Genomic DNA, 72089 nt, shown 5'->3' with positions numbered 1-72089 from the left:
GCTTCATAACTGGGAAGCACTGGGAAGCCCGATTCTGCAAAGGCAGGGGGTACTCTTTGTCTGCAGCCATGGGAAACGGGTAGGCAACAAGAAGAACCCTCTACACTGACAAGTAGTCAGTGGTCTGTTGGGAACTAAAGGGATGGGAAGGAGAGAATCTTAGCTCAGAGTCTACACCTGATCTATCCAATACAGTAGCCACTACTGAGGCCACTGAGCACATAAAACTTGGCTGGTCCGAGTTGAGATGTACTGTCATTGTAAAGTACACACTTGATTTTGAAAAACCAAAAAGAAAAAAGAAAGCAAAACACCTCATTAATCATTTTTGATATTGATTTTCACATTGAAATGATAGTATTTTGGATATACTGAGTTAAATACATCATGTTATTAAAATTATTTTTACCTGTGTTTTTTTTTTCTTTTCTTTTTTTTTTCTTTTTAGTGTGGCTACTAGACAATTTAAAATATACTTGTGGTTCACATTCTATTTCTATAGGACAGCATGGACCTGCACTCTCTATACACTGTGCCAATCACTTCATACGTATACTCTCTTTAAATCTTTACAGCAACTTGATGAGGGAGTTATGATTGCTTCCTATTTATTGACAGGGACCAAGTTTCAGAGACGCTAGGGAACTTGCCATAATTACTAAGTGGGAAGACTGTATACAGAGCAGATTGGTGTCATTCCAAAGGCCCTCTTCTTTCCAGGATGTCTTGCTTCTTCCATGATCTATTGCTGTTACCTGTGAGTTGGAACAAGAATAAGGATTTTGACTTTTAATGCATATGTTTTCACCGTGCTTCTCAGTGGGGATGCTATGGTCACTAGGGTGGGGAAAATTCTGGTTTAGATGAGACTGCCCCGGGATCTTTGCAGAATTTTTAGCATCTCTGGTCAGGGTCTACTAAATGCCCGTAGCTCTTTCTGAGTTCCTATTACTGTGAGAACAAAAAAGCTTCCCCTTCATTTCCAAACAAACTCTAGGGGGATGATAACAGCCTGTGTTTGGAAACATTAATCTAGATTAGGGGGTTTGCAAACTATGGTCCAAGAGCCACATCTTCTTTTTATTAAATAAAGTTTTCTTAGAACATAGCCATACCTTTTTGTTTACATATTGCATGTGGCTGCCTTTGCACTACAAGGGCAGAGCTGAGTTGAGACAGAGACTATGAGCTGCAAAGCTGAAAATATTTACTGTCTGGCTCCTTACAGAAAAAGACTACAGGTCCACCTAGATCCATGTCCATATATTATTCTGCCTCTCAATTAACATCCTTGCTTTAGGACTTGTGTTTTGGGACTTGTTTCTTCTTGATTCTCATTCTTAGCAGTTTCTATCTCCTAGATGCACTATTCCCACTCTTCCATACACATAAACTTCTAAAAGTTTTGTATGCTACTTCTAGTCCTTTCTGTAGTAGTATTGTGGAAATCAGGAAAGCTTGAATTCCAGACTAGGCACTGCCACTTATTAGTTGTGTGTCCTTGTGCAAGTGTGTCCTTACCCTCTCTGAGGCCCCCTTTGCCTACCTGTTATAAAGGGCTAATTCTTACCTCGTGGTGGCTACGAAAGGACCTAATGATATTAGAGCATCTAGGACATAACAGGTTTCTCTTCTTTTCCTAGGCTGGGTCCAAAACCAGCCTACTGTACTTTTAGTGTTGCTTCTGCAGCCTTCAAGACTGTCACGATGAGAGTATCTCTTTCACTAGCATTGTTTTCTCCTCAATCAGCAGGTCACTGATCACTAATACCAGTGATCTAATGAGAAGGGTCACTGAAATAGACTGCTCAGACAAAGAGGAGGGCAGTGAATTCAATTTGCAGTTGACCAGATGCTTGGAAATCAAAGAGGTGTCATGTTGTCTTATTGCTTAAAGCAAGTAAATAACCTTGCAAAGAAGTTCAGAATTAATTGGAGTTGAAATAATTATAGTTGATGATAAGCTAGCCACCAGAGAAATGCAATAGTCAAACTGTGTGGTAACAAATGCATTGATTAACATATGTCAGGACAGCACAGAATGTAGCTGAGAAACACAGAATTATGAAGGTGAAAAAAATTACCGGCTTCAGTAACAGTTTTTATTTATAACTCCGTTTCTATTTCTGAGATCAGAAAGACTCCATTATTTAAAAAAAGCTGTTTCAGTGAGAGAGAATATTAGCCTGAAAGGCCAACATGCCACATGACTAGCAAAGCCACAGATTTAGAATAAACAAATGTATTTTAACATCCATAGAGATATCCTTTGATTTTCTGATCAACTGATTAGTGGACCATACCCAGATCCTGAGTTTGAACAAGGTTCATAAGGGTCATCTCCCTGCAGATGAGGACCTCTGTACCACTCAAAGCATAATGTGACCTATTAAAGTGGAAATGCCTTTAGCTGGAGAACTTCAGAGACTCCACTTCACCTAAAATGAGCCTGGTGCATACAAAAGGACTGGCATGTGACCCATTTGTAGCCCGCAGATGAAAAGGAATCCTGGAATAACACATATTTTTATGGCTCTGAAGTTTTCAAAGCACTTTTCCCTCCATTAACTCATATGTGAAATGACCAGGTTGATTAATTTATTGAAAGAAAACAAGATTGTTCTTTGCAGATCTAAACTTCCTCCCACCCTTTCAATTTTTTTCCACAGAATTTAGGACATGACTCAGTTTCTTAACACATTGGGGGAAAATTACTTCAAAGAATGGAGTGATGTGTGAAATTAAGAAACAGAAGGAGCATAAGGAAGACAATATGGTAACACACAGTTAAGTTTCCAAGACTTGAGAATATATCTTTTGCAAAATATCCCTGTATGCTAAAGTGCATTCTGTTTATTCTAGCTCAGTGGCTCAGCTGGTCATGTAATATGTTAGCAAATGGCAAGACTGAAAATGTAGAGCAAGGTTGGACTATCAGGGCTTTCATCAAGAGGAAACTGTGGGGCTTGGTGTTAGTTCTTTGAGTCTGGGAGCAACAGAGAATGACTAAAAATGTATGATGGGGAGAAAGAGAAGTGGAAAATGAAGAGAATGAAATAGTCGCTCAGACTCAGTGAGTGGTTAGCGACCATAGCCCCTCACAGAATTTTCCGTATTAGTAAAACATAAATACATCCTCAGAGAATTTCAGCCTAATTGGGACTCATTATCCTAGCCAATATGGGCTCACCCTAGAAGAGAAGTGTCACAGTAATTGAACATTCATTTGGTTTCAGACTCTGGCAGTTGAAGGGAGGTGCTGTTCAACACACAATGTATTCAGCAAAGAGAATGCCACTTGGCCTGAACAGTTTCTAAAGAACTGTGTAAGCCACATAATTTTATAGCAAGTGAGTTCTTGCTAGGGAAGTGATTACCAACATTTTATATTTTTCGAAAAGCCTTATAAGCATTTAATGGAATGTGCCCTCATCACTTTCCTGCTGTTTTTACCTTCACTTATAGATTAGGAAACTGAGGTTCAGTGGCTTGGAGAGAATTTCCAGGGTCACATAGTAATTCAACTGCAAAGTTTCATAATATCACACAATCACAATAACAGAAGGATTTATAAATAACCTTTCCACTGATTTACAGAATGAATTATACCTACAGGGCTTCTTTTGGACTTTAAAAATAGACACATCTCTCTATGACCTTTATGCTGATTTCTATACACTTTTAAGGTAATAGAATTTTCAGGGGAAAAAAAAATCATGTTACTAACAAAAAAGAAAATTCCGTTTAAAAAACTCTATAAAAACAAGCACAGAATATTGTATATATTATAATTAATATTCTTATGGCCATAATTATTTTGATTTCTTTTTTCTATTTAGGAACACTGGCCAGTGTTTATTTTGAGTTGTCATAAAAGGTCACATCCAACTACCAGAACCTCTATATTAGAAAAAGACAGTTGATTACTAATTGTCTCTTTAAGATTTGCAAAGATGAATGTTCCATAATCTTTCTTAGAGGTAGCTCTCAACTGGTTGTATTTTAATATCATGAGCCATTTTTCAAATTTACCAAAAAGGGCATCTGAAAACTTATAATCAACCTCCAAGATCTTAGCATTGTGAGTCATCTGCTAACCAAATAGTCAACTCTCTGTTTATTTAAAAAAACCCAAAAAAACAAAAAACACCTTAATTTTTACAAGCCTCAGAAGCATTCCTAAAACTCTAGACTCTATTACAAAAGAGTCTAGAAAATAGTTGTATACTAAATATACAACTATATTTGTGCTGATAGTCACTGAACTACAAATAAGATATTGATAGATATCCGAATTCTTAAATTACCTATATCAAATCCCTTAAATTCTTATTCTCTTTTGGTTTTATAAGGGCTATATTAAAAGAGAAGTTTAACAAATTTTTCGAGCTTTACTCTCAACAGAGAAAATAAAATTTAAAACCAAATTCAGTTGACTAAGCTGAACAAGACAAGATTACTTCTATGTTAAAGTTCACAAAGAGACAAGAACTACCAAGGAGGAAAAATATGAATGGCAGATCTCTATCAGTATGAATATCCCAGAATTGTTTTTTTGGGGAATATTTCAGTAGTTTCATGATCAGACTTTAAAATTTTTATTTTTGTCTCTAATATTTCCCAATATAAGTCATCTTGAAAATCAGTGATGAACTATTCTCCTTTACCTTTTACTCTCATTTGTCCTTCTCAGAATCTTCTGTGGTTCCCAAGTGCTTACAGGTAAATTCCCAAGTGGTTTACTATTTTAGGCCCTCCACTTTCTAGTTTCTTTCTAGATGAACCATTTTGGTAATAGCTCAACTTGCCTATCCATTTTTCCAAGAATATATCAATAACTTCTCAAGATATCCTTTGTCCAAAATGTCCTTCCAAATTTCTGCCAAGTCTTCTCTCTTCTTCAAAGGTAAGTCCCACGTTTTCTCTGAGATCACTCATAAAACACTGCCCTTTATTAATTACTTCCTCCATGGCAGTCTTGTAATTTATTTTACCTGTAACATTCACTTGACACATAGTACATGTCACACCATATTATTATATATCTTAATCTTTGTACTTTTAGGTTCTGTGTATGTCACAAGTGTTGTGTGTCTGGGATCCTGCACTTGATAATGCCTATGGCACTGATGAAAATTGCTAACACTGAATGCTATGTGACAGATAAACAAAGTGGCCTAAGCCTTATAAGTATTAACTCATTTAATTCTCACAGTAGTCCTAAGACATAGCCACCATTATTACCTCCATTTTGAAGATGACAAAACTGAGATATACAACAAGTAAGTGATCTTCCCTGTGCCATCAAGCTGGTAAATGGTGGAGTTGTGATTTGAACCCAGGTGGTTCAACTTGACTCCCATTCCCTTAAGCAATGTGCAGTGCTGAGGATTATTGAAGAAAAAAAGTGTGAAATTTTATAATTATGTGTTAAATTTTTCATGAGATGAGCAAAACTAAAATATGACATATTTAAGTCAAAAAGGTATTTCTTTGGAGAATAAAATTTTAGGAATAAGCATCATTTAATTTTCTTAAATAGATAATGACACATCTATTTGAGTAAAATAGTGTTAAGACTTGAATCAATATCTAGATGATTCAGATTCTCAAACACCACTGCTTGACTTAGCTGCCCACTTTGCCATAGATGTGCACTCTTGCTCTGCCCTTCTTCATGTTCAGGTCACTGATGCTTGAGGAGAAACACAGGGAAACTGGAAGTTAAAACAAACAAACAAAAAAAACCTTGAAACAATTGACTCATTATTGAATGTGTCAAATATCTTTTTCAAAATGGTAAGTGTGATTTCATGAAAGTACAATAGTTTAATGATGAAAAATGTCAATGTTCTTTATTTTTTCTAGTATATCAAGTGTCTCTAAGCAACTGACTTACATACTGGACATATTATGTCAACCTGGGCCATACATGGGTATGTGAATCTCTTGATAAAATGAAACCTGTCACTCATGAGGCATTTCGTTGGAGTTAGAACTCAATGAATATCTGAAATTTTCTATAAATTGGTTATCTAGGGATTCCTTAATGTATAAACTAATAAATGACATCTAATGATTTTTAATGTTTTTAATTTTAATATACTTTTTATAATCAATATTTTTATTAAAATTTAATCAAGAAAATCAATAGATACCACAGTTGTTTGAGAAGCCTTAAAACATTTATACATTGTGACCATTAATACCACTTATAGGAATCTATAACTAGGAAATAATAAGAAATGTAAAAGATAAACTTGAAAGCAAGAATGTTTATTGCAACATGCAGTGAAAAATAAAATCTTCTTAAATATCCTGAATTAGAGGAAGTAAATTATGGTACAGTTGCACAATAGAACACTTATGTAGTAATTAAAAATGAAGAGTGTTTTACTGACATAAAAATGCTTTTAATAATCAGTAATGTTAAACAAAATGCAGCTTAACAAAATTATATATACAGAATGAGAACAATTATTAAAAGAAGAATAGATAGGAAATAAATTAGAAGATACTCTGACATATGAATAGTAAAAGAAGAAACCTATAGAAAAAAGACAAGAAATAATTATGGAACAATGTTTATAAGGGTATCATGTGCTGTGTGATTATGGGTGACCCATTATTTTCTTCTTTATGCATTTCTATAATTTATTGTGGGTTTACTACTCTTATTATCAGAAAAACTTTTGGCCTAAAAAAGTTAATTGCAACTTCAATAGAAATGTATAAGATTTAGGATGAAAGATAACAAAATATGAGTTCTGACACTTCATTTTTTGAAATGATTACTGATGCTGTTGATGGTCACACAACGGTCTTCAGAGATAATGGCCAAGCAAAACCCTGAAAAGTTTATCTATTGAATGAAAAATATTGGATCTTTTGGGTATCTTGCTTATGATACCATTGTTCAAATAAATTGCCAGTATATGTTTGTTAACAATTGTGTAAAAGTTCCTTCTCAAAATATAATTATTACTTTGTGCCATTGTTTTGTGCATAAACAACATCAGATTCTTTCTGAATATTAACTATGAAGGAGGGACATATATATTTCACTAATAAAAAGTACACTGGAGCCACTGTATTATTTGCTCCCAGCCTAATTCAAATATTCAGTGGATTTATATTTATATATATCAAAAAATAGTTTGGCATAGTTGTAGAATCCCAATATATTTTTTTGTCAACAACTCTGTTCAGAACACAATTCATTCAAAAACGTTATTTTTTGAACCAGGGCTTATTTTCAAGTTCATCTCCAGAATTCCAGAGGAGAATGGATATGACAAGGGGATTGGGATATGTCCTCTAGGCATATGAGTGAAGCACAAGAATGAGTCACAACCATGTCTTACGTGTGATTGGGTCCACCTCTGAAAAAGTTTTGTACTAGAGAATCTATTTGTAATTCATGCCATCATTTTTTCCATTTTTAGTATGTTATTAATGCTTTTTATTCCACAGAGAAGCAGTGAAATTTGATTTTTATGTAAGACTTTGAAATTGCCCCTTCAACAGGTCTTCATATGGAAACACATGGAAGTGCAAAATAAAGATTTGTGGGAAAGATTTTCTTTGCAGTATCATTTATAAGATTTAAAAAGAAGAATCATTCTAAATACTAAGAGTTGGAAAAAATAGAGTCTATAAAGACTTTAAATAATCATTAAAAATATTATGGAGTTTTATTAAAATGGGAAAATAATTTTAGTAAGTAGAAATGTAAAGCCCCAGACCAGCATGTAAATTTATTGGTAGTGGTTAATTAAGTGAATTCTCAGCTCTCTCAGTCTCTAATTATTCCTTAATAGAAAAACAGAGTTAACTTTGTTTAAAGGAAATGGTCTTGACCCTTTGGTAGTGCCTTTTAATGCCCTGAATGTGTCAAACTGTGTTTCTCAATACTGAAATGACTCAAAGTAACAATCCCTTAGAAGAATGATTGCAGATCAATATTGTAATTCCAATTGAGGCTAATTAAGAAGTCTTTATACACAGACTCATGGCATTTAGAGAGATTAGGGAACTTTGTGATTGTCTAAATAACTTCTTTGGCAGATGAGAAAACAATTCCAGCTACTCCTAAAATAAGCCAAAAAGAGAAGCAGATTTCCTTTTATCTCACTACTCAGGGCTCATTCTCTGAGACAAAGCCAGTCTCTTATTTGGAGGAATCGGTGTAACATTCTCAAACTGAGGTTATTCCTTTAAATTCACTATCCCTCCAAGCCTGATTTAAAAACAAAACAAAACAAAACAAAACAAGACAAAACAAAACCCCAAACACCATATAAAGTGAAATTACAAATGTAACATTTGATTTTTTTGATTTATTTTTAATTATCCTGTCTACCTTTTGTCTTAATTGGACAAATGTGGTATAAACTTGTTCTATGCAATTAAGAGTAGGTATGTGCAAAGAAAGTGGAGTTCTATTTTAAATCTTATTTGAACTGACTCATAGTTCAGTGTGTTACATGAAATTAGAACAGGTATAATATTTAAAAAGCTAATGAGTTTTAGTAAAAATATCCTCACAGAATGAAGTGCTGGGAAATTTTATATATTGAATTGGGAGTCTATTAAGGTTCTTCTTTCTCTTCTTTTCTTCACTACATACAAAGCAGAGTTTGGAAAAAATTAGAGTATTTTGAATTCAATATCCTTTGAGCTGTCATCTCAAAAATTTACTTAAAAAATCTATGGCAAAAAAAAAATCTATGGCAGAATTCTATGGAGCTTTTCTTAGAGGGAACTAAAAGAACATTAGAAGTACTATAACAATAGACTTTTCTAGGAACTAAAAAGAAATCAGGTCATGCTTAATGAAATCAGGCAGCAACCCTAAAGTCAACTGGGATGTTTTGGCTCCTTTTTCTTATTTCGTTTTTGTGGGAATCTGAGTTTGTGGGATTCCTCTGAGTGTTTTTCTGATAAGCTCTTGATTTCTAATCTAAAATATATGATGAGCAGTAGAAGTACATACAATGGAAAGGAAACTAACATGTATTAAGCACCTACATCATGCTGGGTGTATGTATTATCTCTTTTAATATAAATGGGGGAGTTGCCTTAGCAACTCAAACCATACTCATTGTAAATGTAATAGGATAAATTCAATGTTGGCTATAAGAACAATAATTCATGTATACTCATTCTGTGTCTCCCAGTTATGTAAGGATCCCCATTTGAAAGGCTAGATCCATTTCTATGTATATAAACTATATACACAGAGTTGCCATGTGAATTTGGGATGGAGGAGAAAGAAGAGAACGAGTATTTACAAGCAATAAATTCCATTTATTCAATGGGTTTTTACTGAGCACTTACTATGTGCCAGGCACTGTTGTGGTATTAGAAATGGAGAGGTGAACAAGGTGAAGTCTCTTGGAGATTGTAATATGCTCAGACAAAGCAGATAGTAAACAGGTAAGTCAGTAAACACATATTAGGTAGTAATAAATGCTCACAAAGACTTGAAACAGAGTGATTTATACAGAGTGGCTAGTTGTCTATGTAGATGGGATGAGTAGGGATGGTTTTCTTTTGGAGGTGACAATGTACATTTTGTTTTATCTTTGCCAATCCTGGAAATAGTAGCTTTACTTTACAAAGCTAAGTAAGGTTAAGTACATGTCAGAGGTCACAGAGCTACTACTTTTCCTTCCTCAATTCATGTTGGACTCTCAAGATATTTTATACTCTTTGATACTGGAGATTTTTCTTTTCAAAGTTCTGATTTTTAAAGAAATCATAGTTTATGGAGAGTAAGGTGGACCTTCCCCAACAAACACAGAAAAATGCTAGGGCAGTGTGGTGGGTTTTCTCTTTCAATCTAACAAAATAATTAATGGAGGAAATGGTGCTTACCACTACTCAGACTGTTCATCAGGTATCTTCCCTGTGGTAAACACTTAAAACAAAGATGCATTTTCTGGCTGGATGATTTGGTTATTTTGAAAAACCTTTGCCTCTCTGGAAAGCATGTTTTTCCTAGAATATAGTATTTTTGCCAAAGTCCCACACTGAAGACTGCTCCTCAGGATGGCCTTGTACAGAATGTGTGAATTTCCATCATCAGCTAAAATGTGAACTTGAACAATAGACAGTTGGCTTTCCTCCAGTCCTAAATAAAGCTGTGCAAGAGCTGTAAAATTCTTCCTGCATCTGTGGAGGGAAGTGGGGCAGAAAGTTTGCAGTTCTTCTGATGCTATTTAGGGATGGTCTCCTTAAGAAAAATTCACCCGTTTCACCTGTTCCTGAGAACTGCAGGGACTCTTCTTTTACCAAAGTGACCTCTACTTACATTATTCTTGTGGGACCTAAACAACAAGGCAATGAATGGTATGATTTCCCTGTGGGTCCAGTTATAGCCTCTATACTTCCAAGCTTTGAATTTCCATTGGGAATTTCTATCTACTGGGTTTTTTTCTAAAAGGAACTTAGAATAATTTTGTGAAATTCTATACTACTTTGTGATTGCTCTTCTGTTTTCTTTTTCTTTCTCTTTCTACCAAATACTTTCACATTCCAAAGTTCAGTACTTTACCTACTGCTTTCCTCCATCAAACAAGCTCCGGCTCATGGTGTAATTACTTTTTGCTCATATCACAATCATTTATTGTAGCATTTCAGTTACTGTGCTTAGGGTGAGGGTTGTTCAAAATGAATCAGACAGGACTTTTATCCTATCTTAAGATCCCTAACTGTCTCCTGAATTTCCATCTTCAAATGCTGTAGGACAGCTCCATCTCATATGACAATAACCTCTCTCCTCACCCACTCCTTAAACCAAGTCTTCCCCTGCGTTTCTCCTGGCTTTCCATCAATGGTGCCATCATCCTTTCAGTCATCCTTCTCCATTGCTAAGTCTCTAAACCTTGGCCATTGTCCTTTCATAATGCTTGCTGCTATCTTTTTCCTCCAGTAGCAAGGATCTTAGTCATAGACCTTATCTGTTCATCAACTGGGCTGCTGTAATAATCTCTTGTTTCCCTGCTTCTGAATATTTTCTCTTCCATTCATCCTAGATACATGCCACTGCAATCTTCAACTTTCCAAAACACCTGGTTATTTAACATGAGGCTATTCAGAAACCTCTGTGGCTGCTCATTAGATAGTCTTCCAAGATCTCCCATATTCTGATTACCTAAACTCTGAAGTTTTCTCCCCAGTCACCCTTACACTGATATTCCATGCCAGCCAGACTGGCTTTATGTGCCTTTTTGCTTTGCTTGTGTTCTTCAAGATATTCTTCCCCACCCCACCCCCACACACTCCTGTGCACATAGCTTATCTTTTTCTTATAAAGCTTGACTCAAGTCTGATTTGTCATCTGAAACTTTCCTAACTATGCCAGCTATCAGTGATTCATCTCTTCTCTAGGCTCCTATAACACTTACCCTGCCCTACTTTGGATTGCTACATGTTAAGGAGTGAATATTTGTGTCCCCCCACCCCCAAAATCCATATGTTCAAGGCCCAACCTTAATGTGATGGTATTCAGAAGTGGGGCCTTTGGGAGGTAATTAGGTTTAGATTAGGTCATGGAGGTGGGACCCTCATAATGAGATTAGTGCCCTTATTAGAGAGAGAGAGAGATTTGTCCAAGCACATGCACCAAGAAAAGACCATGTGGGGACATAGACAGTGGCTGTCTGTAAGCCAGCTAGGTAGTGGGCCCTCACCAGGAACTGAATCTTCCTGCACCTTGATTTTGGGCTTCCCAGCCTCCAGAACATGAGAAATAAATGTCTTTGTTTAAGCCACCCACCTATGGTATGTTGTTATAGCAGCCCAAGCTGACTAAGACACTGTAGTCAAGTCCCTTGACAGTGTCTTCTACCATTTTGCTCAGCTTTTCCACTCTGGTGACCTGGTTGTTTCTGGAACACATTGAGCAAGTTCCTGCAGGACAGAGAGCTTTTTTTTTTTTAATAAATAAATAAATAAATTTATTTATTTATTTATGTCTGTGTTGGGTCTTCGTTGTTGCATGCAGGCTTTCTCTAGTTATGGCAAGTGGGGGCTGTTCTTTGTTGTGGTGCACGGGCTTCTCATTGCAGTGATTTCTCTTGTTGCAGAGTATGAACTCTAGGAACGTGGGCTTCAGTAGTTGTGGCACATGGGCTCAGTAGTTATGGCTCATGGGCTCTAGAGCACAGGCTCAGTATTTGTGGCGTGGGCTTAGTTTCTCTGTGGCATGTGTGATCTTCCCAGACCAGGGCTCGAGCCTGTGTCCCCTGCACTGGCAGGTGGATTCTTAACCATTGCACCACCAAGGGAGTCCCAGGAGGGAGGGCTTTTGTACTTAAAGTTGCCTTTGCCTGGGTTGCCGCTTCCTGAGATATGCCTGTGATTTGTTCCCACATTTCCTTGAGTTTCTGCCCAACATTCATCCTTCACCATATTAGCTAAAAGAGCAACTTCCATCAATATATTTCCCCCTATATTGTTCTATTTTTCTTCATAGCACTTTCAACATTTGACATTATATGATTATCTATTTGTTTATCTATTGAATGGGAGCCCCATACAGAAAAAAAGTTTTGCCTACTTTGTGTACTATTCTGTCCCCAGTGCTTAAATAATGTCTGGCACATAGTGATGCTCAATACATTTTTGTTGAATAAGTGAATGACTGTTTTTTAGGATTTTATTGGAGTATAGTTGCTTTACAATGTTGTGTTAGTTTCTGCTGTAGAGTAAAGTGAATCAGTTATACATACATATATATACCCTCTTTTTAGATTTCCTCACCATTTAGGTCACCACAGAGCACTGACTAGAGTTCCCTGTGCTATACAGTAGATTCTCATTAGTTACCTATTTTGTGCATAGTAGTGTATGTATGTCAATCTCAATCATCCAATTCATCCCACCCCACCTTCTCCCCTTCGTATCCATAAGTTTGTTCTCTACATCTGTGTCACTCTGCTTACAACTCCAGCTCTCTTATCTTCTTTTTTTTTTTTTTTTTTTTTTTTTTTGCGGTATGCAGGCCTCTCACTGTTGTGGCCTCTCCCATTGCAGAGCACAGGCTCCGGACGCGCAGGCTCAGCGGCCATGGCTCACGGGCCCAGCTGCTCCGCGGCACGTGGGATCTTCCCGGACCGGGGCATGAACCCGTGTCCCCTGCATCGGCAGGCGGACTCTCAACCACTGCGCCACCAGGGAAGCCCTCTTTTATCTTCTTGAATGATTTAAAGTACAGTTGATTATTTGCTAATTTCATATTTGCAAATTCACCTGCTCACCAACATTTATTTATTTACTTATTTATTTATTTTAAATATATTTTTGATGTGGACCATTTTTTTAAGTCTTTATTGAATACAAGAGGTGCTTTCAAGGTTGATCACAGACAGGCACAGAGGGGCAAAAATTTGAGTCACCCCATGCCAGTGTTCATGGTGATGCTCTGCCTTCTTGATTCAGCTTTCATACTGTATGCAAGTATTCTTTTTGCAGTCTATTTAGTGCCATGTTCTTTGCATTTTTCTTTTTTTGGCTATTCCACTGTTTATAATGGCCTCAAGCATGGTGCTGAAGTTCTGTGTAGTATTCCTAAGCATGAGAAGGCTGTGATGTAACTTGTAGAGAAAATACATGTGTTAAATAATCTTCATTCAGGCATGAGTTATAGTGCTGTTTCCATTCAGTGTTAATAAATCATCAATATATGAATATATTAAATAAGGTGTCTTTAACAGGAATACACATAAAACAATGTATTGATTGGTTGACAAAAATGTTATGACAAGAGGTCAAAGGAACCTAACCATCTATTTCCCCTAAGAGCAACATCTCAGTATTTGTTAATTTAGTGTTTGGGGTGACCTTATAGGTCATAATAACCATGAATAATGAGAATCAACTGCACTTCTTTTCTTTCTTTATTTGATGATGACTCCTACAGCTGTACCCAGTCAGAGTGGTTTCTCAAGTTCCTCACCCATACATCCACCTGCCACCACATTTCTTTTCTTTGCCTTCCTTCTGACACCATGTTATAGCTCTGAAACACTGCATCTGATTGTGTCACCTTTCTGTTTTAACCTTCCCATGGCTCTCTGTTTTACCTAGGATCATCCAACCTCCACAGCATAGAACATAACCCCTAGGTGATCCCCTCCCCCCAACATCTTTGCTCCAACCAGACTTCTCACCCTGTCTCAAACACCAGATGTCTCTATATCTCTGCACTTTTGTACATGCTCTTTTCTAGCCTTTCAACTTTTCTTAGCATGTAAAATTCTGAATTATCCATTAAGAGAGCATTCAGATATTACCTTCTCTGTGAAGGTTTCCCAGTTGCTTAAGCAGGGGGGGGTTGCTTCCACTTCTGGCCTCTGATACATTATTGTAGGATTTGCACTGTGTCCTAGTTTTCTTACTTGTCTGTTTTTTACACTCATCTGATGTGTTTTCCAGCACCACCAAACAGTTCTCCAGTTCTCAGCAGACACTGACTGGATGCCCTATGACTTAACTCGAATCTGACACTGTCTACCTGGAGATAAGAATCAGATCCCACAGGTTAAGGGTTCAGTCTGACAAGATGTCCCTCCCTGCTTCAGATGCCAATAGCAAGTCCAGATTATTACCTGTGCTTCTGATCTACCAGCTATAAATTGGAGGGTCCCATGACCCCTCCTCAGGTTTATTATAAAAGGATATAACTCGGGAACAGCCAGACAGAAGAAATGCACAGGGCACGATATTGGGAAGGGTATGTGCAGAGCGTCAGGTGCCACTCTTCTAGGATTGCCATGTGTCCACCAATCCAAATGCTTTCCAAATCCCCTCCTTTTTGGGTTTTATGGAGGGTCCATTACAAAGGCATGATGAATTAATGGTGGTTGAGTTAACCTCTAGTCCCTTTCCCCTCGTCTGAGGTTAGGGTATAGAATGGAACCCTCTAATCATGATGTTCCCCTGGCAATCAGCCCCCATCCTTACTTGCTTTCCAAAAGTAATCTCATTAACATAAATTCAGTTGTATTTGAAGGAAGCTTGTTATGAATAACAAGATCGACATTTTATCTTTCTGACACTGAGCTATTTCAGAAACCAATAACAAAAGACCAAATATTATAACAAAAGATGCCTCTATGGCTCTTATATAGGAAATAACTAAGGTTTTAGGAGTTATGTGCCAGAAACAGTGAACTAAGACCAAATATATACTTCTTGCTACAAATCACAGTATCACAAATCACACTTAGACTCCAACAAACTCTCTTAGGAAGGGCAAGATCATTCTTCTTCTCATATGGACCTCTAACCCCAGCGTCAAGCATCTGTTAAGCACTTAACAATAGTTATTAAATGAACTGAAAGAAAGAATATTCGTAAGTGATGCTGGTATGTATACCTGCCCAAATAAGACATTTCTTTGGATCTAGGTAAGAATATTCTATTTCTAAATTATCACTAATGATGTAATTACCACTATTTCTCTTTATCATCCAAGTTGGTCACAGATAAAATAAGAATTCACCTATTGCAATCACAGCCATTAGGAAGCCTCACTGGAAAGTTTGATTCCATTAACATCAATCTATAGAACATGTTTGATGAATGAGTAGATGAATTAAAAAAAAAAACAATGTTTGAAAGAGTGTTGTGTAGTTTTAACTTAGGAAGAGTGAATAGTGAATTCAGATTTAGAATGTCTTAATTATAGAATCATTCACTTCACCTCCCTGAACCTCAGTTTCTTCAACACAAAAATAGGATAATAATGCCCAACTCTGAGGGTTAGTGTGAAGATTTAATGGTACAATGCTTAAGAATTCTCTTTGTAACAACAACAGCAACAAAAGACCACTATAAAAATGGAAACAATTATTTCTGCATTTAGGTTTATTTATAAGGGACATTTCTACTTTCAGTGCAATCAAGATATGGATCTTTTTTTTTTTTTTTTCTTTTTGCGGCACGCGGGCCTCTCACTGTTGTGGCCTCTCCCATTGCGGAGCACAGGCTCCGGATGCCGTGGCTCACGGGCCTAGCCGCTCCGCGGCATGTGGGATCTTCCCAGACCGGGGCACGAACCCGTGTTCCTTACATCGGCAGGTGGACTCTCAACCACTGTGCCACCAGGGAAGCCTGATACCTACTTTTTTCATTCCAGTATCTTGTAGTTGCTCCATAACTTGGCTCAGAGAAAGAATTCCACCAAAAAGGCATAGCCTGTGTTTTGTTTTGCAGAAATCTCTATAAGCAGAACATTTCATAGATGTTTTATACAATGACAAATAGTTATTCACAGACAGATGCTGGCCATGTGTTTTCCAAGATCAATGAAAAATGCCAGCAAATGGGAAATTGGAGGGAGGGCAGAACAGATATTTCCTGAAGCAGCACACCTCCCAGTTGGAAACGTCAGAATCTTTGTGAGTTTCTACAGCAGTGTGTAGAGTATGCCAGGGCTCTGGGTGTGGTTCTGTGCAGCTGACTGCAGCATAACTCAATTAGGGAATTCTCAGTGGCTGGGCATCTGGGTTCTAAAGTGGTTGTTTATATTCTCCAGATGGTCATGGACAGCAGAAATAATACATTTAAAAGGAAGGAGTACAGAGGGGAAAAAAGAGTTTGAAAAGTAGCTAAGCTGCTTTTGTCTTTTCCTTATTATAATCTGATTTTTTGGGTGGAGCGATAAAGCAACTGTTCCAGAGAAAAATGCTTTTTACTCATTTAAAGTTTCTTTAGCATCTTGAATGGTTTCTTGTCATAAAGGGAGCTCTTTTTACAGAGACACCTGCAATCTCAACAGGATATACAGGGGATAATGCCTTTTAGAGTGACAAAAATGCTTGGATTGTACAACATAGTTTGTATAAGTGAACGTATATCTTAATATTGGTGATAAAAAACCTCTTTCTAATGAGAAAGGAAAGTGATTAAATATCATGGAGATATTGTTGGAGACTATATGAAACAAAAGTAAACAACAACAAAACATTAAGATATATTGGCACATGTTTGAGATGGAGTTTTGTGACCCTTATAGCCTCAGCTATGATTGGACAAAGTGTTTCTCTGAAGATGACAAGTGCTGCTCTTGAAGGAAAGTGATTCCCCCAAATATTATGTTTAAAATAAATGCTGTTCCCTGGCTTCAGGGGTCCCGATGCAGGGGACACGGGTTCGTGCCCCGGTCCGCGAAGATCCCGCATGCTGCGGAGCGGCTGGGCCCGTGAGCCATGGCCGCTGAGCCTGCGCATCCGGAGCCTGTGCTCCGCAACGGGAGAGACCACAACAGTGAGAGGCCTGCGTACCGCAAGATAAATAAGTAAGTAAATGCTGTTCCTTTTGAAATGATAGTTCATTCATTCACCGAATATTCATTGACTTCCTATTTATGCCAGACTCTGTTTTAGGTCCTGGAGAACAAAACAGACAAGATTCTCAATCTCAGTGAACCTTTTTCCCAGTCTAACTATAATAATAACATCTCCCTACATTTAATTCTTACTCTACACCAGGGTGTTATCATAGATTTTTCTCATATTCTTTTAGAACTCCTGTAAGTTAGGTGCTATTATTATCATTCTTAAGTTGAGAAAACAAGCAGAGAGAGGTTAAATGATTTTCCCAAGGTCATGCAGTAACTCTAAGAACTGATATTTGCCCACAGGTCTGCCCTGATTCAAAGATGTACTCTTTTCCATATACTCTACTGCTCTAGAGAAATATAGGGTATTTCTCCAGATATTGTCATTTTTAATATTATGATGATAAGCAGGACACACATTGCTGCCTAATATTATAATGATACATACTTCTGCTGTCATCACCACCATGACTGTGAATACTTCTTACATCTTTGTGCTGCTATAAATAACCTCTGAACCTCAGGGAGGGTGAAGGAGTCATTCAACTCTTTCCAGGAGTTGTGACTGTTCCCAGAGGAGATGGGACATAACTAACTGCACCCATTCTATGAATTTTTCTCCATATGCTCTATTTATTCTGTTGAGGGCTCCTGTAGAATAGGATCATGACTTGTCTTTTTTTTTTCACTTTCAATAAATTCTATTAAAGGCCAACTATTTACCTCACACCAGTCAGAATGGTTATCATTGAAAAGTCTACAAATGGTAAATGCTGGAGAGCATGTGGAGAAAATGAAACCCTCCAACAGTGTTGATGGGAATGTAGATTTGTGTAGCCATTATGGAGAACAGTATGGAGGTTCCTTAAAAAAACTAAAAATAGAGATACTATATGATCCAGCAATCCCACTCTTGGGCACACATCTGGAGAAAACTCTAATTCAAAATGATACATGCACCCCAATGGTCATAGCTGCAGTATTCACAATAGCCAAGACATGGAAACAACCTAAATGTCCATTGAGAGATGAATGGATAAAGAAGATATGGTACATATATACAATGGAATATGATGCAACCATAAAAAAAGAATGAAATAATGTCATTTGCAGCAACATGGATGGACCTAGAGACTATCATATTAAGTGAAATAAGTCAGGCAGAGAAAGACAAATATCATATGATATCACTTATATGTGAAATCTGAAAAAATGATACAAATGAACTTATTTACAAAACAGAGATAGGCCCACAGACATAGAAAACAAACTTTTGGTTACCAAAGGGGATAGTGGGGGTGGTGCAGAGATAAATTAGGGGTTTGGGATTAACACATACTCACTACTATATATAACATAAGTAAATGACAAGGACCTACTGCATAGCACAAGGAGCTATACTCAATATCTTACAATAACTTATAATGGAAAAGAGTCTGAAAAAGAATATATATATATATAAAATTGAATCACTTGCTGTACAATTAAAACTAATGCAACATTGTAAATTAACTATACTTTAATTAAAAATATATATATAATCAATGTGCTGGGTACAGGAGATAAAATGGTGACTGAGCTAGACATTTAAATTTTTTATCAGTATAATAGATACATGGTTTAAAAAGCTAAATAATACTAAAATATTAATAATAAAATTCAGCAGTTCCTCACCCATTGCACTTCACTGACACCCAGACCCCTTCCAACTGGCAACAAGGTTGGTCTTTTTAAATTGTTTCTTTGGGCATTTCACACCCTTGTATTTCTGAATAAGTGTGTTTATTACTATTTTTGTTTTACGTATTTTCTACTGACTTTCTAGAATTAATTTTCTCACACTAACCACTCTATTACCCCATCCTCCCAATATAGTTGTAGTTTTGATTAAATATTATTCATTTTTATTATTCATTATTATGTCTATGCATGTATTATTTATAAATGAATGCTGTCATGTGATTATGTTTTTTTCCTTATTTTTGTTGTTACTAAAGTTAATAATTTTTCCACTTGCACTTATTCTTCTCATACTTTTTATTAGTCTCTCAGCATCATTTTCATAACACTACGGTATGTATAGTTACAATTTTTTTCTTAGAGAAAACTTTTGAGAGATTATTTCATTTGAGATTCCCAGATAATATCTTAAGTTTCCCTTTTCCTTTACTTGGAATTCTCTTTACCTTTCTTCTGAATTTGTTTACCTATTTCTTGGATTTTATGTCTTCTTCCTTCTTGGTTTTACTTGCTTGTTCAAAACAGCACATCATTCAGTATTTTAGTCAGATTGAAGAAATAGTTGAATCTTGCAACTTTACTAAATTCATTGGTTAGCTCTAGTAGTTTTCTGGTGGCATCTTTAGGATTCTCTACGTATAGTATCATGTAATCTGCAAACAGTGAAAGTTTTACTTCTTCTTTTCCGATTTGGATTCCTTTTATTTCTTTTTCTTCTCTGATTGCCATGGCTAGGACTTCCAAAACTACGTTGAATAATAGTTATGAGAGTGGACATCTTTGTCTTGCTCCTGATCTTAGAGGAAATGCTTTCAGTTTTTCACCATTGAGAATTATGTTGGCTGTGGGTTTGTCATATATGGCCTGTATTATGTTGAGATAGGTTCCTTCTATGCCCACTTTCTGGAGAGTTTTTATCATAAATCCGTGTTGAATTTTGTCAAAAGCTTTCTCTGCATCTATTGAGATGATCATATGTTTTTTATGATTCAATTTGTTAATATGGTGTATCACATTGATTGATTTGCATATATTGAAGAATTCTTGCATTCCTGGGAAAAACTAATGCACAGAAATCACTTGCATTCCTATACACTAAAAAGAAATATCAGAAAGAGAAATTAAGGGAACAATCCCATTCACCATTGCAACAAAAAGAATACCTAGGAATAAACCTTCCTGAGGAGGTTTATTCTGTACTCAGAAAACTATAAGACACTGATGAAAGAAATCAAAGATGACATAAACAGATGGAGAGATATAACATGTTCTTGGATTGGAAGAATCAATACTGTGAAAATGACTATACTACCCAAAGCAATCTACAGATTCAATGCAATCCCTATCAAATTACCAATGGCATTTTTTACAGAACTAGAATAAAAAGTCTTAAAATTTGTATGGAGACATAAAGACCCCAAAGAGTCAAAACAATCATGAGGGAAAAAAACGGATCTGGAGGAATCAGACTCCCAGACTTCAGACTATACAACAAAGCTACAGTAATCAAGACAATATGGTACTGGCACAAAAACAGAAATATAGATCAATGGAACAGGATAGAAAGCCCAGAGATAAACCCACACACCTATGGTCAACTAATCTCTGATGAAAGAGACAAGGATATACAATGGAGAAAAGATAATCTCTTCAATAAGTTGTGCTGGGAAAACTGGACAGCTACATGTAAAAGAATGAAATTAGAACACTCCTTAACACTGTACACAAAAATAAACTCAAAATGCATTAAAGACCTAAATGTAAGACTGGACACTATAAAACTCTTAGGGGAAAACATAGGCAGAACACTCTATGACATAAATCACAGCAAGATCTTTTTTGAACCACCTCCTAGAGTAATGGAAATAAAAACAAAAATAAACAAATGAGACCTAATGAAACTTCAAAGCTTTTGCACAGCAAAGGAAACTATAAACGAGATGAAAAGACAACCCTCAGAATGGGAGAAAATATTTGCAAATGAATCAGTGGACAAAGAATTAATCCCCAATACATATAAACAGCTCATGCAGCTCAATATTAAAAAACAAAACAAAACAAAACAAACCAGTCAAAAACTGGGCAGAAGACCTAAATACACATTTCTCCAAAGAAGACATACAGATGGCCAAGAGGCACATGAAAAGCTGCTCAACATCACTAATTATTAGAGAAATGCAAATAAAAACTAAAATGAGGTACCACCTCACACCACTCAGGTTGGCCATCATCAAAATATCTACAAACAACAAATCCTCCAAAAGTGTGGAGAAAAGGGAACCCTCTTGCACTGTTGGTGGGAATGTAAATTGATACAGACACTATGGAGAACTTTATGGAGGTTCCTTAAAAAACTAAAAATAGAATTACCATATGACCCAGCAATCCCACTACTGGGCATATACTCAGAGAAAACCATAATTCAAAAAGACACATACATCCCAATGTTCAGTGCAGCACTATTTACAATAGCCAGGTCATTGAAGCAACCTAAATGCCGGCCAACAAATGAATGGATAAAGCACATGTACATATATACAATGGAATATTACTCACCATAAAAAGGAATGAAATTGGATCATTAGTAAAGATGTGGATGAACCTAGAGACTGTCATACAGAGTGAAGTCAGAAAGAGGAAAACAAATATCGTATATAAACACATATATGTGGAATCTAGAAAAATGGTACAGATGAAGTGGTTTGCAAGACAGAAATAGAGACACAGATGTAGAGAATAAATTTAGGGACACCAAGGGGGAAAGTTGGGGTGGGGGTGGTGCTGGTGGGATGAATTTGGAGATTGGGATTGACGTATATACACTAATATGTATAAAATAGATAAGTAATAACCTGCTGTATAAAAATATAAATAAATAAAAATCAAAAAAAGAAAGATAGTTGAATGACAAAGAGCATGGTGACAGCTGCCCAAAACCTGGTTCCTGAATTGCACTACTTCAGTCTGAATGAGTGGCTTCTGTGGGACTTCTCCCTTCTCTACAGATTCCCTTCCTTTTCCTCTAGCTTTGGGTTTTTTCTTTCTTTTGTTTTCTGATCTCTTGATTTATTCCCATATTTTGGTGACAGACATTTTCCACTCTCTTAGTAAAGTAGATACATTGCTTTTTGTTTTTGTCTTCTGGTTTTGTTTTGCATCTTGAAGATCTAAAACTGTCCTTGCTTTACCCTGACAGTTGATGGAACATTTGGCTAGATATAGAATTCTAGGTTAGAAATAATTTTATTTCAGACTTTTGAAGGCATTACTCTATTTCTTCCAGTATACTATTCAGATCATTGTTCTTTTATATGTCCCCTGTTCTTCTTCTTCTCCTTTTATTTTGATAAGCTAGTAGAACTTTTTTCCCAGGTTTCTGAAATTTCACAATGATTAGCCCTGGTATGGGTCGATTTTCATGAATTTGTTGGGCATTCCATGGTCCTTTTCAATCTGGATATATATGGTTTGCAGTTATGGGAAATTTTCTTACATTCTTTCTTTGATAATGTTTCCCCTCAATTTTCTTGGTACTTTCATTCTGAAAACCTATTATTTGAATGTTGGACCTCTTGAAATAATATTCATACATTTTCCATCTCTTTGGGTTTTAACCTACTTTTGTGACAATTACTCTAACATTTTCTTTCGGCCCTCTATTGAGTTTCTGTTTTGTTTCATTTTTGCTATGACATTGCTAAATTCTAAACGTTCTTTTTAATAGCATCAACTTCTTATTTCATGAATAAAATAACTCTTATGTCTCAAAGGATAGTAATAATAGTTGCTGTTATTGTTGATTTTTTTCTCACTGCATAGTTTATGTTTTCTCCAAGTCGCTTTTGTTTGTTTTGTTTTAGTGCTAGACTCCATATCAGAATTTTCTCTTAGATGCCTCATTATTCTAGATTGTCTATTCATGATTAAGACTGGAGCATTAACAAGCTGTTTGGAAACTCTGAGGGCATGAGTAGTGCTATCTGACTTTGAGCTTTATTGCCAGATAGTCTGGGTGAGACATTTCTGGAGGAATTCCTGGTGTCAATATCTTTAGGCCCCTTTGTGTGTGGGAAGGGAGTTGGTTAGGGTTAGGGTTAGGTTTCCAGAGAAGTTGCTTTATTCTCTCCTGCTTACAAAGTCTCTAGGAGTTGACTGGAGGAAGAGGGCTAGGGGCTTTTTCATTTAGCATCAACACACATATGGCCATTTAATTTCTTTCTTTTCAGTATGGCATACATCTTTTCTACTTTGCCAAAGACCCTTTACTTTCTCCAGAGAATAAATTTCTCATCTCTTGGCAGGGGTGATGGTGGTGTGAGAGTGGGAGTAAAGAAAGGTCTAACCTTTTCCGCTAAAGCTTTCAACAACCTTCCTGAGGAGAGACAGATTTTTGGTCTTACTGCTCCCTCCCTCTCTCCCCATTTCTAGACTGGGCCAGGAGCTGGTTCCATGGGGATGATTCAACTCATTAAATTACAGGGAGAGCTCAGGTTGTTTTGGCAGCTACAGTGTGGGAACTCCTAAGCTATGCTTCAGGGCCAGGACACCTCTTTGTTCCATAGAAAAATGAGGTATTCTTCCTCTCCTCAGTCAAGCCTATGAATATATGTGTTCATGTCTCATTTGGAATATCAGTGGTAATGGAGGATCTTATATTCTTTCTGATCCAACATTTTACTGCTCATATCTTTTCTCTAGGGTTCTGTATTTTCATGGCTAATGTCTATCTTTACAAAAAAATTCTTTGCTATAATTTTAGTGAGATTTGGGGCATATATATTTCAAACTGCCTTCTTAGAACAGGACATTTTCCCTCTAATCACTGCATTTTCAGCACCTAGTGCTGTGCCTCAATAAATATTTTGTTGACCTCAACCAACGTTATATGTAATACTAATATTGTCACTAGCTATCCTAGCTATCTACTCAGAAATGTTATTAGGCTCAAATGAAGTAAGATATACTGTATCTTAAAGTAGTATACTGTATCATAATTGGATATACAATTATGATGAAGATGAAGGTGATGGCAATACCTCATATCTCTTCTTTCTCTTCCTAACTAGAACTTATATGACTGGTACTATGTTATTTGCTTCGCATGCATCAATCTCTAAAATTTGTTAAAAACATATAAAATTGTTATTACCTTTCCTATTTTATTTTCTTTTTCTTCTCATTCTCTATTCTCACTGTCCCTCTTGCCAACCTCAAGTAAAAAATGTTTTTGCTTTTTAAAGAGCAAGCCAAATAAGAGAGCCTTTGTACATTGTTGGTGGAAATGTAAATTGGTACACCCACTGTGAAAAAGTACGGAGGTTCTTCAAAAAACTAAAAATGGAATTACCATGTGATCCAGCAATTCCACTCCTGGGTTTATATCTGAAGAAAATAAAAACACTAATTTGAAAAGATACAGGCACCCCAATGTTCATAGTAGTGTTATTAACAATAGCCAAGATATGGAAGCCACCTACATGTCCATCAACAGGTGAATGGATAAAGAAGATGTGGTATATACACACACACACACACACACACACACACACACACACACACACTAGAATACTACTCAGTCATAAAAAAGGAGTGAAATTCTGCCATTTGCAACAACATGGATGGACTTGGAGGTATTATACTTAGTGTAATAAGTCAGACAGAAAAAGACAAATACTGTATGATATTATTTATGTATGGAATCTAAAAAATAAAACAAAATAGTAAACATAACAAAAAAACAGACTCAGATATAGAAAACAGATATAGAAAATAAACTAGTGGGTACCAGAAGGGAGAGGGAAGAGGGGAGGGGTTGATAGGGATAGGGAATTAATAGCTACAAAGTACAATGTACAAAATAAGTAAGCTACAAGGATATACTGCACAGCACAGGGAATATAGCCAATATTTTATAATAACTATAAATGGCATATAATCTTTAAAATTTTTGAGTCACTATATTGTACACCTGAAACTAATATAATATTGTAAATGAACTATACCTCAATTAAAAAAATAAAGAGCAAGCCACACAAAGTATTGATTTTTTCCTAAGACACATAACTTTCCTGTGTGTAGATATGGTTATTGAGATAATAATGTTGGCTGCTAAACAACTAGAATTACAACTACCCTAATTTTACTGCTTCACCAAAAGGTTGAAAAAACAAAAAACATTATTTCTCTTGTGTGCCTGGCCTGAAATTTTATCCTGCTTTCAAAAGTGCTTGAAGCCTGGGGCACCCACTGGGGTTATTAATCCAAAGTTAAGTTCTCATTTAGGCCCCAAACTCATATGACTTGGTTCAACTACTATTTTAAAATAAAGCTAGTCTTAGACTGAATTTTATTTGCAGAGAAAACATGGGTATTCACAAGGTCTCTGGGCAGACTAAATAGGAAAAAATTGGAAAGGAGAACACTGAGCTCACAAAACCCTACACAATAAAATAAGTGCACATGTGCTCCCACATGGAGCAACTATGGGGTTCTAGAGCAGTGTAAAAATGCACATTGCTTTCCTATGCTGCCTGGGTAATTATAACTGATGAAACCAGGCAGAATTCTAGATTCAGGGAAAAAGGATCTTCACCATTTGGAAGCTTATCTCCCTCAGGGCAGCTGTCTTAGCATTCAGGGTTCCCAGGTGAATAGTGTTGAGGTAATTACATTTTTGTGTAATCTTAGCAAAACTGAAAAAGCGATATACTCAATTCAAATGCAATGGGGAAATGCTATGCCTTGTGATAACACAGGTCTTTGTTCTTCTTCAGAAGCACTTTCATCACCTACATCAGAAGAGGGAGGTGAGATTTCAGCAGAGTACATCTGCTGCTCTGAGGGGTGTTTGAGAAGGGGTCATGCTCTTGCTGTATGGGACACTCTTCAAACCTTAAGCAACATCCCCTTGAAGCTTCCTCCTTAAACCACTCCTAAATTACTCTGCTCAGGTTGTATAGGATACTGAAGTGTGGCTCCTGTAAGATGAAATGGAAGCTCAGACCAACCTAAACAGGTTGACTCTATCTTTTAATATGTTAACTGCAAAATTCTGCACCTGTGTTAAGTACTACTCCCAAGATGGTGTACTGGGGACAAGAAGATGAGCTGAGCTTTAAAACTGTAGTCAGAGCAAAGAGCTGGAGAGACAAGGTTAGCCAAAAAAGATTTCTTAAAAAATCATCTAGTTAAAAACCTCACCAGGTGAATGGGATGACAGATGAATGATGGATGCAGGTGGGAAAATGGGATTCCCTTCAAAGAAAAGAGTGTGATGTGCAAGGCAATGAGGAAACATGAGATCCTGGTGCGTGTGCGTGGGAAACAGATAATGTCTGTCTTGTGTGTTCACTCTATTGTCAGAAGCTGCTAGAATAAATCCTCTGGAGATCTGCTATAATAAAATCAAGAGCAGTTTCCCATTTTGATATAAATTTAGAGGCATTGTAATTGTCATTGTGCTACTCTTTAAGGTCAAATTTTTATGAAAGGAACAAAATAAGTAAAACCCTGAAGGACATGGGCTTTTGAGACAGACAAGTTAAGACCCTGCTCCACTGCTAATTAGTTATGGAGCTATTATTAACCTCACTGAACCTCAAGTTTTCAATCTGTAAAATAGGAATAATAATAATAATTTTCTTTCTATTTTGTTATAAGGAGTAGTTATACTGGGTTTAAAGTAGCAAGAACAGTCAGTAACTGAATAGGTCTCCAGAAATGGTAACTGTTATATTTGGGTGTTAGAAATAACAATAAAAGAATAAAACCTTGGGTGAAGTCTTCAAAATAGGTCTTATCCCAGATAGTCAATGAGTTCTATTGATCTTTAGGATACAAGGATGAGTTTTTGTGCATGGGTGAGTGAACATAATTGATCATGCCTAAAAAACAAACAAATAAATGAAACAGAGAAACAACAACAAAGATGTAAACAACCTCAATAAACCAAAACTAAAACCAGTACCAAAAGAAACAGAAACACTTTCTGATTGAAATAAACTAATTTGTAGGAATTAGGAAGGTATTAGAGCTACTATTCTGGTTCAAATGTTCATTCTTTCAAACTAGATTACTTAAATAGTCTCCTAACCTAATACTTAAAAGAGTGCATGGCATTCTTTGTATGTGTGAATGAATGAATGAATGGACTCCAATAAATCCTCATGCTACCAAATTAACTTTCCTGAATCATTATTATCACACCATCATCCCCTTGCTCCAGAACAAAGTGCTGTCTCTCTCCAGGGATGTACAAGGGTCTCCTATAGTCATAGACAGCCACGATATGACAACCGGAGCAGAGTGAAGGAAAACTCCCAAATCTAGTGACTTTTAACTAACTTTCTTTTTACCAGTGACATTCTCAAAATATCTCCTATGAAAGGGGTCAAATTGCATCATTAGCATCAATTTTTTCTTTTTTCTTTATTATCCTCCTTAAATCAAATTATTTCTAAATTTGCAGCTATGCAGCTCATAACCACTCAGCTGCCAGCTTGGTTTTCTCCTCTCAAGTTGATACTTTGTCTTCCTTCTCCTTAATGTACAAATTTGACTGTCAGTAGAACTGGCTGAGTAAAAAGCTGTCAGGAATTCCCACAAATAATTAAGGCATAAAATAAATAATAAATGACTAGTATGAGAGAATGTTCCTTTTCTTTCTGTAATATACTCAGTGTAGAAAGAACTCTGGAGACCCAAGGTAATCAAAAGCTCACTGCTGGTTTTCTCATACACATTTACATTGCTTCTTTATTTTTCTGCTGAAGTATTTATTGTCTTAAAAACAGTAACATTTTTATTTCACTAGTATATCTGTAGAGACATTGTAGTTTGACTTGATTTCCTGTAAAGGAACAGTGAGGTATATATGTTAAAATAATCAAAATTCAATTTTAGAATAAAAAAATCTATCCCATAAATATTCTGGCTCAATTCTGGACAGCCTGTTTCTGTCTTTCTTCTTTCTCTGCCTCAGAAACATCTTCCTTCCATCTTTCTGTCCTGTTTTACACGTATCTGTTGTTCAAAACAATAGAGGAAAAAAACAGAATGGAAAAGAAAACTGGCAGGTAGGATGGGGTAGTGTTAATGTAGCTTACAAACTGGATTTCAAAGCCATTTGCTGCTTTTCTTTGTCAGTTCCAACTGAGAACTGTAGACTGGGGAACATAGTGTCTTTTGGGGGAATTCCCTCTGGTTGCCAGTTCAGATACTCTCTTGGGAAGTGTAAAGGGAAGGGAGTCATAAAACTTCAGAGAAATGGAATAGCTCCCCAGTTAAAACCAAAACCAGAACCAAAAAATAGTCACTTATTCAGGAATATATTTTGCTTGCTTGTTTATTTACCTGTCGTTTTGCACTGAAAATTCCGTTAAGGCAGCAATCACATTTGTTTTGTTCATTAAATGTATTCCTAATGCCTATCCAATAAGAGGTGCTTAATATATATTTGCTGGATGAATCACAAGAGCTCACATTTATTGATAAATTTCTTTGTGCCAGCATAGTTGTAAGAACCTTGCACACATTAGTCTGTTCATTCCTTGTTTCGGTATCATTGCAACTCCTAACACTTTCAGTGAGTGATGAGATTACAGAGATGAGGTGCAGGGTGGATGATTTGCCAAGATCACTGGCTGCTGAAGGGCAGAGCTGGGAGTCAGACTCAGGCAGGCTGACCCCAGAGCCTTGTAAATAAATATCTTTTGGCTGATTAAAATATTAAGATCATATTTAAGTAGAGACTTTTACATCTTGAGTAGTTCAGCAGCTGTGGGGAAGGTCACATGATTTCTGTGTTCCCTTGACAGAATCAACAATCTATATCAACCCATACTTCAGATCACAGGAGTAGTATCTGGTTCCAGAGTGACTTAGTCTATTTCATACTACCTACATGTGTATTAGTTTAATCAAATCTTGGGAATTTTTGGGAATGCTTGCCCAAGTATTGGAGCTGTGCTCTGAACTATGAGCTGGTGGACTTATTAGATTGTAAATACTTTGGGGATATAATAATAAATGAATTTGTTCATTTAACTTTTATTGGATACCTACAGTATTCCAGGTACTTTGCTAAGGCAAAGAAAATGTGTATTATGCATCTTTATATCTTCAGAGTCTAGCAGAGTACTCTGAGAATATACTTTAAGTGTAGTATTCAATTAGAATGTAATGAATCAATTCAATGATGTAGGGTATACAGGAAGAGGGGGAAGGTTGGAGATGGGAGATAATGAGTTTAGACTGTACTCTTGTTTTGATGTACCTTCACAGTGTTTATTAACCACAGGTTATGCTTTTGTGTTTAGAGTGTTTAATACATAATGGAGTGGTTAATGGACAATAGTGTCAATTTTTGCAGGAGATCTTTATAAGAAACACTTCTTGGTTTGTTTTTATATTATTTATATATATTATTTTATATTCACAATTTAAAAATTGTGAAATATGCAAAAAGAAATGTACAGAACACATTATATACAATTTAATAAAGGATTATAAAGTGAAAAACCACGTAGCCACTGACAGGGTCAGATATGGCAGGCTGATGACATCCCAGAAGCCCCTTGCATAGCTCTTTGAGTCATATCCCACAGCTTCTCCTGCTGGATGTATCCCCTATCCTGACTTTTATGATACTTGCTTCTTTGCTTTTCTTTACACTTTTTTTTTTGGCCAAAATTTGCATTTGTAAACATTATAGTTAGTTTTGTTTATTTTCAAACTCTATAGAAATAAAATAATGTGTTCTTTTGTGTCTGGCTTCTCTTGCTCAATATCATTTTTATGACATTCACCCATTGCCACAGTTGATTTTCTGCACAGCATAATGTTCCATGGCATATAGCACCATTTTATTGCTGCTGGACATTCAGTTGTTATAAAAAATCCTGACATGAACATTTTTGTAAATGTCTCTTGGTTCACTTTTCTTTTGGTAACTACCTATGGTAGGATTGTTGGTTCATAAGACTTGTGTATATTCAACTTCAATAGGGCTGTCGAATATTTTTCCAAAGCAATTGCAGCAATTTATTCTTCCACCTGTAACATACAAAGGTTCCTGTGGCTTCAAATTTTTCTCTAACACTTGATATGATCAGTCTTTTTAATTTTAGTTTTCCTGGAGGATGTATCATGACATCTCATGGTGCTTTGTTTGCATTTTCATGATTATTAATGAAAAAATTATACAAAATATTTTTATTGTTTGTGAAATTTACACATTGCACGTCTTCTTCTACTCCATAGTTTGCCTTTCCATCCCCTCAGTGATGACTTAGAAGAGAAGACATTTAAAAATTTAATGTCATCAAATTTACCAATTTTTATAGTTGTGTGATTTTTTTTTTATTGGAGTCTAGTTGCTTTACAAAGTTGTGCTAGTTTCTTCTGTACAGCAAAGTGAATCAGCTATATGTATACATATATCCCCTCCCTCTTGGACCTCTCTCCTAGCCACCCCCACAATCCCACCCATGTAGGTCATCACAGAGCACCGAGCTGAGCTCCCTATGCTATACAGCAGGTTACCACTAGCTACTTTACACATGGTAGTGTATATATGTCAATCCTAATCTCCCAATTCGTCCCACCTTTCCTTTTCCTCTCTGTGTCCATACGTCTGTTCTCTACCTCTGTGTCTCTATTCCTGATATGCAAATAAGTTCATCTATACCATTTTTCTAGGTTCCACATATATGTGTTAATATACAATATTTGCTTTTCTCTTTCTGACTTACTTCACTCTGTATGACAGACTCTAGGTCCACCCACATCTCTACAAATGACCAAATTTTTTTCCCTTTTATGGCTGAGTAATATTCCATCGTATATATGTACCACATCTTCTTTATCCATTCATCTGTTGATGGACATTTAAGTTGTTTCCATGTCATGGCTATTGTAAATAATGCTGCCGTGAATATTGGGGTGCATATGTCTTCTTGAATTAGGTTTTCTCAGGGTATATGCCCAGTAGTGAGATTGCTGGGTCATATGGTAGTTCTATTTTTAGGTTTTTTTTTTTTTTAATTTTTATTTATTTATTTTTGGCTGTGTTGGGTCTTCGTTTCTTTTCGCGGGCTTTCTCTAGTTGTGGCGAGCGGGGGCCACTCTTCATCGCGGTGCGCGGGCCTCTCACTATCACAGCCTCTCTTGTTGTGGAGCCCAAGCTCCAGACGCGCAGGCTCAGCAGTTGTGGCTCACGGGCCCAGTCGCTCCGCGGCATGTGGGATCTTCCCGGACCAGGGCTCGAACCCGTGTCCCCTGCATCAGCAGGCAGATTCTCAACCACTGTGCCACCAGGGAAGCCCCTAGGTTTTTAAAATAATTAATTAATCTGTTCTTGGCTGTGTTGGGTCTTCGTTGCTGCATGTGGACTTAGTTGTGGTGAATGGGGGCTACTCTTCGTTGTGGTGCACAGTCTTCTCATTGTGGTGGCTTCTCTTGTTGCGGAGCATGGGCTCTAGGCATGCAGGCTTCAGTAGTTGTGGCACGCGGGCTTAGTCGCTCCGTGGCATGTGGGATCTTCCTGGACCAGGGCTTGAACCCATGTCCCCTGCATTGGCAGGCGGATTCTTAACCACTGCACCACCAGGGAAGCCCTTAATTTAATTACTTTTGTCAGTAGCTGTCCAGTTTCCCAGCACCACTTATTGAAGAGAATGTCTTTTCTCCACTGTATATTCTTACCTCCTTCCTCATAGATTACTTGACCATAGGTGCATGGGTTTCTCTGGGCTTCTATCCTGTGCCACTTATCTATATTTTTGTTTTTGTGCCATACCACATACTGCCTTGGTTACTGTAGCTTTGTAGTATAGTCTGAAGTCAGGGAGCCTGATTCCTCCAGCTCCAGTTTTCTTTCTTAAGATTACTTTGGATCTTTGGGGTCTTTTGTGTTTCCATACAAATTGTAAACTCTTTTGTTCTAGTTCTGTGAAAAACGCCATTGATAATTGGTAGGGATTGCATTGAATCTGTTGATTGCATTGTGTAGTATAGTCATTTTGACAATATTGATTCTTCCAATCCAAAAATATGGTATATCTATCTCTCCATCTGTCTGTGTCATCTTTGATTTCTTTCATCAGTATCTTATAGTTTTCTGAGTATAGATTTTTGCCTCCTTAAGTAGGCTTATTCCTAGGTTTTTTATTCTTTTTGATGTAATGGTAAATGGGGTTGTTTCTTTAATTTCTCTTTCTGATCTTTCATTGCTAATGTATAGGAATGCAAGAGATTTCTGTGCATGAATTTAGTATCCTGAATCTTTACCATATTCATTGATTAGCTCTAGTAGTTTTCTGGTGGCATCTTTAGGATTTCCAACGTATAGTATCATGTCACCTGCAAAGAATGATAGTTTTACTTCTTTATTTCCAATTTGGAATCTCTTCTGCCAGCCTTCAGTAGGTGTTCTGTAGGAGTTGTTCCACGTGTAGATGTATTTCTGGTGTATCCGTGAGGAGGAAGGCGATCTCCACGTCTTACTCTTCCGCCATCTTCCCCCGTCTCCCCGAATCCTTTTATTTCTTTTTCTTCTCTGATTGCTGTGGCTAGGACTTCCAAAACCATGTTGAATAATAGTGGTGAGAGTGGGCACCCTTGTCTTGTTCCTGATCTTAGAGGAAATGTTTTCAGTTTTTCACCATTGAGAATGATGTGGGCTGTGGGTTTGTCATATATGGCCTTTATTATGTTGAGATAGTTTCCTTCTATGCCCACTTTCTGGAGGTTTTTTCTTTTCTTTTTTTTTTTTTTTATCATAAATTGGTGTTGAATATTGTCAAAAGTTTTTCTGCATCTATTGAGATGATCATATGGTTTTTATTCTTTAATTTGTTAATATGGTGTATCACATTGATTGATTTGCATATATTGAAGAATCCTTGCATCCCTGGGATAAATCCCACTTGGTCATGGTGTATGATCCTTTCAGTGTGTTGTTGGATTCTGTGTGCTATTAGTTTGTTAAGGATTTTTGTGTCTATGTTCATCAGTGATTTTGGCCTGTAATTTTATTTTTTGTGATATCTTTGTCTAGTTTTTGTATCAGGGTGATGAAGGCCTTGTAGAATGAGTTTGGGAGTGTTTGTCCCCCTGCAAGTTTTTAAAAGAGTTTGAGGTGGATAGGTGTTAGTTCTTCTCTGAATGTTTGATAGAATTCATCTGTGAAGTCATGTGGTCCTGGACTTTTGTTTGTTGCAAGATTTTAAATTGAAGTTTCAATTTTATTATTTGCGATTAATCTGTGTATATTTTCTAATTCTTCCTGGTTCAGTCTTAGAAAGTTGTACCTTTCCAAGAATTTATCCATTTCCTCCAGGTTGTCCATTTTTGTGGCATATAGTTCCTTGTAGTAGTCTCTTAGGATGCTTTGTATTTCTGCGGTGTCTGTTATAACCTCTCCTTTTTCATTTCTAATTTTATTGATTTGAGTCCTCTCCCTCTTCTTTTTGATGAGTGTGGTTAATGGGTTATCAATTTTGTTTATCTTCTCAAAGAACCAGCTTTTAGTTTTATTGATCTTTGCTATTGTTTTCTTTGTTTCTCTTTCATTTATTTCTGCTCTGATCTTTATGATTTCTTTCCTTCTGCTAACTTTGGGTTTTGTTCTTCTTTCTCTAGTTCCTTTAGGTGTAAGGTTAGATTGTTTATTTGAGATGTTTGTTGTTTCTTGAGGTAGGCTTGTATTGCTATAAACTTCCCTCTTAACACTGCTTTTTCTGCATCCCATAGGTTTTGGGTCATCATGTTTTCGTTGTCATTTGTATTTAGGTATTTTTAATCTGAATGAGATCCTTGCTGGGTAGAGTAATATTGGTTGTAGGTATTTCCTTTTCATCACTTTAAATATATTCTGCCACTCCCTTCTTGCCTGAAGAATTTCTGCTGAAAAATCAGCTGATAACTTTATGGGGATTCCCTTGTATGTTATTTATGGCTTTTCCCTTTCCATTTTTAATATTTTTTCTTTGAATTTAACTTTTGTTAGCTTGATTAATATGTGTCTTGGTGTGTTTCTCCTGTATGTTTCATTCTATCTTCCAGTTCACTTATTCGTTCTTCTGCTTCAGTTATTCTGCTATTGATTCCTCTAGTGTAGTTTTCATTTCAGTTATTGTTTTGTTCATCACTTTTTTTTTTTTAAGTTCTTCTTGGTCCTTGTTAAAGATTTCTTTTGTTTTCTCGATCCATGCCTCCATTTTATTTCCAAGATTTTGAATCTTCTTTACTATCATTACTGTGAATTCTTTTTCAGGTAGGTTGCCTATTTCCTCTTAATTTATTTGATTTTGTAAGTTTTTTCCTTGCTCCTTCCCCTGTAACATATTTTTTGTCCCCTCATTTTTTTTTTTTTTTTGATGGCTGGAGCTTTGTTTCTTTCTTGCTGGTTGTTTGGCCTGAGGAGTCTGGTACTGGGTTTGCAGGCAGTTGTGTAGAGTCTTGGTGCTGAGGTGAGGACCTCCAGGAGACCTCACACCAATTAATGTTCCCTGGGGTCTGAGTTTCTCTGTTAAAAAAAGGCAACAAACAAAAAGAAGGAGAACAATAACAGAATAAAAAATAAAATTAGAAAATAAATATATATTAGAAAAATATAAATGAAACAACAACAAGCTAAACAGAACCACAATAGCAAGAAAAAAAAAGGAAGAAAATAATACCAGGAGAGGTCTTGGGGAGGGTGGGTGAGCAGGGCTTAGGCTCAATGCAGCTGGAGGTGTTCCTTTGAATGGGTGGGGGAAATGCTGACTGCATTCCTCTCTGACCCCCGAAGGCCTCTCCCCATCCCCACTAATCCCCACTCTGTGCATTTACCCCTCTGATCATGGGAACCCCTCCCCTCTCCCAGCTGCTCCTCAGAGGTGCCAGTCCCATTCCACCTCCACTTTTCCTTACCCCTTTCTTCCCCCCCCATCCTACATGGTCATGTGGGGATTTCTCCCATCCCTTTAGGTGTCTGATGTCCCCCACCAGTGCCTGGTAGGTGCCCTAGTTGTGAGGAGATGTATCCTCCTACTCTGCCATCTTAACTTCTATAGTTGTGTTTTTAAAAAGAATTCTTGACCCTGAAATCATAAAGTATTCTTTTATTCTATCTTTTAAAACTTTATTGTTTTTCTTTTTCACATTTAGATCTAAATTAGAGTTAAGTTTTAACTTTGGTCAATGTCAGTTTTTTTCTATATTGATATGAAGCTATCCCAGTTATCATTTATTGTAAAAATAAACAAACAAACAGTGACCATCATTTCTCCATGACTCTGCACTGGCATTTCATCATAAATCAAGTTTCTTGGATTTTTTTTTTGTTCCATTGGTAAATAATTGGTAAATATATATCTATATTTATATATCTTGTACCAAGACCACAATGTCTTAAATATTGTAAATATTATAGCTTTGTCATTGTCTTGATATTTGTTAGAGAAAGTCCACTCATCATTTCTAGAATGTCTTGGTTATTCTTGGCCCTTTGCATTTTCTTGTGTATTTTAGAAACAGTTTGTCAAGTCCTGCCCAACCCCTCACCCAAAGAGAAAATCTATTGTAATTATTTTTGAGACAGTATCATATTTACCAAATTGGAAAGATTTGACATTTTCACAATATTGAGTCCACTGTCTGAAAATGATGTATCTCTCTACTCATTTGTATCTCTTTAATAGTCTCAATAATATAGGTTTATAGTTTTATTCACATCTTTTAGTGGATTTATTCATTGGTATTTGATATTTCTCATGCTTTAAAATTGTAATTTTAAAAACTAATTTCTACCTCTTTATGGCTAGTATATAGAAATATTATTAATTTTAAATATTAAACTTGTATCTAGTACTTATGCCAAACTCATGTGCTTGTTTTAATGATTAATCTGTAAATTCTTATATATTTTTCGTGTATGCAATCTACCACTCCTTCCCTTGTCACAAACAAAGAATGTAGTCATAGTCTAATTTGTGCCCGGTGTTTAACACCTAATATTAAATGGAGCAAAATTTTAGACCAGTCTTTCTTTTTTTTTTTTTTGAGGTACGCGGGCCTCTCACTGTTGTGGCCTCTCCCGTTGCAGAGCACAGGCTTCAGACGCGCAGGCTCAGCGGCCATGGCTCACAGGCCCAGCCGCTCCGCGACATGTGGGATCTTCCCGGACCGGGGCAGGAACCCATGTCCCCTGCATCGGCAGGCAGACTCTCAACCACTGCACCACCAGGGAAGATCTAGACCAGTGTTTCTTAACCAGGGTTGAGAGTTTTTTTCAATAAAACATTCCTGTGTCTTACCAGCTTCTATAGGTTTGGGCTAGGGCTTGAGTATATCTGTTCTGAAAAATTTCCCAGATTGTTCTGATGTAAAAACCTGGTTGTAAACCATTGTTCAATACCAATAAAGTAATGTGAAATACAAATCAATTGCCTGTATAATTCAAGCCCTAAATATATTTCACTCTTAACTGTCTGAGTAACTGAGGCAAAAACACTCATTGTTTTGGTTTGCTTGAATTTCCTTTTAGTCTTGATTTGATAATGGTACACTCTAAGAAAACAACCAACAGAAATTTAAATGTTAGATTTATTTGTAAGAAGAAATAAGAATTTAAAAGTGAGATCTTTTGAATCTTCTTTTAAAAGAATTTTGGTAGAGTAACCTAAGAAATGGATGTCTGGAGAAGAGGTGGCTGAATGTTTTCTCTTTTGGCTGAAATCTCAACAAACAACAAGCTACAATGAGTAAATCATTTTTAAATGGATGAGACTAGGGATCCAGATGTTTGGAAGCAAGATACTAGTTGGTAATGTGCTGTAGCACATCATCCAGCCCCTTCCTGAGGGAAATGATAACAAAGCCAGACTCTCTGCTTTCTAAATATCCTCTAGAAACCAATCTTATTGTCACCAACATCACAACTTTGTTTCAGCTGGCAATTTGCCAACATCTGCTTGGCAAGGATATTTTTTCCCTTCAACTCTCAGATATACATTTTCCCATTTTGAAGCACTGAACCCAACACACAGCAAGAAAAGATTATTGAAAATCACAAAAGCTATATTCTAATCCATTTTCAGGAAAACCTCCAATCTTCTTACTTAAAGTATTATTTTTACCTTCAAAATCTTGGCAGCATAAATTATCAGTGTGTACATCACTGTTTGGAGTAATCCAAGTGAGTGAAGCATACATGCATATACAGCTGTGCAGGTAGTTCTTCACAGTTATTTGGTTTTTGTGAAGAAAAAGGGTCAGATGCAGCAGTCTTAAATTACAGAATATCAAAAACTGCATTTTACTAGCATTTCAACCCCAAGGGTTTATGGATTTTGAAAATGAAATGGTTGGAAGGGGAAAGATTTACTAAACATACAAAATCATCAATAATGTCCATTACATTTTGGCTGGAACAAGGTCATCTTTTTGGTTCTTTGACCACTTTAATGATTGCCAAAATTATCTGATCATTTGTTGAGTGTACAAGTTGTATTTATTGGGAGAGGAGACAGAGAATTTCTTTGTAGCTCAGAGGCCAAGTTGGACAGATAGACTACTTCAGCATTGCACAAGCCAGCTGAGAGATAATTAAGTCATTTGAATGTGAGCTTTCTTGGCTTCCCTTTCCCATTTTTTTCCCTTGTCTCTTCTTGGAAGCAAACCATGGCTCTTGTCCCGTGTCCTTCCCCCAAGTCTTTTTAACATTCCCTCCTCCAGCCCGAGGTAAGTGTGAAATATTTCTGCTTATAGAGGAAAAAGTGTTGAGAAAAATTACTAGCAAAGATTCATAAAAGAAAACTTAGATTCTTATAGAGCCTTGTGAAAATGTTTCCCTTAACCCTATGTTATCTCAAAATGATCTATATAAGTATCACTTCTCCTTTAGACTGTAAATTCCTGCAGGACAAGATTCTGTCTTATTCTTCTTTGCATTCCTAGCACCTAATATAATAGGTGTTGAAGAAATGCTACTTGAACCCAAGGAGATCACCGAATCCAACTTCTTTATTTTATGGAGAAGGAAACAGACCCAGAATGCGAAGTGATTTGTCCAAGTTTCCAAGATAATCAGTGGTAATGTCTTACTCTGCAGAAGAGTTTTCAAAACCAGCTTTTATTTTTTGCTGTCACAGACTATTTGCTCACTCTGTGCTGTGCAGACTCAGTCGGAGAGGAGCATATTAAGCACATGAGGCCACTTGGAGACATCATAAGAAATTTTGGGCAGTGGGACCATCATTTGGCTGGTGGTCCTTGGCTCTCCACATTTTGTTCTCATAGTCCCAGATGGTAGCGTAATTTCACATGCCCAGTGCCTGGCTAAATGATTTTGTCCAAACTCAGTATCAAGAAGATAATATGGTGCAACTTGGGTGGGACCAATAATTTGGAACCTACAACATAAATAATCTGGGTTTTTTTATTTAAGTAAATACATTTGTATCTTGCTACACAAAGGCTGACTGCAGATCATTTTTATATTTTTGTATCTTCAAATCTAAGTAACTTTTAAAACTTTAAAACTTTTAGGTGTTTAAAACCTTTTCTCTTTGTCGAACAAAATTCTGTCACTTCCCCATTTGTATATAATATATACATACATATAAAAATATTAATTGCGTTAACAATATCAAATGTCTTAAAATTGATGATATAATTTAGTTGTTTTTAAGACATATACTAGAATGTCAGTATTTCATTACTCTTTGTTTCATAGGTGATATTATTTCCTAAGAAATTATTTTGGGGTATTTCATTACAAGTTAATTCTCCTCAAGTATTTAAAATGGTTTTCCTACATAACTAAATGTTTGACTCACTTTCTATAAAAATAGAGTGTATTATTCAAAATAAGAGACATTGGTTGCTTTCCAAAAAATTAGTATCAACTATTTAGTTCACATCCGAGCTATAATACAACATTGTTCCTGTTTTAACTGCTGTTTTGACTTAGAATCATTCCCTATTTAATGGTCACCAAATGTTGAATTTGGATATAGAATTACATACATTGGATTAAATGCCATATACAAATAAATACAGTATGCTGCTGTTTAAGGACTGCTGGGGTAAGCTACCGCCAAGTATTGAAACATTAAATCCTACTACATTTCTACTAAGTAATAATATAGGCATGAGGTACACTGGAGAATAGGAGGTAATGCAGCTATTGAAATCAACAGAATCAGGCATCCTGTCACCAATTTGGGCTGGAAACTTGCCAAGGTAGATTTTATTTTATTATTTTTTTTTTTTTTTAACTACTGTTAAAGCTGTCAGAATTAAAATGTACACACACACACACACACATGCACACTACAAATAGGGACAAAAATGAATACCAGTCAAGGGGTTGGGGACTTTGGGATTTCAGTTTCTTCTCATGTAATACATCTTAAGTTACTTGTTGGGTCATTTCTTTGCTCTCACATCAAGATACCTATTTGGATACAGTGAAACTACCTTTAAATATTTTATGTAATGTTTCTTTTTCTGACTAAAGGCCAGTATCTGTGTTCAGGTCTATATTATTGTTTCCTCATTGGTGAAGCTCTACTTCTCTATAGAACAAAAACCTTTATAGAAATAAAATAGTTGCAAAAATATGTCCATGTCTTTTCCTTTCTCTTTTAATAAGCAGGGTATAATAGATTCAAAATGTATGTCACCTCGGTGCATTGTGGTATTTGGGTAGGACTTAACAAGAAATTCTTAGCAGAAATTCTTGGCATTTCTATATGCTTTTATTTCTATTATCTCCAATACTTTGAAATTTCAAAGAACAGTTTTGGTGCTAATTACCAGATTTTGACTTTTATGAAAACCCCACACCACATGTCCTGATTTTATAGTTGCATGTGGAATCTGAAATGTGGTTTTATCAAAATAAACTCACACTTTGGTGTGTGGAATTTCACTTGTAAAGTAGAGATCATAATTTCAAAAACAAACACAAATTGCACTTGGTTTTGCTTGAAAAAATAAAATGCTTGGCTGTGATGAGATGAAAAATGTTTTACTCAAGTACTGGCTTTTCTCTGAAAAGCATCTCCGGTCCGAGCCAAGTGGTCGTGAACAGCGTCATCTTGCATGTAAGCACCTTGGCATCTCCTTATTTAATTGGTATTTTAAAACAAGGAGGTATTTCCTCCCTCCAAACTTAACATTATTTCATTCTTTTTCTGAAACCCAAAGATCTGTTCTAACATTTTTTGCTTGTTTGGGTCAAGAGCAGTATTTGTAAGAACCAGTTACTGGGAAAATAGAAGATTCTTAAATTACTAATTAAGTCCAAGAAAATAATTGAATCCACTGCTGTCTAATGCAGAAATATTCAGTTGTTTCTTGGGAGGTAGTTAGTGTAGTGAAAGACAAATCTGTATTTGAATTCTGGCTCTGCCACTTACTAGCTGTTTTACCTTGAGCAAGTTACATAACCTCTCAATGTCCAAGCTCCCTCATCTAATAAAATGGCAATAATTAAAAGAATAATTTTGAAAGTTAAATGAGAAATGAGACATGTAGAATCTCTAGTGAAGTGCCTGGAACAGTGAAGCTGCTGGTGCCTATGATGGCATTTTAAGTTCATGGAAACAGAACAAAATCAAATATCATCAGAACACTTGAGTTACTTAGATTTTTAAGTTTTATATGTGAAATGAGAAAACAGTTTGTGCTAGTTTTACCTATCATCAACTCCATAAAAATTCTTGATTTTGTTATGCATTAAAGCTATTTCAAAAGAATTACCCCTCATGATCAAACAGGCCCATAGCCCAGTAACAGAAGAATGCAAGAAAAGTTCCTGCAAGAAAGGGACGTACACTTGAGACTCATTTTGAAATTTATAAGGTACACAGTACATCCCTGGAGGCCTCGGAGGAGAGCATAAAGCATAAAGAAATGGAGAGTGTGGTCCTGTTGTCAACAGATTTGGGTTGAGAACCACTCCTACCACTTAACTGCTATAAAGTTTTCAGCAGGTCAATTAGCCTCCCAAAGATGAGTAGTGACATTTATCACAGTTATCTTAATCAAATGAAATAATACATTCAAAGTTTTAGCAAGGTCCCTGACACGTGACAAACATTAAATAGATGGGTTTAACTCTCAACATGATTATTAGTCCTCCTTTCCTTCTTTTTTTTTTTTTCCTCCTTTCCTTTTAAGACTCTTTCTTGGTGGCATCTACTTACCTTTCTGGAAGGAACACAAATGGACTAGAATGTACAATTATGCTTCTTTTTTCATTTGAATATTTTAATTAATTAATTATTTTTAACATCTTTATTGGAGTGTAATTGCTTTACATTGTTGTGTTAGTTTCTGCTGTATAACAAAGTGAATCGGTTATACGTATGCTTATATCCCCATATCCCTTCCCTCTTGTGTCTCCCTCCAACCCTCCCTATTCCACCCCTTTAGATGACCATAAAACACCGAGCTGACCTCCCTGTGCTATGCAGCTGCTTCCCACTAGTTATCTATTTTACATTTCGTAGGGTATATATGTCAGTGCTACTCTCTCACTTCGTCCCAGCTTACCCTACCCACTCCCTGTGTCCTTAAGTCCATTCTCTACATCCTCATCTTTATTCCTGTCCTGCCCCTAGGTTCTTCAGAACCATTTTGTTTTTAGATTCCATATATATGTGTTAGCATGCGATATTTGTTTTTCTCTTTCTGACTTACTTCACTCTGTATGACAGACTCTAGGTCCATCCACCACACTACAAATAACTCAATTTCATTTCTTTTTATGGCTGAGTAATATTCCATTGTGTACATGTGCCACATCTTCTTTATCTGTTCATCTGCTGATGGACACCTACCTTGTTTCCATGTCCTAACTATTGTAAAGAGTGCTGCAATGAACATTGTGCTACATGACACTTTTTGAATTATGTTTTTCTCAGGGTATATACGCAGTAGTGAGATTGCAGGGTCATATGGTAGTTCTATTTTTACTATTTTATGAAACCTCCAAACTGTTCTCCATAGTGGCTCTATCAATTTGCATTCCCACCAAAAGTGCAAGAGGGATCCCTTTTCTCCACACCCTCTCCAGCAGTTATTGTTGTTTGTACATATTCTGATGATGGCCACATTCTGACCAGTGTGAGGTGATACCTCACTGTAGTTTTGATTCACATTTCTCTAATGATTAGTGATGTTGAGCATCCTTTCATGTATTTGCTGGTGATCTGTATATCTTCTTTGGAGAAATGTCTATTTAGGTCTTCTGCCCATTTTTTGATTGGATTGTTTATTTATTTATTTAAATATTGAGCTGCATGAGCTATTTATATATTTGGGGGATTAATTCTTTGTCCACTGATTCACTTGCAAATAATTTCTCCCATTCTGAGGGCTATCTTTTCATTTTGTTTACGGTTTCCATTGCTGTGCAAAAGTTTTTAAGTTTCATTAGGTCCATTTGCTTATTTTTGTTTTTATTTCCATTTCTCTAGGAAGTGGGTCAAAAAGGATCTTGCTATGATTTATGTCATAGAGTATTCTGCCTATGTTTTCCTCTAAGAGTTTGATGGTGTCTAGCCTTACACTTAGGTCTTTAATGCATTTTGAGTTTATTTCTGTGTATGGTGTTACGAAGTGTTCTAATTTCATTCTTTTACATGGGGCTGTCCAGTTTTCCCAGCACCACTTATTGAAGAGGCTGTCTTTTCTCCATTGTATATTCTTGCCTCCTTCATCAAAGATAAGGTAACCATAGGTGCGTGGGTTTATCTCTGAGCTTTCTATCCTGTTCCATTGATCTATATTTCCGTTTTTGTGCCAGAACCATACTGTCTTGATTAGTGTAGATTTGTAGTATAGTGTGAAGTCAAGGAGCCAGATTCCTCCAGCTCCGTGTTGCTTTCTCAAGATTCCTTTGGCTATTCAGAGTCTTTTGTGTTTCCATACAAATTGTGCAATATTTTGTTCTAGTTCTGTAAAAATGCCATTGATAATTTGATAGGGAATGCATGGAATCTGTAGATTGCTTTGGGGAGTATAGTCACTTTCACAATATTGATTATTCCAATCCAAGAACATGGTATATCTCTCCATCTGTTGGTATGATCTTTAATTTCTTTCATCAGTGTCTTACAGTTTTCTGCATACAGGTCTTTTGTCTCCCTAGGTAGGTTTATTCCTAGGTATTTTATTCTTTATGTTGCAGTGGTAAATGGGAGTGTTTCCTTAATTTCTTTTGCAGATTTTTAATCACTAGTGTATAGGAATACAAGAGATTTCTGTGCACTAATTTTGTATCCTGCTACTTTACCAGATTCATTGATTAGCTCTAGCAGTTTTCAGGTAGCATCTTTATGATTCTCTCTATATAGTATCATGTCGTCTGCAAACAGTGACAGTTTTACTTCTTTTCCCATTTGGATTCCTTTTATTTCTTTTTCTTTTCTGATTGCTATGGCTAAAACTTCCAAAACTATGTTGAATAATAGTGGTGAGAGTGGGCAACCTTGTTTTGTTTCTGATCTTAGTGGAAATGGTTTCAGTTTTTCACCATTGAGAATGATGTTGGCTGTGGGTTTGTCATATATGGCCTTTATTATATTGAGGTAAGTGCCCTCTATGGCTACCTTCTGTAGAGTTTTGATCATAAATGGGTGTTGAATTTGTCGAAAGCTTTTTCTGCATCTATGAGATGATCATATGGTTTTTCTCCTTCAACTTGTTAATATGGTTTATCACATTGATTGATTTGCATATATTGAAGAATCCTTGCATTCCTGTGATAAATCTCACTTGATCATGGTGTACGATCCTTTTAATGTGGTATTGGATTCTGTTTGCTAGTATTTTATTGAGGAATTTTGCTTCTATTTTCATCAGTGATATTGGTCTATAGTTTTCTTTTTTTGCAGTGTCTTTGTCTGCTTTTGGTATCAGGGTGACGGTGACCTTGTAGAATGAGTTTGGGAGGGTTCCTCCCTCTGCTATATTTTGGAAGAGTTTGAGAAGGATAGGTGTTAGCTCTTCTCTAAATGTTTGATAGAACTCGTGTGTGAAGCCATCTGGTCCAGGGCTTTTGTTTGTTGGAAGATTTTTAATCCCAGTTTCAATTTCAGTGCTTGTGATTGGTCTGTTCATATTTTCTCTTTCTTCCTGGTCAGTCTCAGAAGGTTATGCTTTTCTAAGGATTTGTCCATTTCTTTCAGGTTGTCCATTTTATTGGCATATAGTTGCTTGTAGTAATCTCTCATGATCCTTTGTATTTTGGCAGAGTCGGTTCTTATTTCTCCTTTTTCATTTCATATTCTATTGATCTGAGTCCTCTCCCTTTTATTCTTGATGAGTCTGGCTAGTGGTTTATCAATTTTGTTTATCTTCTCAAAGAACCAGCTTTTAGTTTTATTGATCTTTCCTGTTGTTTTCTTCATTTCTTTTTCATTTGTTTCTGATCTGATCTTTATGATTTCTTTCCTTCTGCTAACTTTGGGCGTTTTTTGTTCTTCTTTCTCTAATTGCTTTAGGTGTAAGATTATGTTGTTTATTTGAGATGTTTCTTGTTTCTTAATGTAAGATTGTATTGCTATATACTTCCCTCTTAGAACTGCTTTTGCTGCATCTCATAGGTTTTGGATCATCATGTTTCCAGTGTCATTTGCTTCTAGGTATTTTTTGATTTCCTCTTTAATTTCTTCAGTGATCTCTTGGTTATTTAATAGCATATTGGTTAGCCTACATGTGTTTACGTTTTTATTACTTTTTTTTTGCCTGCAATTGATATCTAGTCTCATAACGTGTGGTAAAAAAAAGATATTTGATATGATTTCAATTGTCTTCAGCTTACTAAGGCTTGATTTGTGACCTAAGGTATGATCTATCCTGGAGAATGTTCCATGAGCACTTAAGAAGAAAGTGTATTCTGTTGTTTTTGGATGGAATGTCCTATAAATATCAATTAAGTCCATCTTGTTTAATGTCACTTAAAGCTTGTGTACCTTATTTATTTTCATTTTGGTTGAGCTATCCATTGGTGATAGTGTGGTGTTAAAGTCCCCTACTATGACTGTGTTACTGTTGACTTCCCATTTTGGCCTGTTAGCATTTGCCTTATGTGTTGAGGTGACCCTATGTTGGGTGCATATATATTTACAATTTTTATATCTGCTTCTTAGATTGAGCACTTGATCATTCTGTAGTGTCCTTCTTTGTCTCTTGTAATAGTCTTTATTTTGAAGTCTCTTTTGTCTGGTATGAGAGTTGCTACTCCAACTTTCTTTTGATTTCCATTTGCATGGAATATCTTTTTCCATCCCCTCAGTTTCAGTCTGTATGTGTCCCTAGGTATGAAGTGGGTCTCTTGTAGACAGCATATATATGGTTCTTGTTTTTGTATCCATTCAGCCAGTCTATGTCTTTAGTTGGAGCATTTAATCCATTTACATCTAAGGTAATAATCGATATGTATATTCGTATTACCATTTCCTGAATTGTTTTGGGTTTGTTATTGTAGGTCTTTTCCTTCTCTTGTGCTTTCCACCTAGAGAAGTTCCTTTAGCATTTGTTGTAAAGCTGGTTTTGTGGCGCTGAATTCTCTTAGCTTTTGCTTGTCTGTAATGGTTTTAATTTCTCTGTGAATCAGAATGAGATCCTTGCTGGATAGCATAATCTTGGTTGTAGGTTTTTCCCTTTCATCACTTTAAATATATCCTGCCACTCCCTTCCAGCTTACAGAGTTTCTGCTGAAAAATCAGCTGTTAACCTTATGAGGATTCCCTTGTATGTTATTTATTGTTTTTCCCTTTGCTGCTTTTAATATTTTTTCTTTGTATTTTATTTTTGATAGTTTGATTAATATGTTTCTTGATGTGTTTCTCCTTGGGTTTATCCTGTATGGTACTCTCTGAGCTTCCTGGACTGGGTGGCTATTTCCTTTCACATATTAGGGAAGTTTTCAACTATAATCTCTTCAAATATTTTCTCAGTCCCTTTTTGTTTTCTCTTCTTCTTCTGAGACCCTATAATTTGAATGTTGGTGTGCTTAATGTTGTCCCAGAGGTGTCTGAAACTGTCCTCAATTCTTTTCATTCTTTTTTCTTTTTTCTTCCCTGTGGTCGTTATTTCCACTATTTTATCTTCCAGGTCACTTATCCTTTCTTCTGCCTCAGTTATTCTGCTATTGATTCCTTCTAGAGAATTTTTAATTTCATTTATTGTGTTTTTCATCATTGTTTGTTTGCTCTTCAGTTCTTCTAGGTCCTTGTTAAACATTTATTGCATTTTCTCCATTCTATTTCCAAGATTTTGGATCATCTTTACTATCATTACTCTAAATTCTTTTTCAGGTTGACTGCCTACTTCCTCTTCATTTGTTTTGTCTGGTGGGTTTTTACCTTGCTCCTTAATCTGCTGTGAATTTCTCTGTCTTCTTATTTTGCTTAACTTACTGTGTTTGGGGTCTCCTTTTCACAGGCTGCAGGTTCATAGTTCTTCTTGTTTTTTGTGTCTGCACCCAGTGGATATGGTTGGTTCAGTGGGTTGTGTAGGCTTCCTGGTGGAGGGGACTGGTGCCTGTGTTCTGGTGGATGAAGGTAGATCTCGTCTTTTTGTTAGGCAAGGCCGAGTCTGGTAGTGTGTTTTGCAGTGTCTGTGAACTTATAATTTTAGGCAGCCTCTCTGCTAATGGGTGGGATTGTGTTCCTGTCTTGCTAGTTGTTTTGTATGGGGTTGTCCAGCACTGGAGTGTGCTGATCGTTGGGTGGATCTGGGTCTTAGTGTTGAGATGGAGATCTCTGGGAGAGCTCTGGTTGATTGATATTAAGTGGGGCTGAGTGGTCTCTGGTGGTCCAATGTCCTGAACTCAGCTCTCCCACCTCAGAGACTTAGACCTGACACCTGGCCAGAGCACCAAGACCCTGTCAGCCACATGGCTTTAGGGAAGTCTGAGGTCTTCTTCCATCTTTCAGTAGGTGTTCTGTAGGTGTTTTTCCACATGTAGATGTATTTTGATGTATTTGTGGGGAGGAAGGTGATCTCCATGTCTTACTCCTCTGCCATCTTGAAGGTCCTCTCTACAATCATGTTTTTAAAGTTTCTCTTTCTATCCAAGATCCTCATCATTTTATATGAATGTTTTTCTAGAGAGATCATGGCTATATAGAGAGCTATGTTACTTTTCAAAAAATTGGGTCTTAATTATTTGAATATGATAATCAACCTCCAGTTTCTTTGTTTCTTCATCTTGGATATCCTAGATCATGTGTACACTAGTAGCTGCAGGCTTTTGGACTTCATCATGAGCAACCTTTTTATGAGCCTGTTGTTACACTCTTTATCTTTATGAGATTTATCAAAGTAAGTAACACTGCTGGTTCTATAAGAATCTCTTATTACATGAACATTTTACAACAAAGAACAGCTACTTTATTAAAAGGATCTCATGCTCCAGAGGCTCTTGTGATGTCAAAGATCTAAGGGTTGCCATTACTACATGAGAAAAAATACATGTTTATTAATGAGAAATAAAAGTTTGTCAATTGATTGGGTAGTCCTCAATTTTTTATATTCCTCTTCCTTTGTTTCCTTCCCCTAATCAATTTCATTTATTTACTCAAAAAATATTTCTTGAATGTTACAATGTCCTAGGCCTTGCTAAAGAGGCAAGTAAAACAGGCAGAGCCTCTGTTGTCAATGAACTGCTAATGATTCTCACAGTGGGCTTCACATTAGAATGATTGGGGTTTTGTTTATAAAAAGATACACACCCAAGGATTATATCTGAGTCGTCTGGGGTGGGTGAAGAGGCAGGTGGAATCTACTACTTCAGAGGGTCTAACAAAGGCAGTGTGTCGCATTATAGTGGTCAAGAGGTAGAGGGTAGGAGATGGATGTGGTGGAGAAGCAGGAGTCTGAGCTCGGAGCAAATGCCTCAGAAGCTGTTACTTAAAATAAAACTGTGTTTGGGCTTCCCTGGTGGCGCAGTGGTTGAGAGTCTGCCTGCCAGTGCAGAGGACATGGGTTCGAGCCCTGGTCTGGGAATATCCCACATGCCGCGGAGCAACTAGGCCCATGAGCCACAATTACTGAGCCTGCATCTCTGAAGCCTGTGCTCTGAAACAAGAGAGGCCGCAATAGTGAGAGGCCTGCACACCGCAATGAAGAGTGGCCCCTGCTTGCCACAACTGGAGAAAGCCCTCGCACAGAAACGAAGACCCAACACAGCCAAAAATAGATAAAATAAATAAATAAATATTCTAAAAAAGAAAATAAAACTGGGTTTAACAAACATTTTTTCAGATTATCAAATGCAATCCTTTTTCAGGAACCCTCCTACACTGTTGGTGGGAATGTAAATTGGTACAACTGCTATGGACAACAGTATGGAGGTTCCTTAAGAAACTAAAAACTGAGCTACCATATGACCCAGCAATCCCACTCCTGGGAATATATCCAGAGAAACACATGGTTCAAAAGGACACATATACCCCAATATTCATTGCAATGCTCTTTACAATAGCCAAGACTTGGAAGCAGCTTAAATGTCCATTGACAGATGAATGGATAAAGAAGATGTGGTACATATATACAATGGAATATTACTCAACCATTAAAAGGAATGAAATAATGCCATTTACAGCAACATGATGGACCTGGAGATTATCATACTAAGTGAAGTAAGTCAAAAAGAGAAAGACAAATATCATATGATACTGCTTATATGCAGAATCTTAAAAAAATGATAGAGATGAACTTATTTACAAAACAGAAACAGACTCACAGACTTAGACCACCAACTTATGGTTACCGGGGTTGGGGGGGAAGGGAGGACGAGAGGGATACATTGGGAGTTCTGGACTGACATGTACACACTGCTATATTTAAATTAGATAACCAACAAGGACCTACTGTATAGCACAAGGAACTCTGCTCAATGCTCTGTAATAACGTAAATGTGAAAAGAATTTGAAAAAGAATAGGTACATGTATATGTATAACTGAATTACTCTGTTGTACACTTGAAACTAGCACAACATTGTTAATCAACTATAATCCAATATGAAATAAAAATTAAAAAAAATAAAATGCAATCCTTTTTCAATTTTACAATGAGAGTCGGATATTAAAAAGAGCCTTTGAAGGACTTGTGCTTCATTCCAAATATATACTACAATTTGAAATCCGCATAATGTCTTATATGGTCTTCACGTTAGCTTTTCAAAGCAGGAAAAATTGGCCTCAAATATATATAGTAACATTTTCTTAATCACTTGAACCACAGATGCTAATTCTTTCATCTCCTTTCTTTTGCAACATTTTGTTAGTAGAATATTTCATGCATCCAAATGCCATGAATTTTTCACTAAAGGTTATGAACACACACTTCCTTTTTACTTGACTATTTATATATAGTTTTCCAAGTCCATTGGTTAACTTATCATGTGACTTCAATATCATCACTTAGTTACAAAAAAGATGGGATGACAGAGTAGAGTAAAATGACAGTGGTAAAAGTGTGAGAATTTTGAAATTCATCGGTATCATTAGCATGTATATTTCCTGAAACTTACTTAAAATTATATCTGGATAAAGTTATGAGTTGTGATGCTTTTAATCTGCAGCCATAATGTGGATCTGACTTCATTTTATCGCATGTTTAGAAGGATGGATGCATGCATGAAAAAGTCATCTAATAGTCTATTAAAACATTGATTTGTTTGATTCATTAATGCATAATCAAATGTACACTGTAAGGAACTACTGAAACATATTTCTTTAGCTATAATTCAAGAATGTTTATGTGATTGGAGAGAATTATTTTTCCAGGAGAATAAAGTTTAATAGTAATCAGATGTTCATTCTGGAAACACAAGGATAGTAATAATAGTTTTGGAAATGATATTCCAATGTTCGCCTTATATTGAGCCTGTTGTTTTTGTTGGTGCAGAACCACACTTATAACCAGAATACATAGGGAAGCAAATCTTGCTTTTTTGTGTATTTTTAATTCTTCTTCTTTTACAGTTTGGCAGTTCTAGAAGCCAGAATGAACTTCCATAGAGAAGCCCAAGGACATCATAGTAATACTTGTTCACTGTTCTAGCAACCTGAACCTAAGTGTAGGTCTGCTGTATCATACAGCTCCGTTGACCTGTGTTTGAGTGATGCCCCCATTTGTGCAAAATGGCAGTGTTACTTACGCAAAAGCATTTGATTTCTGTGGCATATTCAAATCTGTGAGATTTTTACACTACTGAGGAGAGTGGTTTTAAAGATTTTTTGAATGTTGTAATATAATCAATAAGCTATTAGGTAAATATATGAGCTATATTTCCTTCGTTTAATTGGAGGAAGTGCAAAAGAGACATACTTGACAGTAGAGAGGCTGGTGGGTTTTAGAAATAGTAAGTGGAAGAGAAAGTCAAGGGAAGAAAATATCCTGAGCTGGAAACTGACAGAAGGAAGAATGAATTAAATCTTGTCAATTCTTATCTCCTTGAATCTCTTGATTCTGTGCCCTTCCATACCTCCTCACTGCCATTGTTTTAGTTCTTTCATATTTTTATCATTTTATGTAGTTGCTCTTGCAGCCTCTAGTCTTAAATCAATCTTTACCCTGAACTCTTCTTCCACAGTAATCTTTCAGGATAAAAATCCAAACATATTAGGGGTATATTCAGATTCCTTTATGACCTGGTTCTGGCTACCTTTCCAGCTTCATTTACTCTTAGCATTCTAGGCTTCAAGAATACTTTTTTGGACTTTTCCTAACACTGATATTCCTCCTTTCTCCCAGTCCTTTGTAAACTTTCTACCTTTAGTTACTATGACTAGCACTTTAAGACTTGGCTTTGACATCACTTTCACTAGCAAGTGTTCCCTGACAATTACATACCTCCAATAAGAGCTCTGTACAATCTTCTTTTAACCCTTGCTAAGGGACATTTTAATCAAGTATTGACTGGTGTGTCTCACCTCACTGGATTTAATCTCATGAAGACTAGGATGGTGTTTTTTTAGTCTTACATTCCCAGGATCCAACATAGTGCTTGACATCTATCAATTGCTTAAAACTCATATGTAGAATGAATAAGCAGGTAAGTGAATAAATAAATAATTAAGGCATGAATGAAGGAGCCAGAAAGGAATGGGAAGATTTGGGAAAGCAAAGGGAATAAAAGCCCACAGTTTTATTTTTAATATTTAAATTTTTTCCTTTAATTATTTTAGTTAAAAATTTCTTGATATTTTATGTATGAAGTAGCAAACATATCCCTCATTTTTATCTTGTCCTATTAGAATCCTACACTATCTACATAACATTTGTTTTTCTACATAAACCTTCGTATAGAATTGATTGTTCAGAAGAAGATTATTAAATCTTTACTGGTAAAGTTATACTGTGGGGCTAGCAGCCTGTGAAAAGGCAGATGAGTGAGCTAAACGTGGTGGGAGACAGTCCCAGGATATAAGTCACAGGGCTATCTGCCTGGTCATCAAAGATTGCTCTTTAAAAAATAGAACTCTTGGGGCTTCCCTGGTGGCGCAGTGCTTGAGAGTCTGCCTGCCGATGCAGGGGACACGGGTTCGTGCCCTGGTCCGGGAGGATCCCACATGCCGCGGAACGGCTGGGCCCATGAGCCATGGCTGCTGAGCCTGCACGTCCGGAGCCTGTGCTCCACAACGGGAGAGGCCACAACAGTGAGAGGCCTGCGTACCGCAAAAACAAAAACAAAACAAAACAAAACAGAACTCTTGAAAGGCTAAGATCAAGAAAGATCCTGCATGTAAGAACGTGCAGCAGATCCATTTATTGGAAGTTGCATAGTTTGAATTTGCTTATTGCCTATGAAAGCTCCACAAATGGCAGATTAGTACAGTTGGGTAAATCCATGATCATGGAGTCTACTGTGATAAAGGTCAATTGGCTTAGCTCTGGTGTGACATTTTGCATGTATTAGGCAAACTATAAAGCATGGTCCTGATAAAAATGTTGAAAAGAGAGGACTCAGACTCAGATAAGCATAATTTTCACTTCAATTTACTCCTAACCTGGTAATCAAGCAGATTAAAAAAAAATGAGGATGGGCATAGCTTTTCAAAGGCTCCCCATTTCCTCTCCTCTCAGAGGAGCACCTAAAGTTCAGGGATCAGTGTGTTTAGCCCAGAGAGGAATTCACTATGAAGCTTGGGATCAAAGATGGCTTACTTGACTTCCTATAGGCTGGGGATGTGGCCATGCCAGTGCACAAGTACTCAACTTACTACTCTATAAGACAATTTTTACTGCACCATAGTTATATACTTCTGGGGGTCTAGCTCTTGCTGTATCACCAAGGCTGGAATAGGTCTGACTATGGCTACACACCTGCCCAGATATTTCATGAATATATTTTGTTATTTAAAAACTTTCCTTAGGCCAGGGAATAGGACAGATAAGCAGAAATTGACCTTGGCTCCTAAAACAAAACAAGCTAAGGGAAACTGTACTCTTTATAGTTTTATTTTAACTGGGTTTTTTTGGTTATCCAATATCCTTACTTCCCAGTTTTCATTTGGGTATCTTACTCTCCCCAAATCCTGCCCTCAGCTCTATGGTGAATGCTTTAGGAAGGAACCTGTGATCCTGTTTAGTCAGTAGAACTCTAAGACTCAATCTCAGACCCTTAATTGGCACCCTCTCACTCACTCTTTCTTACTGGCTTTGTACAGGGTGTGATGTGAGGCTGGAGCTGCGGTGGCCAATCTGTCAAGAGGATGAAACTTTTTGAGAATGAAAAGAAGAAAATTCCAATGGCAGAGGCAGAAAACCAGTATCTTGGTATCAACATTTGAGTCTTTATCCACCCAGTTCTACCTCTGCGTTTGCACTTACCTGCGTGGATAAATCCTGTTGGCTTAGGAAAGTTTGTGTTGAATTTTTGTCTTTTGAATCTTGTAGAGTTCTGATAACACAGCATGCTCAGTTGAAGAAGAATCAGTGGGTCTGGTTAATGCACAAAAGTGCCCTATGTGTGCAGTAAATATTTGTGGTCCTATTTGTGACCTTCCTTTTTGCCTTCCACCTAAGGCAGTAGTTGTACACTCCCACTAACCATAATCATATACATGCACTTCGTAAATGAGTGTGTCTCATAGTCTTTGTGACTCATGAATGCTACTGCTTGAAAGCTTTCAGGATTTTAGGTGGCTCTACCTCCTATTAGTGCTGCTGTGTCCAGCAATCAAGGCCTCATCCCACTACAGAGGCAGCATATGTACTGGCATGTGAAAACTCTAGCAATCGTATTCTGTGAGAGTCAGAGATGGTCCGAGTCATCTGAACAGTCCTCCAGTGCATCTGTCTCATATGCTGCATACGATTTGTGAGAAGTATCCCTCCAGTTTTCCTATAAAACTAACATCAGTGTTTACCTATAAACAGACACAGAAGTCACTGCCGACTGTACTCTGCTTTGTATACAATCCTATTATATAAAGAGCTCAAGCAGCATGTCTGTCTGCCTAGATGTGTGTGTTCTCCTTCTCCAGCTGCCAACCACCTAAATTATTCAGCAAACCCTGGTCATGCCAAGTTTTTAGTCAACAATGGAGATCTTGCCAAAGAGCTAATAATGTTAAAAAAAAAAAAAAAGCAATGTTTGTGACAATTAACAGAGCCTGCAGCCTGCAATGCACGTTGGACTCATTTGTAAAGGAAAATCTAAATGATATGCTTCATTATAAATGGTCTCATGCAGCACATTGCTAATCAACCAAAGCAGCTTCTTCTTCTCCCCCCGCCCTTCTTTCCTATCTGATAAACCCAAATGGCAGCACTGTGTCAAGGCTCTTGGCCACTGCTTGCTGTAGCTATAAACATGGTGTGGTTATCTATCAGTATTCTAATCAGCTTAGCTCAAACTGAATAATTATCTCTAACATGGATGAATAGAGCACTAGCTTCTTATCTTGTCTATTAATAATCACAAATATAACTTCATGGCCAAATCAAGAGGTATGTTACTGTACCCCTGGGAGCCTGTTTGGGTAAAACCCCTGTGACTGCACCAGTCTAAGGAGTGCAGATGGGACAGTGAGCCCATAATGATGGGCTGACAGCTGCCAGACCCAGCAAGTCCTCCCCCACTCTTGGCAGAGAGAAAGACATTGATTGGGGAAGTGGGGCTGATTCTCCATACTAAATAACAATTATTTCTCAAATAATGTTTTCAGATAAAGGGAGAGGAAAGAGGACAGAGACTGTTGCTGGATCTCCAAATTTCAGTCTCAGTGAAATAAAACTCCACAGCCCAGACCAGCCCAGCTAATGGGCAGCACATGAGCACCAGTTGCCTTCACTTCTAAAGCATGTCTCTGTTCCTTCTGCTAAGACACCTCACATAACTAAATCCTTCAGGCCATTAAAATGCTTCATTTGTAGAAATGATCCCTCTGTAAGTTTGCCTTTTTAACACAAAGGGTCAAAAGTGTTTGTAAGAAAGGGCACAGTAATATTTTTAGTATCTTATATTTTTTCTTCCTGTTTTATTAAGATATAATTGACATACAGCTCTGTATAGGTTTAATGATTTGACCTGATTACCACAATGAAATGATTACTACAATAAGTTTAGTGAACATTCATCATACCATATAGATACAAAATAAAAGAGAGAGAAAAAAATTTTTTCCTTGTGATGAGAACTCAGGATTTCCTCTCTTGACAACTTTCATATATAACATACAGCAGTGTTCATTATATTAATCATGTTTGTAGTCATTACATTCCCAGTACTCATTTATCTTATAACTGGAATTTTGTACCTTTTCACGGCCTTCATCAAGTGCCTCCTTCCCTCACCCCCCACTTCTGGAAATAATGAATCTGATCTCTTTTTCTATGAGTTTGTTTGTTTGTTTTTGAAGTATAATTGACCTACATCACTATGTTAGTTCCCTGTGCACAACAAAGTGATTCAATGTGTCTATATATTACAAAATGATCACCATGGTTAGTCTAGTTACCCTCTGTCACCATAAGATATTTAAGTAAGATATTACATTAATATTGCCTGTATTCCCCATGCTGTACATTCCATCCCCATGACTTATTTATTTTGCAACTGGAATTTTGTACCTCTTTATCTCCTCCATCCATTTCACTCACAGCACCCCACTTCTGGCACCCTTCTCTTTGTTATCTGTGTCTATAAGCCTGTTTCTGGTTTGTTATGCTGGTTCATTTGTTTTGTTTTCTAGATTCCACACATAAGGGAATCATATGTTATCTGTCTTTCTCTGGCTTATTTCTCTTGGCATAAAACCCTCTAGGTCCATCTATGTTGTCACAAATGGCAGGATTTCATTCTTTTTTAATGATTGAGTAATATTCCATTGTGCATATATGTGTGTGTGTGTGTGTATAAAACTTCTTTATTCATTTATTGATGTGCACTTAGGTTGTTTCCATATCTTGACTATTGTAAATAATGCTGCAATGAACATAAGGGTGCATTTTATTTTTTTGAATTAGTGTTTTTGTTATCTTCAGAAAAAAAGCCAGAAGTGGAGTTACTGAATCATATGGTAGTTCTACTTTTAATTCTTTGAGGAATCTCCATACTGTTTTCCATAGTGGCTGCACCAGTTTACCTCCCCACCAACAGTGCACAACAGTTCCCCCTTTTTTTTAACAGATTTATTTATTTTATTATTTTATTTTATTTATTTATTGTTTCTGGCTGTGTTGGGTCTTCGTTGCTCTGCATGGGCTTTTCTCTGGTTGAGGCAAGTGGGGGCTACTCTTCATTGCAGTGTGTGGGCTTCTCATTGTGGTGGCTTCTCTTGTCATGGAGAACAGGCTCTAGGCACATGGGCTTCAGTAGTTGTGGCACGAGGGCTCAGTAGTTGTGTCTCGTGGGCTCTAGAGATCAGGTTCAGTAGTTGTGGTGCATGGGCTTAGCTGCTCCCCGGCATGTGGGATCTTCCCAGACCAGGGATCAAACCCATGTCCCCTGCACTGGCAGGAGGATTCTCAACCACTGTGCCACCAGGGAAGCCCAAGAGTTACCCTTTCTCCAACATTCTCACCAACAGTTGTTATGTGTTGTCTATTTGATGATAGCCATTCTGACAAGTGTGAAGTGATATCTCATTGTGGTTTTTTTTTTTTTTTTTTTTTTTGGTGGTGTGCAGGCCTCTCACTGTTGTGGCCTCTCCTGTTGCGGAGCATAAGCTCTAGACGCGCAGGCTCAGCAGCCATGGTCACAGGCCCAGCCGCTCCTTGGCATGTGGGATCTTCTTGGACCCGGGCATGAACCCATGTCCCCTGCATTGACAGGCAGACTCCCAACCACTGCGCCACTAGGGAAGCCCTCCTCATTGTGGCTTTGATTTGCATTTTCCAGAAGATCAGAGATGTTAAGCATGTTTTCATGTGTCTGTTGGCCATCTGTATGTCTTCTTTGGTAAAATATCTATTGAGGTCCTCTGCCCATTTTTTAATTTGTTTTTTTTTTTTGTGTGTGTGTATGTGTGTGTCTGTTTTTTGCTGTTGAGTTGTATGAGTTCTTTGTGTATTTTGGATATTAACCCCTTATCAGATATATCTTATCCCATTGAGTAAGTGGCCTTTTTGTTTTGTTGATGATTTACTTTACTATGCAAAAGGCTTTGCTTTATGTAGTCCCATTTTTAAATTTTTGCTTTTTTGTCCTTGCCTGAGGAATCAGATCTAAAAAATATTACTAAGACCAATGTCAAAGAGCATATTACATATGTTTTCCTCTAGAAGTTTTATGGTTTCAGGTTTTACATTTAAGTCTTTAATCTATTTTGAGTTTATTTTTGTATATGGTATGAGATTGTAGTCTAGTTTGGCTCTTTTACATGTAGCTGTCCAGCTTTCCTAACACCATTTATTGAAGAGGCTATCTTTTCCCCATTGTATGTTCTTGCCTTTTTTGTCATGGATTAATTGGCCTTATAAATGTGTGTTCATTTCTGAGCATTTTTATCCTGTTCCATTGATCTATGTGTCTGTTCTTGTGCCTATACAACAATGTTTTGATTACTGTAGCTTCATAGTATTGTTTCAAATCAGGGAGAATGATACCTCCAGCTTTGATCTTCCATTTCAAGATTTATTTTGGCTAATTGGGGTCTTTTGTGTTTCCATACAAATTTTATAATTATTTGTTATAGTTCTGTGAAAAATGCTGTTGGTATTTTGATAGGGATTGTGTTGAATCTGTAGATTGCCTTGGGTAATATGGTTATTTTAACAATATTAATTCTTCCAATCCATGAGCACAACATATTCTTCCATTTGTTTGTGTCATCTTTAATTTATTTCCTCAATGTCTTATAGTTTTCTGAGTACAGGTCCTTTACCTCCTTGGTTAGATTTATTCCTTGGTATTTTATTGTTTTTGACACAATTGAAAATGAGATTGTTCTCTTAATTTCTCTTTCTGATAGTTTGTTGTTAGTGTATAGAAATGCAACAGATTTCTGTATATTAATTTTGTATCTTGCAACTTTACTTAATTCATTAATATTTTTAGTAGTTTTTGGGGGACATCTTTAGGATTTTTTATATATAGTATCATGCTACCTGCAAACAGTAACAGTTTTACTTCTTCCTTTCCAAATTGGATTCCTTTTATTTGTTTTTCTTGTCTGATTGCTGTGGCTAGTAGGACATTATACTTTTCAAAACAAGCTCTCATGAGCACTGTGGTGCCCCCCCAACCTTGCTTTAATTCATGTATGTCAATTTGTTTAAAGCTGTGGACTTTCTCCCCATAAAAATAATACTCATTGGTAAATTTATACAAAATCTGCATTAAGAATTAAGGGGGTTGACAGTATTTCTAAAGACCACTTGTGAATTCTTAAAGGGTCTGATAGACACCAGCTTAAAAACACCTGGCTTAAACACAGAAACTAAACAACGAAGACTTCAAGAATAGAAGTAGAGCCCCTAATTGTGAAATTAACTATGTTTTCATAGAATTAGTTGGTCCATAGAACATTGTTAAATCAGAGTTCCTGTAAGACAATGAAAAGAGGGCTAGGACTTCCTATTCTGCCATTTTGTTGACACCATTCTCAGTGAACTGTGTTTTAAAGTAACAAGGCTAAGTTTGTCTTATAAATATTATTTTGAAAACTCTGTTGTGGCTGTGGGTCTTTTAACAGGCAATTGCTCTAGGTTATCCCCACAGAAGTCTATTTAACCCAAATAAATCCAAAATAGGGTATATACCCTGTGGACTCTGTAATCATGTTTGTTAGGCAAAAGGGTACAGTGTGAAGAGAGACAGATGATTGTATTTGGGAAGATGGAAGTGGGTGAAGACATTAACAGAGTTTTCAGTGGCTTGCTGGGAGAAAAATCTAACAAGTGGGTTGAGGATAGAAAGAGGGATGAGGAAGTAAATGCAGATGGGAAAAATGACAATATGTTCTAATGTTGATGAGATGAACCAACAGAAAAAGAAAGATGATAATGCAGGGAAAAAAATGTATACTTGCAAGAGCAAAAACATTGACTATAAGTGGGCCAGGCTAGAATTCACATGTAGAAATATAAGGATTGCTTTTAGATAGGAACAGATATATTTTGTTCACTTCTTACAACTAATGGGAAAAATCCTATCTAGAATTACAGGATTTATGTATTTCTTTATCTGTCAACTTCAATTTCCTGGACTGGCTGAAACTACTGTAGGGGATTCAGTGATTGGTAGCTCCAAACTTGCATCTTTACAGTGTCTTGAACATCCAAATTACAGATGATGGAAATGGAGAGAGAAACAAGCAGGTTCTTAACTTAAAAATAATAGAGCAAGAAGGCAGTTCAGAAACCAGAAGTGACTCTGACTTCCACAGTGCTTTGCTAATCCTTCAAATTCCCATGCTATTCCCCCATACCCTCCTAAAGCTTTCCCTAGGCAAGGAGAATTACCATTAGTTGCTGTGATTACTCTTTCTGTGAAAAGTTAAAGGCTTTGTACAACTCATTTCCAGGTTGAAGTTTATTGTGGAGAAATCTGAGGCTAAACTGAATTTCTCTCCCTACAGATGATTTGATATTTTTGCCAATATGCATAAGGGGATCTTTATATTTGAAGTTTATCCTCTTTACCAGGATATGACCATTTGTATCATCTTTTCCCCAACCTGGGACATAATGTGCTTTTTTTCTATTTGAAAAGCATTTTTTCCTGGACATCTTTCTTTTATAAAACCTTTGAAATATATTTTTCTATTCCATTTGTTGAGATTTCATATTTCAGGAATACTAATTATACATATATTGAATCTCCTTTGTCTCATTTGTCATACTTCATATATATTATTATCTCTTTAAAAAAAAAATCTAGGTTCATTTCCATTTTTTTAAGAATTTTTATTTTAGTTTATTTATTTAATTATTTTTGGCTGTGTTGGGTCTTCATTGCTGTGCATGGGCTTTCTCTAGTTGCAGCAAGCAGGGGCTACTCTTCGTTGTGGTGTGACGGCTTCTCATTGCCATGGCCTCTCTTGTTGCAGAGCATGGGCTCTAGGTGCATGGGCTTCAGTAGTTGTGGCTCGTGGGCTTTAGAGTGCAAGCTCAGTACTTGTGGCACACGGGCTTAGTTGCTCCATGGCATGTGGGATCTTCCCACACCAGGGCTTAAACCCATGTCCCCTGCATGGCAGGTGGATTCTTAACCACTGCAACACCAGGGAAGCCCCATTTCCATATACTTTTGTTCATTTTTCTCATTCCTAACTTCCATATGTCTAACTGTATCATCAGCAGTGTTTGTTCTCTTTTGTGTTGCCTACAATAAGATCTTTGATTCGAGTTCTTCCTTCCATTTCTTATCCTAGCTTTTGCTGCTTTGTGTTTATATATCCTTCACGTATTGCTTTATTTTCCCTTTCTTAAGCTCTTCTACTGAGTTTATGGCAAGACATTTAATCATGGTTTTTAACTGCTCAATGGTAATTTTTTTTTGTTTATATATATACGTATGTATGTGTATATATATATATATATAATGCTGACTGTTCTTTGTCTGCCATTTGCTTATCCTTTTATTTGTAATATTTGTATATAGATACTGTCTTGATAATTTTAATTAGTCATTTTTGAATTATAAGAATTCTACATGAATTTTTTATTTATAGGAGCTTCATGGAGGAGAGGGGCTAATGAGGTGTTCTGGGCTAATGTTCTTGGCTCATGCTCAAGATTCTTGTGTATGTGTATGTGTATTGGGGTGGGGATTGTCTTACTCTTTATTTATTCCCAGCCAACAAAAATATGCAATTCTAGGGCTGCTTGAAATTTAGAATAGCTTTCCTCTTTGATGTCTCATGTACACACTGGTTCCAGCAAAAATAGTCTGACCATACATTTCCTCATTCTGCCCAGCATTGCCTCCTTCTTTTCATGTCAGTGATGTCCTAAACAAGTTACCAGTTGTATTCCATACATTCAATATCATTATCTCAATAAGTGTTTTTGCTTCCTTGTTTTCATCTTCAGGGTATTTTGACTTATTTTGGAGAACTAGCTTCTTCTTTCTTTGTTTGAGATCAGTAGTTGCAAGTGACTTTCTGTTCCTCTACTTGATCTTTATCTTTGTCATTTATTATATTTGGTGCAATAGGCAACACTGGATTTTGTTTAAGATAGAGCTTGTGTTCGCACTCTTACTCCCAGAGACCCTTAAACTTATAAAAATAAAATTCCTTAACGCATATAAATTAAAAATCTTCTAATAGTTTTATATATAACATTATATTTATTCTGACATCCTGAAGCCAGAAGTCAGAAATAATTTCTTAATGCTTGTTTATTACAAGCATTGAGGACATTTACACTTGAACTAGAATCTCAAGGTTTTCCTAGTATCATGAAAAACTGATGGAAAAGAGATTTGGGCCAGGTGCACTTTCAGTCTTTCTAAATTGACATCTGGCAGATGCTAATTATATTCATCCATCCATTGTTCAGGATTATTTTGCTGAAAAAGAAAGAAACCCAAGTCAAAATATTTTAGCTAAAATGAGGGATTTGTTTCCTCACGTGACTAGATTATGGGAAAGTGAGGAGTAGAGCTGGCTTTGTGGACAAATGGAAGTGGGGACTTAAGTACCATCAGATTTCCTTTTGTTTCATCTCTTCTCTTTGTTCATTTATGTGTCAGCTTCAATTTCCTGGACTGGCTGAAATCACTTTAGGGGATTCAGTCATTTGTAGCTCCAAACTTGCATTTTTATAGTGTCTTGAACACCCCAAAGAGGGAGACTTTTCCTCCGTCAGAACCAGTGTGAAAAATCACCTGGGAAACAATTCTGATCAAGCTGGCTGAATACTGGTGCCTGTCCCTTGCAGCTCTCATTCTAGCCAGGCTTTGCCTTACCTATGTGTCCAACCTATGCACAAGAGAAGCAGTGTCGATGATTGGAAGAAAGAAGTGGGGAGGAAGGACATGGAAGGGCACAAACAATAGTCACTACACAAATCTAAGTGTGATTACAAGGTACTATGTAGAAGTTTTTCACGTTGCCTATCCATAAACAATGTTATATCATTTTTAAAAAATCTCTTTATTAGAGTATAATTGCTTTACAATGGTGTGTTAGTTTCTGTTTTATAACAAAGTGAATCAGTTATACATATACATATGTCCTCATATCTCTTCCCTCTTGCATCTCCCTCCCTCACACCCTCCCTATCCCACCACTCTAGGTGATCACAAAGCACCTAGCTGATCTCCCTGTGCTATGTGGCTACTTCCCACTAGCTATCTATTTTACATTTGGTAGTGTATATATGTCCATGCCACTCTCTCACTTTGTCCCAGCTTAGACTTCCCCCTCCCCAGATCCTCAAGTCCATTCCCTAGTAGATCTGCATCTTTATTCCCATATTGACCCTAGGTTCTTCTGACCTTTTCTTTTTTTTTTCTTTTTTTAGATTCCATATATATGTGTTAGCATACAGTATTTGTTTTCCTCTTTCTGACTTACTTCACTCTGTATGACAGTTTCAAGGTCCATCCACCTCACTACAAATAACTCAGTTTCATTCCTTTTTATGGCTGAGTAATATTCCATTGTATATATGTACCACATCTTCTTTATCCATTCATCTGTCGATGGACACTTAGGTTGATTGCATCTCCAGGCTATTGTAAATAGAGCTGCAATGAACCTTTAGGTACATGACTCTTTTTGAATTATGGTTTTCTCAGGGAATATGCCCAGTAGTGGGATTGCTGGGTCGTATGATACTACTTTTTTCTGTTTTTTAAGGAACCTCCATACTGTTCTCCATTGCCTTCAGTAGGTGTTCTGTAGGAGTTGTTCCACGTGTGGATGTATTTCTGGTGTATCCGTGGGGAGGAAGGCGATCTCCGCGTCTTACTCTTCCGCCATCTTCAGGGTCCCCCCGTTTGTAGATATTTTGATGATGGCCGTTGTGACTGTTCTGAGATGATATCTCATTGTAGCTTTGACTTGCATTTCTCTAATGATTATTCCTTTGTCGGTTGCTTCATTTGCAAATATTTTCTCCCATTCTGAGGGTTGTCTTTGCATCTTGTTTATGGTTTCCGTTTCTGTGCAAAGATTTTAAGTTTCATTACGTCCCCTTTGTTTATATTTGTTTTTATTTACATTTCTCTAGGAGGTGGGTCATAAAGGATATTGCTGTGATTTATGTCATAGAGTGTTCTGCCTATGTTTTCCTCTAACAGTTTGATGGTGTTTGTCCTTACATTTAGGTCTTTAATCCATTTTGAGTTTATTTTTGTGCATGGTGTTATGGAGTGTTCTAATTTCATTCTTTTACATGTAGCTGTCCAGTTTTCCCAGCACCACTTATTGAAGAGGCTGTCTTTTCTCCACTGTATATTCTTGCCTCCTTTATCAAAGATAAGGTAACCATATGTGGGTGGGTTTATCTCTGGGATTTCTTTCCTGTTCAGTTGATCTATATTTATGTTTCTGTGCCAGTACCATACTGTCTTGATTACTGTAGCTTTGTAATATAGTCTAAATTCAGGGAGCCTGATTCCTCCAGCTCCATTTTTATTTCTCAAGATTGCTTTGTCTATATGGTGTCTTTTGTGTTTCCATACAAATTGTGAAATTTTTTGTTCTAGTTCTGTGAAAAATGCCAGTGGTAGTTTGATAGGGATTGCACTGAATCTGTAGATTGCTTTGGGTAGTAGAGTCATTTTCACAATGTTGATTCTTCCAATCCAAGAACATGGTATATCTCTCCATCTTTTTGTATCATCTTTAATTTCTTTCTTCAGTGCCTTATAATTTTCTGCATACAGGTCTTTTGTCTCCTTAGGTAGGTTTATTCCTAGATATTTTATTCTTTTTGTTGCAGTGGTAAATGGGAGTGTTTTCTTAATTTCACATTCGGATTTTTCATCATTAGTGTATAGGAATTCAAGAGATTTCTGTTCATTAATTTTGTATCTGGCTACTTTACCAAATCCATTGATTAGGTCTACTAATTTTCAGGTAGCATTTTTAGGATTATCTATGCATAGTATCGTGTCATCTGCAAACAGTGACAGCTTTGCTCCTTCTTTTCCAATATGGATTCCTTTTATTTTTTTCCTTCTCTGATTGCTATAGCTAAAACTTCGAACCTATGTTGAATAATAGTGGTGAGAGTGGACAACATTGTCTTGTTCCTGTTCTTAGTGGAAATGGTTTCAATTTTTCACCATTGAGTATGATGTTGTTATATATGGCCTTTATTATGTTGAGGAAAGTTCCCTCTATACCTACTTTCGGCAGGGTTTTTATCATAAATGTGTGTTGAATTTTGTTGAAAGCTTTCTCTGCATCTATTGAGATGATCATTTGATTTTTCTCCTTCAATTTGGTAATATGGTTTATCACGTTGATTGATTTGCATATATTGAAGAATCCTTGCATTCCTGGGATAAACCCTACTTGATCATGGTGCATGGTCCTTTTAATGTGCTGTTGGATTCTGTTTGCTAGTATTTTGTGGAGGATTTTTGCATCTATGTTCATCAGTGATATTGGGTTGTAGTTTTCCTTCTTTGTGACATCTTTTTCTGGTTTTAGTATCAGGGTGATGGTGGCCTCATAGAATGAGTTTGGGAGTGTTCCTCCCTCTGCTATATTTTGGAAGGGTTTGAGAAGCATAGGTGTTAGCTCTTTTCTAAATGTTTGATAGAATTTGTGTGTGAAGCCATCTGGTCCTGGGCTTTTGTTTGTTGGAAGATTTTTAATCACATTTTCAAGTTCTGTGCTTGTGATTGGTCTGTTCATATGTTCTATTTCTTCCTGATTCAGTCTTGGAAGGTTGTGCGTTTCTAAGAATTTGTCGATTTCTTCCAGATTGTCCATTTTATTGGCATATAGTTGCTTGTAGTAATCTCTCAGGATTCTTTGTCTTTCTGCAGTGTCAGTTGTTACTTCTCCTTTTTCATTTCTAATTCTATTGATCTGAGTCTTCTCCCTTTTTTTCTTGGTAAGTCTGGCTAATGGTTTATCAATTTTTCTATCTTGTCAAAGAATCAGCTTTTAGTTTTATTGATCTTTGCTATTGTTTCCTTCATTTCTTTTTCATTTATTTCTGATCTGATCTTTATGATTTCTTTCCTTCTGCTAACTTTGGGGGGTTTTTTGTTCTTCTGTCTCTGCCTGCTTCAGGAATAAGGTTAGCTTGTTTATTTGAGATGTTTCTTGTTTCTTAAAGTAGACTTGTATTGCTATACCCTTCCCCCTTAGAATTGCTTTTGCTGCATCCCATAGGTTTTGGGTCATTTTGTTTTCATTGTCATTTGTTTCTAGGTATTTTTTTATTTCTTCTTTGATTTCTTCAGTGATCTCTTGGTTATTAAGTAGTGTGTTGTTTAGCCTCCATGTATTTTTATTTCTTACAAATTTTTTCCTGTAATTGATATCTAGTCTCATAGCGTTGTGATTGGTAAAGATACTTGATATGATTTCAATTTTCTTAAATTTACCAAGGCCTCATTTGTGACCCAAGATATGATCTATATCAAGGATGTTCCATGAGCACTTGAAAAGAATGTATATTCTGCTGTTTTTGGATGGAATATCCTATAAATATCAATTAAGTCTATCTTGTTTAATATATCATTTAAGGCTTGTGTTTCCTTATTTATTTTCATTTTGGATGATCTGTCCATTGGTGAAAGTGGGGTGTTAAAGCCCCCTAGTATGACTGTGTTACTGTCAATATCCCCTTTTATTGCTTTTAGTATTTACCTTATGTATTGAGGTGCTCCTATGTTGGGTGCATAAATATTTACCATTGTTATATCTTCTTCTTGGATTGATCTCATGATCATTATGTAGTGTCCTTCTTTGTCTCTTGTAATAGTTGTTGTTTTAAAGTTTATTTTGTCTGACATGAGAATTGCTATTCCAGCTTTCTTTTGATTCCAATTTGCGTGAAATAACTTTTTTCATCCCTTCACTTTCAGTCTGTATGTGTTTCTAGATCTGAAGTGGGTCTCTTGTAGACAGCATATATATGGATCTTGTTTTTGTATCCATTCAGCCAGTCTATTATTTGGAACATTTAATACATTTACATTTAAGGTAATTATCAATATGCATGTTCCTATTACCATTTTCTTAATTGGTTTAGGTTTATTATTGTAAGTTCTTTCCTTCTCTTGTGTTTCCTGCCTAGAGAAATTTCTGTAGCATTTGTTATAAAGCTGGTTTGGTGGTGCTGAATTCTCTTAGATTTGCTTGTCTGTAAAGGTTTTAATTTCTCTGTCAAATCTGAATGTGACCCTTGCTGGGTAGAGTTATCTTGGTTGTAGGTTTTTCTTCTTCATCATTTTAATTATGTCCTGCCACTCCCTTCTGGTTTGCAGAGTTCCTGCTGAAAGATCAGCTGTTAACCTTATGGGGAATCCTTATGTGTTATTTGAAGTTTTTCCCTTGCTGCTTTTAATATTTGTTCTTTGTATTTAATTTTTGATAGTTTGATTAATATGCATCTTGGTGTGTTTTTCCTTGGATTTATCCTGTATGGGACTCTCTGTGCTTCCTGGACTTGATTAATGATTTCCTTTCCCATATTAGGGAAGTTTTCCACTATAATCTCTTCAAATATTTCCTCAGTCCCTTTCTTTTTCTCTTCTTCTTCTGGGATCCCTATAATTCAAATGTTGGTGCGTTTAATGTTTTCCCAGAGGTCTCTGAGACTGTCCTCAATTCTTTTCATTCTTTTTTCTTTATTCTGCTCTGCACTAGTTATTTCCAGTATTTTATCTTCCATGTCACTTATCCATTCTTCTCCCTCAGTTTTTCTGCTATTGATCTCTTCTAGAGAATTTTTTATTTCATTTATTGTGTTGTTCATCACTGTTTGCTCTCCAGTTCTTCTAGGTGCTTGTTAAACGTTTCTTGTATTTTCTACATTCATTTTCCCAGATTTTTGATCATCTTTACTATCATTATTCTGAATTCTTTTTCAGGGAGACTGCCTATTTCCTCTTCATTTGTTAGGTCTTGTGGGTTTTTGCCTTGCTCCTTCATCTGCTGTGTGTTTCTCTGTCTTCTCATTTTGCTTAACTTACTGTGTTTGGCGTCTCCTTTTTGTAGACTGCAGGTTCGTAGTTTCCATTGTTTTTAGTGTCTGTCCCCAGTGGCTAAGGTTGGTTCAATGGGTTGTGTAGGCTTCCTGGTGTAGGGGACTGGTGCCTGTGTTCTGGTGGATGAGGCTGGATCTTGTCTGTCTGGTGGGCAGGTCCAGGTCTGGTGGTGTGTTTTGTGGTGTCTGTGGCCTTATTATGATTTTAGGCAGCCTCTGTGCTAATGGATGGTGTTGTGTTCCTGCCTTGCTAGTTGTTTGGCATGGTCGGTCCTGCACTGTAGCTTAACTGGTTGTTGAGTGGAGCTGGGTTTTGGCATTGAAATGGAGATCTCTGGGAGATTTTCGCCATTTGATATTATGTGGAGCTGGGACGTCTCTTGTGGACCAGTGTCCTGAACTTGTCTCTCCCACCTCCATGGCACAGCCCTGACACCTGGCTGCAGCACAGAGAGCCTGTCCTCCACATGGCTCAGAATAAAAGGGAGAAAAAATAAATAAAGAAAGATGAAGATAAAATTAAAAAAATAAAGTAAAATAAAATAATATAGTTATTAAAATAAAAAATAATTATTAAGAAAAGAATTTTAAGAAAAACACCCCCAGAAAACCAGAGAGCACCCTAGGTCTAATGGTAAAAGCAAAGCTATACAGACAAAATCACACACAGAAGCATACACATACACAATCACAAAAAGAGAAAAAGGGGAAAAAAATATACGTATCGTTGCTCCCAAAGTCCACCTCCTCAATTTGGGATGATTCATTGTCTATTCAGCTATTCCACAGATGCAGGGTACATCAAGTTGATCATGGAGATTTAATCCACTGCTCCTGTGGCTGCTGGGAGAGATTTCCCTTTCCCTTCTTTGTTTGCACAGCTCCCAGGGTTCAGCTTTAGATTTGTCCCTGCGTGTATGTCGCCTGAGGGCATCTGTCCTTAGCTCAGACAGGACAGGGTAAAAGGAGCCGCTGATTTGGTGGCTCTGGCTCACTCAGGCCTGGGGGATTCTGGGGTACGGTTGCGGGGTGAGCCTGTGGCGGCAGAGGCCATCATGATGTTACACCAGCCTGAGGTACGCCGTGCGTTCTCCTGGGGAAGTTGTCCCTGGATCATGGGCCCCTGGCAGTGGCGGGCTGCACAGGCTCCCGGGAGGGGAGGTGTGGATAGTGACCTGTGCTTGCAGACAGGTTTCTTGGTGGTGGCAGCAGCAACTTTAGTGTGTCATGCCCGTCTCTGGGGTCCTCGCTGATAGCTGTGGCTTGCGCCCATCTCAGGAGCTCCTTTAAGCAATGCATTTAATCCCCTCTCCTCATGCACCAGGTAACAAAGAGGCAAGAGAAAGTCTCTTGCCTCTTTGGCAGCTCCAGATTTTCTGGGACTCCCTCCCGGCCAGCTGTGGCACACTAGTCCCTTCAGGCTGTGTTCATGCAGTCAACCCCAGTCCTCTCCCTGGGATCCAACCTCCGAAGCCAGAGCCCCAGCTCCCAGCCCCCACCCGCCTGGGCAGGTGAGCAGACAAGCCTCTCAGGCTGGTGAGTGCTGGTTGGCACCTATCCTCTGTGCGGGGATCTCTCTGTTTTGCCCTCCGCACCCCTGTTACTGTGCTCTCCTCTGTGGCTTTGAAGCTTCCCCCCCTCCACCACCTGCAGTCTCTGCCCGAGAATTGGCTTCCTAGTGTGTGGAAACCTTTCCTCCTTCACAGCTCCCTCCCACTGTTGCAGGTCCTGTCCCTATTGTTTTTTCTCTGTTTTCTTTTACCCTACCCAGGTACGTGGGGGGTCTCTTGCCTTTTGGGAGGTCTGAGGTCTTCTGCCAGTGTTCAGTAAGTGTTCTGTAGGAGTTGTTCCACATGTAGATGTATTTCTGATGTATCTGTGGGGAGGAAGGTGAGCTCCACATCTTACTCTTCTGCCATCTTGAAGCTCCTCCATGTTATATCATTTATAAAATGTCATAGTCAAGCTTCCTCTGCATACTTACACAAATTCACAGGACAATATATGATTATCTCATACACACGTGACATAGCTACTTTATTGTAAGATGACAGAAAAAACATAAACGTGTAAATGTGTACTCATTCTGCTATTTCTCTATTACTTTTAAAAGTATTTAGACAGGGTAGTTTCTGGATAGACTGCCCCTTAATTAATGGAGACAAAGGCTAAAGGGGTTCCTTTGTGAAAGGGATGCTTGGTTCCTACACATCTATGGAAGTCCTTTATTAATTATACACATTTTATTTAGTTTACCTCAGTAGATAAGAATTAAACAGGAATAAAATGATTACACCACTCTGGGGTTGTGGGGGAGAAAAGCACTAATGCAAGAACCCACTCTGTTTAATTATCCAGGATGGTTGCCCTTCACTGAGGCATCAAGGGTATCAATGCTTTTTTTCACTGTAAGAGCAAAAGGTGACCTACGGAATTTATAAACCATATTATATTTCTTGAATCTCTTTAAGTACATTTCCAAAGTATTGATGTTTATATGAAATACTCTAATTTCAAAGTGTGTGACAAATCAGCTGCTAAAAGGAGGGATGATTGCCAGCTTTCAAAAGAAAGACATATTTCAATTTTATTTTATTTTATTTTGCTCTTTTCATGGCAGTGTAACTTCTTCCCAATCAGTTGTGGAGTAGTTTCATTCTGTTTATCAGGATAGTGAAAGTCTCAACATTTCTTTTTCCAGGGAAAAGCAGCTGGAAAGAAGTAAAATGAGCAATGTTTTCTTGTTGTTTTGTGAATTTTATAGAGACAGTAACTTGGCACAGACTCATGTTTCCAACATCTTACCCCTAAGGAGCTAGTTAGTGTGAAGAAAGAGAAAAAGAAAAAGAAAAAAACCCACTTGGGCAAATGCAGGCCCCAATTCCATGTCTCAAAAACTGGAGGAGAGAAAACAGCCCATGTTTTATAGTGTATTACCTGCAAGTGCAGACGTGACTGTGGTAATCACACTTTTGTTGCCCACAGACTGTAAAATATTTATGGAGACAATGTGATTTGGGTCAAGACATTAAATAAAGTAAAAGTTGCTTTATTAAATATGTGATGAACAGTATCCATGTTAAAAACCATTGGGAAAAGTGTTCAAATGAAAAAAATATTCTTAAAACAAATTAATCTGTTCAATGTTCATAAATGTTTTAAGAAATGCAGACAAATGAGTCTTGAAATCCATATTTATTGTCCACAGTTGAAAAACTAATAGTATTTATTTAATCCAGAGGGGGAAGCAACTCAAAATTTGGCTTTTAATGGTCAACAGGAAATATTTTTCCTAAGAAATTACCAAAGTGTTTGTTGTTAACCAAGCTACAATAGGGTTATAACTCTTCTCCTGGCAAATAGCTAATGTTATTAGTCTAACATTGATTTATAAAGAATAGGTTCCTTCCAAACCTGCAGAAAATCTTAAGTTCTGACTAAAAATACTGTCTAGGTTGAAAGAATGTGTGTGTGAGAAGTGCAAAGCCGAGTGTTGACTTGAGACTTGTGTATTGCTCTGTGGGTATTATGCAGCAAATTAGGTAATATATTCACTCAAGGATATTATCTGGTGCTGATTAGGGTCAAACTGTGGGGTCTTGCTCTACTGGATCATTCTCTAATCTGTATTCATGATGGAAAAAAAAAACCTTCATAATTTAAACAGAGAAGTAAAACACAGCTACCTAGTTTAATGGTCTTTATGAAATCTACCCCTTGAAGCCTACGTTCTGGGTTAGTCAGTGAACTTAAGGTCAAGTTGATGGTGACAGTTTCGCTCACTCACTCATTCAATGTTTGCTAATTATTTATAAATTCCTTCCTTGAGAAGAAACAGAGATATCCATTTTCACCAAAGCAAACTTCATATAGGTATGAATCCAAATTCAGTCTCAAGCATTATGCAAATAATTGTATGCTTTGCTTTCTTGTTTGTGTAAATGAAAGATGTGGAAAATCCTACATGACACAGTTCAGGTAAACTTGAGTCTAACTTCAAGGTAATATTAATAATAAAGCTGACATTTATTAATAGCCAACAAGATAATACATATTGGGCCTGTACTAACTGCCAGACACTGTACTAGGTGCCTTCTTTAAGTTATTAAAGTGGTTGAAATAATTTTTGGCTTTGAGCGAATCATAAAATGTAATATAATATAACATGGCAAAGAAATCTGTTTGTTTCTTCTGTTCTTTATGGGCACGAGGCTTTGTGAAGCATCACCAACTAATCATAGACATGATGCCTACCAGTGAGAAGGTTTCATGGAAGATTAAAAGAATATATGCAAAAATAGTGCTAAAGTTATTAAAATCATTACAGTTCAAAGGAAATTGAAATGTTAAATGCCAATAATTGTCCTTTTAGTGGTACATTTCCTTCTCATTCATATAGCACTCTAGATTATGAAACAGACAAACTGAACAACATTAGAATCTGAGGTTGGAAAATGAAGGGTTAAGTGAAAATAAATTTTTATATTCTACTTATAAAAATATTTCCTATCCCAAATGCTCCATGTGCTTATGGTTCTTCCAGATCAATTAAAACAGAAAGAACAACAAATAAAATAATATGTTTAATTTTTTTTGGCAGTCTTTTTCTATTCCAGTGGTTGGTTCAGCCTGACACTTGCTTTTACACAACTTGTGAGCTAATTGCGGTTTTAAATTTTTTAAATGGTTGGAAAAAAATTTAAGAAAAATAATACTTAATTACATGTGGAATTATAGAAAATTCAAAGTTAAGTATCTACAAATAAAGTTTTTTTTTTTGCGTTACGCGGGCCTCTCAATGTTGTGGCCTCTTCCGTTGCAGAGCACAGGCTCCGGACGCGCAGGCTCAGCGGCCATGGCTCACGGGCCTAGCCGCTCCGCGGCATGTGGGATCCTCCCGGACCGGGGCACGAACCCGTGTCCCCTGCATCGGCAGGCGGACTCTCAACCACTGCGCCACCAGGGAAGCCCATACAAATAAAGTTTTATAGGAATACAGCCATACTTATTCATGTACATATTATCTATGGTGATTTTGTACTATAATAGTAGAGTTGTGTAGCAGCAACAGGGAATGTAAGGCCCCAGAAGCCTAAAATATTTATTAACAAGACCATTAAGAAAAAGTTGGCTATCTCTATTCTAATCCAATAAAATGATAAGCTCATTGCTAACTTGTACTAAGTCCAACTAGTTGTTTGAGACCCATCTTCAATGCAACACACCTGGTTGTCAACAACTGCAAAGGGTTTGATATTTTACTCATAAGCTTGAAAGTTTGCCTGACACATTTCATGAATACAAGTAGAGGACATGAAACTGCTGGGTCAGGGACAAAAGACAGTTTACTACTCAGCATTAGCAGTAGTCAGAGTATCAGCATTTCTGAGCTGGTTTTCCAAGCCCCAA

This window comes from Neophocaena asiaeorientalis, unplaced genomic scaffold (assembly GCF_003031525.2).
Source record: "Neophocaena asiaeorientalis asiaeorientalis breed wild unplaced genomic scaffold, Neophocaena_asiaeorientalis_V1.1 scaffold662, whole genome shotgun sequence".
NCBI classification, from domain to species: domain Eukaryota; kingdom Metazoa; phylum Chordata; class Mammalia; order Artiodactyla; family Phocoenidae; genus Neophocaena; species Neophocaena asiaeorientalis.
Note: the sequence above shows the minus strand (reverse complement) of the source record.